General features: G+C 51.4%; 1 long non-coding RNA gene across 1 annotated transcript; it reads right to left on the reverse strand.

The window, feature by feature from the left end:
- Positions 1-3,935: 3,935 nt before the first annotated feature.
- On the reverse strand, positions 3,936-19,223 carry LOC308610579. Its single transcript, XR_014014587.1, has 3 exons — positions 19,063-19,223; positions 17,818-17,914; positions 3,936-3,990 (listed from the first exon to the last, which is right to left on the reverse strand). It is a non-coding gene; the product is annotated as an uncharacterized lncRNA (long non-coding RNA).
- Between the last annotated feature and the right edge of the window lie 52,125 nt (positions 19,224-71,348).

Here is a 71,348-nt window from a genome sequence, read left to right on the forward strand (position 1 = left end):
ATATATATATAAAACAGAATCACTTTGCTACACAGCAGAAATTAATACAATAATGTATAAAGGCTGCAGAGGGTGTGGAGAAAAGGGAACCCTCCTGCACTGTTGGTGGGAATGTAAACTGATACAGCCACTATGGAGAACAATATGGAGGTTCCTTAAAAGCTAAAAATAGAACTACCATATGACCCAGCAATCCCACTACTGGGCATGTACCCGGAGAAAACCATAATTCAAAAAGATACATGTACCACAATGTTCACTGTAGCACTATTTACAATAGCCAGGACATAGAAGCAACCTAAATGTCCATCGACAGATGAATACAGAAAGAAGATGTGGCCTATATATACAATGGAGTATTACTCAGCCATAAAAAGGAAAAAAATTGAGTTATTTGTAGTGAGGTGGTTGAACCTAGAGTCTGTCATACAGAGTGAAGTACGTCAGAAAGAGAAAAACAAATACCGTACGTGAACACATATATATGGAATTCAGAAAAATGGTACTGACGAACCTAGCGACAGGACAGGAATAAAGACACAGATGTAGAGAACGGACTTCAGGACACAGGGCTGAAGGGGACACAGGGACGTAGTGAGAGAGTAGCACTGACATGTATACACTACCAAATGGAAAAGAGCTAGTGGTAAGCTGCCGCATAGCACAGGGAGATCAGCTCGGTGCTTTATGTCCCCCACAGGGGTGGGATAGGGAGTCTGGGAGGGAGCCTCAAGACGGGGGGATATGGGGATATATGTATACATACAGGTGATTCACTTTGTTGTAAAGCAGAAACTAACACAGTGTTATAAAGCAATTATACTCTAATAAACATGTATTTTAAAATACCACAACGTTGTAAATCAACTACACTAGAAAATATTTCTTAAGTGAAAAAGATTTTTTGAATGTGTGCTTTATTGTGTGTGTACCACAGGTTCAATATATATGAATTATGTCAAATTGATTACATTGTTTTTCAAAATAAAGAATTTTTGATATTCTACATCAGCTGCATAATATAAATGCAGAAAAACTATATTATTTTTTTCTAAAGTTCAGAAATACCCATTTTGCTCAATCGGTATACTATAAACCACTAACTGTTAAAAAGGGATTCATGACCTCTTTCTTCCAAAGAAATATTTCTGCACTCACACAAGTTTAATAGAATGTTCCACCATGAACTGGCTTCCCACCTTAGAGACACGAGATTTGCATCCTGAAATCTCTTTCTTGCAAAAATGTCCAAGTAGCATCCTAGCATTACAGAAAAGAAATGCTTTTTGCCAGATCTCAAATTACATACAACTTTATCAAGACATCATGTATGTTTTCTTTTTTCCACACACACAGACTGCATTTTATTTTTACAAGAGAAAAATCAACTGACAACAAGCATTGTAAATGGATGACCACAGCAAAAGCAACAATGACTGTAATTACCAAACACGAAACACACTCACACTGTTGTCATAATATTGACATTCAGTCCAGGAATCCTCCACCGTAACAGCTCCTTTATTTTGCAGTGAAAGACATCATGGTTTTGTTTTGTTTTGTTTTGTTTGCGGTACGTGGGCCTATCACTTTTGTGGGCTCTCCCATTGTGGAGCACAGGCTCCAGACGTGCAGGCTCAGCGGCCATGGCTCACGGGCCTAGCCGCTTCGCGGCATGTGGGATCTTCCTGGACCGGGGCACGAACCCGTGTCCCCTGCATCGGCAGGCGGACTGTCAACCACTGCACCAGGGAAGCCCGACATCTATATATTGAAATTATCAGCAGTCACCTGAGATCTTCAAAAATCAACAAAAACATAATTTTGTGCTCTCTTTCATTTATTCTGGTTCTAAGTGGTCATTTCTGAACGAAAGTATTTAAGCATGTTAACGTCATCTTATAACATCATATTTCAAATGACTACCGTCTCTCCAAAGATGCAATATGAGGAACTCATAAGTAGGCTCTCCAAAGTTTTACTCTCTGAATCTGTATTACACTTCTGCTGAAATTCACACTGTTCATTATTCTCTGAGAATATTCTTTTTCTTGTATGTCCATCTCACATGCTCTTTCGTTTCATGAAGTTTTTTCCTACAATTTTATGCCTAGTTTATTTCTGAGAAAATGCATTATTCCAGATTGATATTTATAGACACAAAGACTTCTATATAATTCCCTGAGAGTTTCAAAAACTCCTTCTTTTTTTTTAAAAATACCTAGATTCTGAAGCTCTCCACAAAGCATTACTAAAATTGTATTTACATAAGTATCTACATATTAATCACACATTAATGCGTTTACAATTGTATTATGCTTTATTGATAATTTTGGAGCATAAACGTAGCTGTCTTATTTACCACCCTCTTGGAAATCACTTTAATATTTGCACTTAGGACTTGAAAGAGAATGGATAAATAAAAACCTGAAGAATATGCAAATACAATTTATATATTTCTCATAAAATTAGGTGATTATCTAACCTTTATCCAGAAAAAAGAAGAGCCCACATACTCTGCAGTCATGATACTCGAGAATGTGTGGTCTTCCAGCAGGAAAACATGCAGCAATCCACGTGGCAGAGTTTACCTGTGACCAGCTGGGGTTAGTGTCCTATGCATTCCTTACATGCAACGTATCAGGAGTGGCCAAACTGAATTTGCCAGTTGTGGCAATAAGTATAATGAAGATTTGTAGCAGGTCATGCTCATATATGCAGCACAGGTACAATCAACATTTTGCTCAATTCTGGTAGATCTAAATCTGTATCTGTTACCTTGTCTTTAACGAGGAAATGTCAGAACTGACTTACCAAAAAAAAGTGTTTTGTTTGTTTGTTTGTTTTAATTACAGTCACGGTGAGTAAGACATAGCTCAGAACAACTAATGTGACTTAGTGATTCTCTCATCAGGAAATGCAGTTTCTACTTCCGTGTTTATTCTCCCCATCTTGTAGTAAGTTAAGCTTCAGTGAAAGATAAATCTACAGGGTGAAAAGAAAAGAAAACTTACATGTGTTGATAAGATCATTCTGACAGGTTTTACCACGTATGTCAGTGTTTCTGGTGATGAACACAAGCTAGAGCTCCCTACTGTGACATTTTCACTGATGTCATTCCCCTTGATCCTCAATTTGAAAGTGGATAAAAATGTTTTCTATGTTTTCTTCTTTAAGAAATTAAATAAAGAATGCTGTCTAGACATGATCCTCTAATGACTTTCAGTCAGTGGTCATCAAGAGAAGAAAAGCACAGAATCTCATCCCCACAGAAGGGTGACATTCAGTCAGGTAAGAAAATTCTCCCCAAAATCAGAGCTTCATCTTTAACATTCAATCAAAGGCTTTCACAGGTGCTTCATACTCTGCACTCAGCCTTACCATATGGGATTGGCTCTGAGAATCTCACACCAGATGACTGACAAACATGTCATAGTGCACTGATCTGGGACCAGATCCTGCCGCTCTTAATGATCTCCCGCAGGGACACTGCAATATTCTAGGATATTTCCTGGAGCCCTCTACTCTATACAGGTACACTTCCAAGTAGAAACAGAAGCTTTGATTCTCACTAGGACCCCTGCTCTGTCCCACCAACCTCTCTAGAAATATGATATTCTAATCTCTCCTGATTAGAACATTGCACGGTCTCTCACTGTGCTAATTTAGTAAAGGTAAAAGAGAAACAAGAAAGAGCAAACTATGCAGGGAGCAATATATAAGATTCCTTTACTTAATGTATTTATCTGATATACACAAATATTGAGAAATATAGATTCATTTCACAATGGTCAAGAAAAGAGGAGGAGGAACCTCCATGCCAACAGTATATATAAAGTGGAATCAATCTTGCATAAGCTCCAGCTAAAGCTTAGCTACGAGGTACTAACTCTTCTCATAAAGAAGCAATAGTTCTCCATCATTTGAAGCACACTGAGGACTCAGACAGCTGGACACTGAGGGTGTAGTCTCCTCACTCGAATTCTGTACCTGCATCACAGAGCAATGAAATATTCCCAAAGAATTATTAAGGATGAGGTGGGGAGCCAAAATAAAAAAGATGAATCCACAGTCTGCCCTACCATCCGTTCTGCTGGATATTACCACCATCTTGGCCCAGTATGACCTTCCCACTTTTCTCTGGGCCTCCCTACTTCCCACCTCCATCCTCTCATTATATCTTACCTACACTTGGAAAAGACTCTAGTTTTTCCACTGATCTTCATCAACAAGCAATCCAAATAGCAACTATGTATATAACTCCTTAGAAACCTCAGGTATGACTCAGTAATACATGACCTTCGAAGTCAAAAGTTTTCCTAATTCCCTTTATTATTATTTTTTCCAATTTCCATGTACTTACACTCTCAGGACCTCCACTGTTCTCAGGTTCGTCTTCCCTGCAACATCTGTCAACTTAGACATAGACTTAAGTACCACCCTCTAATTATCTCCTAGGGAATCCAGTTTTTAAAAAAGCCTCAGCAAGCCTTATGGACTTTAGTAAAGACTCTTAAAGATAACCCATGGGAGATAGCAGTACACTCACAGATATCTATTTAATACACCCTCAGAGGAATTTTTTTTCTTTTGTATAAAGTCTCTTCTGTCCAATGAAGACTCTCAGGTCTTCTTCTTCAACATATGCAGTGTCTCACCCTTCTGATTACTCTCTGCTGTATCCCAGGGCCACTCCCTTTCCTGATATTACATTCTTTCCCAATTTTGTATGTTAGTAACATCAAATAACATAAAGTATAACATGTTCATTATTATAAAGTACACTGTTCAGTGATATTAAATACATTCATATTATTGGGCGATCAACATCGCCATTTATCTTTCTAATTCTTTTCTACGTTTTTTTTTTTTTTTTTTTTCTTTTGCGGTATGCGGGCCTCTCACTGCTGTGGCCTCTACCGCTGCAGAGCACAGGCTCCGGATGCGCAGGCTCAGCGGCCATGGCTCACGGGCCCAGCCGCTCCACGGCATGTGGGATCTTCCCAGACCGGGGCACGAACCCGTGTCCCCTGCATTGGCAGGCTGACTCTCAACCACTGCGCCACCAGGGAAGCCCTTTTCTACGTTTTAAAACTGTAACTCTATATCCTTTAAACATAACTTTCCTTTTTGTTCCATAACCACCTGAAAAGCATCATTACCTTCCCAATTTCTATGGTTTTGACTACACTAAGTACCCCATATAATTGAAATAAGTAGTTGCATTGTTATGACTCGCTAAAAGTCACAAAAGTGGCATATTTGGTAGCTAAATTTCCTCAGGATTCATCCATGTTGTAGCATATTCCTAGATCTTTTCCCTCTTAACACTGAATAATATTGTATTATATGGGTATACCACACTTTGCTTATCCAGGAACTAGTGGATGAACATTTAGGTTGCTTTCATATTTTAGCTACTGTGATTATTACTGCTCTAAACACTGGAGTACAAATATTACTTTAAGACCTTGATTTCAATTCCTTTGGGTATACCTCATAGTACAATTCCTGGATCATGTAGTAATTCTATTTTTCAATACCTGAAAAATTGCCATACTCTTTTGCAAAGCAGCTGTATCATTCTACATTCCCACTGACAGAGCACAATGCTTCCAACTCCCTCACATCCTCACCAATACTTGTTTTCTGCTTGTGTATGTGTGTGTGTGCTTCTGTGTGTATGCATGCACACAAATATATAAACATGCATTTAATGATATGGAGCATCTATTCAAGTGCTTAGTCATTTGTACCTCTTTTTGAGGAACCATCTATTCAAGTCTTTTATCCATTTTTGAATCAGGGTGTTTGCTTCTTGTTGAGTTGTAGGAGTTCTCTGTATATTCTGAATAGAAATCTCTTGTCAGATAGATGGCTTTCAAATATTTTCTCCCATCTTGTGGGTTGCCATTTTATTCTGTTTACATTCCTTTGATACACATTTTTTAAAATTATGTACTGCAAATTGTTTATTTTTTTGTTAGCTGTACTTTTGTTGTTCCTTCGTTTCATATTGAGGAAATCACTGCCAAATACAATGTCATGAAGCTCTTGTCCTGTGTCTTCTTTTAAGACTTTTTATTTTATTAGGTCTTATATTTAGTTTTTTGATATATTTTCACTAATTTTTGCATATGATGTTAGGTAAGGGTCCATCTTCCTTCTTTTGCATGTTGACAACAAGACTTCTCAGCATCATTTGTTGAAAATACTATCCTTTCTACTTTGAAAAGACTTGGCAACTTGTCAAAACCCATTTGGCCATATATCAGGGTTTATTTCTGGGTGTTCTATTCTATTCTATTGGTCTTGAATAAGGGAGAAAATAGTATAACCTATCCAGGTTGATGAAGAACATAAAGAAAGACCAGGACTGAGAATTAGGAGGGCAATATAAAAAAGCAGAGAGTAAAAGACAGTGTGAGAGAAGATCTTATACTTGCAAGTTCATGGAAATATGATCATGCTAAATCACTAAACGCCTGACTTTGAACAATATTGTAAATGTGCTAGCAAGAAACGTAACACTTACCCATCTCTGGGAAATATAGTATGGGCATAAAGATAAACTACACACAAATATATTAAAAAGGGAAGGGTTTTCATGGTGTGAGAATATTGTGGGATTTGAAATACAATTTACTTCTGTTCTACCATTGTCTCTAAAATTTATCAAAGTGTATATACAAGCAATTCCAATTCTGGTAATGTGCTTGACAGGTTTAATATGAACTTCAGCAGACCAGTAAATGTACATTCATAGTAGGACTGTTCCCTAATCCAAAAAACAAAACACAAAAACTGGAAAGACTAGAGTTCACTTTGTCAACACACATACAGATGCAGCGATGGTTAACGGTCCAAAAAAAGAAGGTGAGCATGGGTGCAAGAGGTTAATCCCCAGTCTGGTGTGGGGTGCAGAGTTTGAGGGTAAAACCGGTAGAAAATGCTTTTGTTCTATCCTTGATTTTTGAGGTATGGAAATTCACAGGTCACTACCTTCATTTCAAAATGAATGAATGCACTATTCAATTTTTTTTAAAACAGGAGAAGTAAACATGAGTGATAATAAATTTTAAACTGTCGCTAGTCAAATAAGATACTAAGAAAAATTAAATCATATGATTTAAGAATGAAGTGGAGCTTCCCTGGTGGCGCAGTGGTTGAGAGTCCGCCTGCTGATGCAGGGGACACGGGTTCGTGCCCCGGTTCGGGAAGATCCCACATGCCGCGGAGAGGCTGGGCCCGTGAGCCATGGCCACTGAGCCTGTGTGTCCGGAGCCTGTGCTCCGCAAGGGGAGAGGCCACAACAGTGAGAGGCCCGCATAACGCAAAAAAAAAAAAAAAAAAAAAAAAAAAAAGACAAAAGAATGAAGTGGAGAGATTGTCTAAGATGGTAGCATTCAAAGACCCAGAGCTTGATGCCTCTCATGGGCACACCAAAGTCACAACTGTTTACAGAACAGCAATTGATGAAAAAGGCCGGGACCTACCATAAAAGATGTTTTAGAGCTAAAGATATAAGGAAGGCACCTCGGCAAGACAGGAAGGAAGGGCAAAATCTCAACAGAGTCAAGACCCATCCCCCCAGGTGGGTGGCCCACAGATGGGAGAATAATTACAATTTCTGAGGTGCACCCAGGTGGCAAGGGGTATGAACCCAACATCAGGCTCCCAAGCCCAGGGACCCTGTGCTGGAAAGAAGAGTTCCTAGAAAGTTGGGCTTTGAAGACCAGTGGTGCTTACTTTCCAGAGAGCCAGAGGGTTGTGGGAAATAGAGATTCCACACTTAAAAGATGCTCACAGGGCTTCCCTGGCGGTGCACTGGTTGAGAGTCCACCTGCCGATGCTGGGACACAGGTTATGCCCCGTTCCGAGAAGATCTCACATGCTGCGGAGCAGGTGGGCCCGTGAGCCATGGCCGCTGAGCCTGCACGTCCGGAGCCCGTGCTCCGCAACGGGAGAGGCCACAGCAGTGAGAGGCCCGCGTACTGCAAAAAAAAAAAAAAAAAAAAAAAAAAAAAGCTCACAAAATCCCACATGACCCGAGAATCAGAACAGAAGCAGTCATTTGAACGGATCGTAGGTCACACCTACCTCCTGGTCTTGGAGAGTCTCCCAGAGAGTCCAGAGGCAACTACAGCACAGCCTCAGGGACATAGACACTGGCAGCAGCCATATGGGGGAGCTCCTTCTACCTCGTGGCCACTGGTACCAGCAAGCATAATTTCAGAGTCCTCCCTCTATCTTTTTAGCCTCAGGGCCTAGCCCTACCCATTTCCACCAGACTATAGACACAAGTACTAGGATGCTGCAGGCCAAGCAACTAACTGAGCAGGGGCATAGCCCCATCCACCAGCAAACAGGCTGCCTTCAGACCCTCTCAATGCACAGCTGCCGCTGGACATGGGCCCAGCAACCAAAAGCCCCAGGACCAGCCTCCACACCTAAGTGGAGAGGCACCAGCCCCAGAGTCCTTGGCCCCTCTGACAAGAGAGCCTGCTCTGGCCTTGGAATCAGTCTCACCGTCGGCAGGTGATTACTGCACAGGGACTGGATGGAGCTTGGACCTACCCAACAGCAAATCTGCTCTAGCAGTGGGATCAGCCTCATACACCAACAGGCACACACCAGCTCCAGGAATACCACAGCCCAGCAGCTTGTGTGACCAGAACACTCACTTGCAGGCCACAAGCAGCCATGCACTCACTTGGGTCTTGACCCTGCCCATCAGAATGACAGCACAAGATTAGGGATACCCAGACCCTGCAGAGAGCTGTGTCAGGAACAGTGATCCAACACCAACTCTGAGACTCCTGGGCCCTGCAGCCAGAACTCAGGACCTGTGTCTTCCTCCCAGTAGACAGCATCACCGCAGTGACTGGGCACTAGCCCTGATATCACCTGGACTGCAATTCTACCCATAAGTGAACCAGCACTAGATTTGGTGTCCCCCAGAGTTGTGCAGCCAGCTGCCTTATGATTTAGGCTCACCAAGCCACACAGACAGCTTCCATACAAGCCAGAGTCTGGCAAACAAGCACTCTGGGGGCAGCCAAGCCTACCAGACCACCCACAGCAGTCAGCCCACCACAGTAGAAGAGCCCAAGTAGCCCACATAGTGGGTACACCTAGAACATATACTTCTAGTGACCAGGGGACATTGGGCTGCTGGGACACATAGGACCTCTCCTACAAAAGGCCACTTCTAGAAGGTCAGGAAATGTAACGAACCTACTACATACATAGCAATATAAACAGCAAGTTAAGAAAAATGAGGTGACACAGAAACACGATCCAAATGAGGGAACAAGATAAGAACTCAGAAGAAGATCTAAGTGAAGTGGAGATAGCCAATCTCCTCAAAAAATAGTTCAAGGTAATGACTATAAAGATGATCAAAGAACTCAGGAGAAGAATGGACGACCAGAGCAAGAAGGTAGAATTTTTTAAAAAAGAGTTAGAGCATTAAAGAACAACAAAACAGAGATGAGGAATACAATAACTGAAATGAAAAATACACTAAAAGGAAACTACTGTAGACTAAATGACACAGAGGAATGAATCAGAAAACTGAAGGACAGAGTACTGGCAATCACTGAAGATGAACTGTAAAACAATAGATTAAAATGAAATGAGGAAAGTTGAACAGACTTTTGAAACAACATCAAGTGTACTAATATTTGCATTATACTGATCCCAGAAGCAAAAAGGAAACAGAAAGCAGTGTAGAACATACCTGAAGACATAAGAGCTGAAAACTTCCATAACCTGGGAAAGAAAACAGACATCCAAGTCCAGTAAACACAGTAAGGCCAAAACAGGATCAACCCAAAGAGGACCACACCAAGACTCATTGTAATTAAAATGGCAAAAAAAATAAAGATAAAAAGACACTATTAAAAGGGGCAAAGGAAAAGCAACAAGTTACAAACATGGGAACTTGCATTAAGTTCTCAGCTGACTTTTCAGGATAACCTCTGCATGCCAGAAGGGAGTGGCATGGTATATTTAAAGTCATGAAAGGGAAAAGCCTATAACCAAAAATACTCTACCCAGCAAGGCTCTCCTTCAGATTTGATGGTGAGATCTAAAGTTTTACAGAGAAGCAAAACTAAAAGAGCACAGCATCGCCAAACCAGCTTTATGAGAAATCTTAAAGGGGCTTTTCTCAGTGAAAAAGAAAAGGCCACGACTGAAACATAAAAATTAGAAAAGGAAACTTACTAACGGAAAAACCTCATTGGATAAGGCAAATATTCAACAAAGGCAGTAAATCAACCATGTACACAGCTAATAGGAAGGATGAAAGAAAACAGTAATAAAATCATCTATATTCACAATAAGAAGTTAAGGGACACACAAAACAAGTAGATGTAAAATATAAGGTCAAATTCAGTAACTGTGGGGGAGCAGAGTAACAATGCAGGGTTGTTAGTGTCCACGTGAAATTAAGAGCTCAGCAACTGAAATAATCACACACACACACACACACACACACACAACTGAAAGAAATCCAAACATCATATTAAAGATAGTCCTCACATCACAGACGAATAAAAGGGGAAGAAAGGAACAGTGAAGAAATTAGAGGGATTCTAAAAATACCCAAGAGAAATGAAAATGAACACACAGTGATCCAAAATCTATGGAACACAGCCAACGCAGTTCACAGGGGAAGTTATAGTGATACAAGCTTATTCTTAGGAAACAAGAAAAATATCAAATAAACAACCTAACATTACACCTGAAGGAATTAGAAAAAGAAGAAAAAAACAAAACTCAAAGCTGTCAGAAAGAAAAAAATTAAGAAAACAATACCATATGCAATCACACTAAAAATAATAAGATACCTAAGAACAAACACACCTAAGCAGGTAAAAGACATGTACTCAGAAATGTATCAGCCATTGGTGAAAGAAGTTGAAGGCAACAGAAAAAGACGGGAAAATATAGCAGGTGCATGGACTGGAAAAATTAATACTGTTAAAATAACCATACTGCCAAAGACAATCTACAGATTTAATGCAATCCCTATCAGAATACCAAAGCATTTTCACAGAACTTGAAAAAGTAATTTAAAATTTGTATAGAAACACAAAGACCCCAAATAGCCAAACAATCTTGAGAAAGTACAGAGTTGGAGGCATCACGCACCTTGACTTCAGATTATACTGCAAAGCGACAGTAATCAAAGAGAATCGAACTGGAGCAAAAACAGACACAAAGATCACTGGAATAGAATAGAGATCCCAGAAATAAGCCCACACACGTATATTTAATTGATTTATGACAAAGCAGGCAATATGGAGAAAGAACTGTCTCTTCAATAAGTGGTACTAGGAAAACTGGTCAGCTACATGGAAAAGAATAAAATTAGAGTATTTTAGCACACCGTATATAAAATTAACGCAAAACTGAATAAAGACCTAAATGTGGGACCATAAAACCCCGAGAGGAAAATACAGAACATTCTTCAACATAAATGATAGCAACGGATTTGGGTTCAGTCTACTAAGGCAAATGAAACAAAAGCAAAAATAAACAAATGGGACTTCACTATACTTAAAAGATTTTGCACAGCAAAGGAAACCAAAGACAAAATGAAAAGACAACCTGCTGAAGGAGAGACAATATTGGCACATGATAAGAGGTTAACACCAAAAAGATGACCAACCAAGGGTTCATATCTAAACTACAGAAACAGCATATACAACTCAATATCAGAACAACACCCAAAATATTTTTTTAAAAAATGAGAAGACCTAAATAGACATTTTTCCAAGGAAAAAATACAGATGGACAGCCAGAATGCACAAAGATGCTAAACATAGCTAATCGGCAATAAAATGCAAATCAAAACTATGAGATATATCACCTCAGTCTTGTCAGAATGGCTGTCATCAAAAAGGTCACAAATAACAAAGGTTAGTGAGGATGTGGAGAAAGGGAAACTCTTGTAAACTCTTGATGTGAATGTGAAGTAGTGCAGCTACTGTGGAAAGAAGAATGGAGGTTCCACAAAAAACTAAAAATAGAACTACCATAATATCCATCAATTTCCCTCTTGGGTATATCAGAAGAAAACAAAAATACTATTTAAAAAAAAATAACTGCACACCAATGTTCATAACAGTGTTATTTGCCATAGCCAAGATATAGAGTCAAACTAAGTGTTCATCAATAGGTTAGGGGATAAAAAATGATATTTATGATGACTTCAGCAAAAAATGAAATTTTGCCATTTGCAAGAACATGGATGGACTTGGAGGGTATTATGCTTAGTAAAATAAGCCGCAGAGAAAACAAGCCTGGTAGGTTATCACTTACACGTGGCATCTAAAACATTGAATACAACAACAACAACAATGAAACAGACTCACAGATTAAAGAACAGACTAGTGGTTACCAGCAGGGAGAGACAGGGTGGAGCAGCAAAATAGTGGTAGGAGATTCTGAGGAATAATCCACTATGTATAAAATCAGTAATCTACAGTGACGTTCTGTATAGCCTGGGGAATAGAGCCACTCTTTTATAATAAGTATAAATGGAGAAGAACCTAAACATTTATGAATCACTATGTTGTACCTCTGAAATGAATATAATAATGTAAATTAACTATAGATCAATAAAATATAAAGTAAGAAACAATGAAGGAGAGACAGATTATTAGATAGAAATCAATTAAATAAACACAAGTTTTGGAAATCAAGGAATTAAAAAACAACATGTAAGACAACATTGGCCTTTAAAGTGTACGATCTATTCATTTAAAAGAAATCATTTAAGTGGTGAAAAATGGTACCCATTCTCACAATTTTGTATATCTAGGATAAATTATTATCTACAAAAATATGTTACAAATGTTCACTCAAAAAGAAAGAGAAAATTTGGATTAACCCATTTTAGTATACAAATTTACTATCAAAGTCTCTATGTAACATTGATGTGAATAAGTTCTGTTAGCCACTTCTAGTTTCATTGTGATGTAAAATCTTTTAAAGCATAAAAATCAGCCTTTCTACATCATTCCATTAGACATACATAGAAGTTAAAAGAAATGAGAAGACAGAAACATCAACCAGGAAGGCGAATTTACTGAGAAACAGTCATTCGTTCTCCCTCCTCCTTTGCTTTTCCTCCTTTTCCAGGTCTCTTTCGGTTCCAATCAAGAGAAGTCTTGAGAATTCTGAGAATATTTCTTTGAGGGCTTCAAACCACCATACCTACGTCCTCTGCCACAACTACACACACGGGAACAAAAATAAACCTCTGCTATCTACTCGTGTAGGAGAGATTCATGCAAAATAAACTCCTACATGGAGACCAACAGGTGGGTTTTCTACCTGTTCTTTATAATGTCCTTCCATTATAGTAAATCCCACACATTATGAGGCAGAAGGGGTTATGTGAGCTCTTCCTTGAAGTCAAAAACCTTGCATTCATTTCAAGTACCTGGTGATCATAGGGTACAGAGAGGGAAGGTGCCATCACCCTTTGGGGGGAGCGGTGAATGGGCTTCCGCAACCATGCACCTCCTGATGAACAGATTCTGAAGAAACAAAGGGCGGTCACACCGCAGCCAGCCTGTCAGACTGTCGGGCCACTGGGCAACCCCACCAGTCTGGAACTGCCCCATAAGTTGCTCAAAGCAAAACTCTGCCCCCCCCCGTGAAGCCAGGCAATTTGGGCCAGAGAGTCAGAGGAGACTGGTAATCAACTCCTCCTCTCTGCTCACCTCCTTGGGGTTACAGCAACCCCATCTCCAAACCCAACTCTGATCCTGGAGTGCCAAGGTGGGAGCGCAGGTGGACTCTGCCGGTGCTTCAGCGCCTTCTGGGAAGCCCCCTAGTTTGAATATGATTTGAGTTTGATCCTGAGAAACCATCAGAACTTCCCACCAGAGATAAATGAGGAGATTCTGGCCTTTATTAGTGCGCACGGTGAACCCGGTCGTCCTGGCTGTACTTGCCAACCCTCCTATTTTATGCACCTATGTTTATCCACCTTCCTCCCTGTGAGTACCTTTCACTAACCCTGAGCTCAGACTCCTGACCTATTACAGTGACTTTTTCAGTCTTTCTTTAAAAATGTACAGGTAGGGCTTCTCTGGCGGCGCAGTGGTTGAGAGTCCGCCTGCAATGCGGGGGACACAGGTTCATGCCCCAGTATGGGAGGATCGATCCCACATGCCGCGGAGCGGCTAGGCCCATGAGCCATGGCCGCTGAGCCTGTGCATCCGGAGCCTGTGCTCCACGACGGGAGAAACCACAACAGTGAGCGGCCCAAGTACCGCAAAAAAAAAAAAAAAAAAAAAAAAAGGACAGGTAATAAAATGAATTTAACCTAGAAGCAGCAGCTCAGTAAGGGAAATAAAATCATCAGAAGTTATCTAATCACAGCCATAGCCATCCAGGGCCCTGTCTTATCTGCTGGGGCATAAGAATGGGACCTTCCTAAACTTGAAGGGCATCCAATCAGATACGTTGATTACGCTCACCTCTGGCTCTTCCAGGGACTGCTAGGCAGTCTACCCAGTGTATACTGACTGCAAAACACGGTCATGGTTTTGAAACACCTATGCTCCAGGAAAGATTTTTGCGGTGCATGGGGAAGGTTTCTTTTTGACATCAAGCAAAAAATAAGTCACCAAGCCCTTTGAGCACAGGGCTTCTTAAGAGGGAAGTAGAAGGAAGGAATGGGCAGAAAACATGATCTCCTCGGAAGTGCAGAGTGTTTTTCCAAAAGAGTAGGATTTAGTCTCAGTTTAAGGAGAACACCTTTAAATAGCTGGGACAGCTCCAAACTGCAGTTTAGGGAACGAGTGCTCCAAAAGAACAGTGCTTTACAAGTCCTGGCCGGGCAGCAAGAGGATGAAGAGTTGGTTTTGCATAGTTTTGAACGCAGGAGTAAAGAAACCGAGGCATCTCTGACTAAAAGGGCCTGAGATCCTATGGCATCAGTGGGTCAGTCAGTTGCAGGGGGCAGGGGGTGTGGGGGGCGATATTTCTCTCTCAACGTCTCCCAGGACAGCCACCCCTCCCAACCCCACCCCCCTACTCCCTTCACCCTTCCTCCCTCCACTGTTGGGTCCCCAGGGACAGCACTTCTTAAGCTGGAGCGCTCAAGCACCATCTCTGCAGTCTGGATTCTTCCTGGAGCCTGGCAAGTTCTGGGACAGGAAGCCAGGTCTGCAAGGCTGCTGGGGTGCAGTCAGACCTGGAGGTCTGGAGGGGAAATGGAGCCCTGAAGCCCACCCACGTCCTTGAAGCTGAGGGAGGAACACATCCTTCTAACAGTACTTCTCAGGGGTCAGCATGCTCCCCACCCGACGGTGATCCATACTCACTTGAGGCAACAAGGACTGCCTCTAACTGGCCCCCTCGATTGCGCCTTAAGGGTCCTCGCACATGTGTCATAGCGCAGGCCCTGGATCTCTTTAGTCAGCCTAGGCCAGCGCTGCCGGGGTCCCTCCAGTCCCATCCCCCAGCCCCTCCCTCTGGGACTGTATCTAATAGAAGAAAGAGCACAGAGGAATTGGCTAAATCAAGGGACCTGGGAGCCTGGGTATGAGTTTGAAGACCGAGAACCTAAGGCACAATTACATATTATTGGAGACTCTTGTGGGGTGTGTGGGGTGAGGTTAGGAGGCTGAGAGGCTGAGTCGACCTGGTGAGTCCAGCCCCAGGACACCACACAGCCCCGTCCCCCCTTCCCTGCCATCAGACAAGGGGTGCCGCAACTCCAGCCGGGACTCTGCACTTCCCCCTCCCTGATTCTCCTCCAGAAGAGCAGGTGGCCCCGCTCTGAGGGCAGCGGCAAGACAACGGACCAAGTCCCCCCGCACTAAGGCACTCCTGGAAGCTCTTCCTGCACAGCAGTGCTGGCTTGGAGCAAACCCGAGCACCGCCAAAGTTGGTCTCGTCCTGCAGCGGAGGGACGCAGGGTTTAAGCCAGCTGCCCTGGCTTTAAAGCAACCAGCCCCCCCTTTAAGTCAGGTGACCCGACTTTAAATCACTGTGTGCCCCTCAAGCCTGCAACTTCAAAAGTTGGGAACTTCACTTTGATCCCAGCACCTCACATAGCTGAAGGCACACTAGTCACCCCCAAGCCTGGCTTAGAGGCAGGATATAAGGTAAGGGGATGGGCGTGCACTCATGGTGATGAGGGTGTACTTCATGTACCAGAAGGGTCTAGGCACTCTGGGGTACAGCTAGCAGTGCACGACACAGCAGCTCCCTGGCAAAGCTGGTGAGGCCCAGGGAGAGCAGACACACCCATGCGTGCAGAGGTTCCAGGACGGGAGCTGGGGAACAGCCAGCCGGGAGGGTGTGAAAGTGGAGGATCTGAGCCTTTTGTGAAAGGCAGACACAGAGGATGGATGAGAAACAAAGACCAGATGAAATATGGATTTGAAAAACACACCCTACTCTTGAAATTGGGGTGGGGGGGCACCCCAGACTTGAGACTTCTTACTCCCCAGTACCTAGTGCTTTGGCCTTTGCCCAATTACTTATAAAATTTACTGATAATATCTAACCCATAGAATACTGCATTTGTAGTGGTATTGCATGTTAATGTTTCTGTAGTGGAAAAATCTTTTCTATAAGAAACATGTACACTATCTGAAATCAATTAAAACCCCTCTTTATAAAGTACTATATTGGACTTCCCTGGTGGCACAGTGGTTAAGAATATGCCTGCCAACGCAGGGGACATGGGTTCAAGCCCTGGTCAGGGAAGATCTCACATGCTGCGGAGCAGCTATGCCCATGCGCCACAACTAGTGAACCTGCAGGCCACAACTACTGAAGCCCGTGGGCCTAGAGCCGGTGTTCCACAACAAGCGCAGCAAGAGAAGCCACTGCAATGAGAAGCCCGCGCACCACAACAAAGAGTAGTCCCCGCTCGCCGCAACTGGAGAAAGCCCGCGCACAGCAATGAAGACCCAACACAGCCAAAAATTAATTAATTAATTAATTAATTTTAAAAAGTACTATATCCTTCTGTACAACTTCTCTGGGAAGCACAGAGATGGCGTGGGAGAGTGAGAAAGACCAATATTTAGTGCACATCTCTCATGCAGGTGCTCTGCTGGCTCAGATACATTTATCCCCACTTTACAAAGGAGGAAATAAGCTCAGAGAGGTTTAGTAATTTTCCCAAAGCCAAACAGCTATTGAGTGGCAGAACCAAGATCTGAACCAAGTCTGTTACCTCCAAAGCCTAAGTCCTCATCACAACAAAACTCAATTAATATTTACATTTATCGAATTACATTGCAGCCTGGGGAGTTCTTGGCACAATCCTGAATAAGAGTGAGAAAGAAAAAAATAGCATTGTTCCTACAGTCAAACAAAATTTTTGGAGCAGCGGCTAGATGCCTGGTCCTTTTTGGGGTTCAGCAGTGATCACGACAGGAAAAGTCGTGCTTTCATGAACCACGTAGTGGGGAGGAGAGACGGGTGCAACTTGGGTGAGGGATTTCACCTTGCTGGGCCTCTGTTTTCTCATCTGGAAAATGGGATGGGTGTTCCTCATTTTCTGGGATTGTCCGGCTGGACATTCTCTGATTCCATAAGAAGCATTTGTTTTCCTGTTTCTTTAAAATTCATTCAAGCCATGAGCCGTGATGCATGTTGTTAGCTGCTCCCCAAATCACTCTTCCCCACCCTTTTCCTGTGATCAGGTCTTTTCCAAAACATGACTCACAATCAGTCAAGTCACAGAATCTAAGGGGCACCCAGCAGAAAAATTCCAACCCTTGTTTCTCAGGAGCTCTGCGGCCTACCTGCCAGGTAAACTTAACTCACCTGGGACAAGGTGGCCATCCCTGGTTTCACATCAACATGATCTCAGGCACAAACCTCCTTTTTTTCCATTTGGTCTTTAAGTTACTTGTTGAAACAACTGTACAAATATGACAAAGGTATAAAATCAGGCATCTTCTGCCCCCAGCGCCTACTAATACATGATGTTCTGCCACTTTAAGGATAAAGATAGAACATTTCAACATTCTGCTGTCCTCATCATTTGTCATTTTTGTTGATATTTCTATTGAAGACATCTTTCAATATTTTAACAATGGAACATTTATTTAGGTTGCTCCAGACCCAGCCTTTAGTGGTAAGGGGTTTGTTGTTATATTTCTATTATGTTTCCTTTAAAAACCATTATCCTATTTAAATGGATTAAGTCAGTTCTATAGGCATTTATCTTATGATATTCAAGAAGTTAATACATAGAGGGCAGTGGTACAATTGATCACACTTGAGAACCTCTAGTAGCACAGTTAAGTGTACATATTATCTACATGTAAACCGAAGTACATGCCGAGTGAGATTCTCCTACCCTTTTCACTTTGTGCCCCTCAAGCCTGTGAGAAATGGAATATTTCTTGCCATCTCAGTAAGCAAAGGATATCACAGTCATCAGCCCTTGCAGCCCTCCAGTGTGAGCCGCGAGCCCTGAGGATCTCAGGATACGCAAATACAGAATGCAGGCCCCAGAGCGCTGAGGTGCATATGAAAGGAAGGAATTCAGAGAGCCCAGACTCTGGCATCTCCGCAAACAAAGAAAAGCGCTGCATTCCTCACGTGGGGAGAGCCGGTTTTCCTTAGTTAACAGTCACCTGCTGATGGTCCCCATTACCTGCGCCAGTGCCCTGCCCTATCCCCTCCCCCCGGTCCTTTAGCTCAGGGAGGAAGGAGGGCAGAGGGACTCCGCTGAATAAGGGGCCTGCGAGCCTCGGGAGGAGTTTTTAGCCGCTTTCCCCGCAGTCGGGGGGAGACGCGCTGACGCTGCAGCCGGGCCCTGCGCCTCCCTTGCCCCGTTTCCCCTCAGGACACTCAGGCCGACCCCCTCCCCACGCCCCCCAGGCCCCGCGAGCCAGGCCGAGGGCAGGGGCGAGAGGAGGGACCGAAGTTCCCGGGACCGGACGCTGGGGGCCGCCCTTTCTGCACAGCAGCGGCGGGTGGCAGCGAACCCCTGCCCCTCAGAAGCTGGTCTTGCCCTGCCGCCAGGGCACCGTACCAGGCGGAGGGTCGGCGCCCACTTACCCGGCCCGCCGTCCGCACGACTGTCGCGGCTTCGGCCTCCGGGGCCCCTCCAGAGCCGGCAGCGTCAGTGAGGCCGCCCTCGCCGCGGGCTCCGGGGCAGTTCCGTGAAGGCGGAGGGAAGAGACCCCGAGCCGGGAGCTCCAGCTCTGCGGAAACGCGGGCTCCGCTCTGCGCGCAGGGGGTGGGACCGCTCTGCCCCGAGGCCTTCTGGGAGGGACGGAGGCGCCGGGGGAGGGAGCCGCCAGGAGCGCAGGGCCCCGTCGGGGGTCCTGGAGGGGCGGCCCGGCCTGAGGGCCCCGCCCACTGTGACCGCAGCCCAGGCATTTTTCCTGGAGTCCTACACTACAAAGTTAGAAAGATACACGGTCTATGGTAAATATTCACAAATGATTGTTGCTGCTGTGCTTTCTATCCTATTAAAGGTGTAAAATCCATAAAACACTTTAAGTTCAAAATTAAATATGAATTTTTACCTTTCTAATTATGTCTCTGCTATTCACAATTGTCGTTAATGAATCAGAGACTGTGGCATCACTAGTTAAAAGTGAGCTTGTTAAAAAAATAGAACTCAGGCCCACCGGACCTACTGAATCACAATCTGAACTTTTACAATCTCCCCAGTGTCCTTGTGTACCCATGAATAGTTGAAAGGTACATTTCTACCTCGACACGTCTTTTCTGTCTGAGAAATACACACATTTTATCCAATTTGATATAAATAAAACACTCAAAAATGCATATGCCTGTGTTGAAACCATCATTTTATCATTTCTTTTCCAGATAAGTATAGTCTCTATACTGGTTTTGTGGATCACATGCCACACTCTTTTCTTGTAGTTAGAAATAAGATAGAGAAACTTACTTTGTAAAATATATATATATATATATATATATATATTAGTGGGTAATTGAAGACACTCTTCTAAATTAAAACCAGTTCTCTTAACTTGCTCTTTTCTTCTTGGGTCACATTATGAACTCTTCCCGTGGCCACACGGTATGTGTACTTTTAAGTTCAGGGACCGCTGACATTCCAGGATATGGCCATAGTTTTCTCTCAAGAGGACAGGCAATGCCTGGACCAAGATCAGTGGGAACTATCCAGGTATGTGATGTTAGACAAGTATAGGAACCTGCTCTCCTCGGGTGAGGATACCTTCCTTCCAGAATTCCTTATCCAACCACAGGGTTTAGAGTCCTTCATTTGTAGAATGTCTCCTGGAATCTTCTGCTTCCTACAATAGGGTTTCAGATTGCAACGTTTCAGGAAAGATTGGGAGTTTGTGGGTATAATTTATCTTATTCTTTTAACATTGCAGCCTCCCTCAGCCACATAGCACAGGGAGAGCAGCTCGGTGCTTTGTGACCACCTAGAGGAGTGGGATAGGGAGGGTGGGAGGGAGGGAGATGCAAGAGGGAAGAAATATGGGAACATATGCTTATGTATAACTGACTCACCTTGTTATAAAGCAGAAAATAACACATCATTGTAAAGGAATTATACTCCAATAAAGATGTTAAAAAATAATAAAAATAATAAAATAAAATTGCAGCCTCCCTTTTAATATACTTTGTAACTGCTTGGGCTGTGTCTATATGAACTGTGTACTATATGCTTCTGTTACAGTCCTTACAATATTTTATTGTCTTATTTTCTGTAACAATTCTCCATGGATTCTTTGGGCTTAAGGTATACTAAAAGGGAGACTGCGATTCTGGGACTTCCCTGGTGATGAAGTGGTTAAGAATTCGCCTGCCAATGCAGGGGACACGGGTTCGATCCCTGATCTGGGAAGATCCCACTTGCCACAGAGCAACTAAGCCAGTGGGCTACAACTACTGAGCCTGTGTGCCACAACTACTGAAGCTGGTGCGCCTTGGGCCCGTGTGCCATTTATTTTTTGGAGAAGCAACCACCTCTGAGTGATCAAAATTTAGACCAACTAGTCAAAATGCTTTATCACCTGTTCTAAAACACTGATCAACAGAACAAGTTTTACTAGGGATAACAGTGTAATTGTATTCTGGAGTTCATAGCGGCAATAAGGTTTATGACCTTGATGCTGGATCACGACATTTCAATGGTATAACTGCTTTTAATTGTTCAACGATTAAAGTCTCACGTGATCTGAGTTCAGACTGGAGTCATCCTGATTGCTTTCTGTCTATTGCAGATTTCTGCCAGTAGGAAAGGACAAGAGCATTACGGCTTACTTTACAAAATGTCTGGAAACTAAATGATGATATAATCTACATTCAATTAATTTATACATACCCTGCTGTAGAACCGGGTTTGTTAAGGTGGCAGAGCCCGGTAATTATGTAAAACTGAAACCTTTATCTGCACTGGTTCAAGTCCTCTTCCTAAGAATATGTTTATAATCAACATTCTTTCACAAATGACCCAATTTAATTCACCATAGCATTCCTCATATTAATTAAATGGAAAATCCTAGGCTATATACAAATCCAGAAAGGGCCAACAATCCTCAGCCCCCATGGATGATTACAAACCATTGCTGAGGCATACAAATTACTTATTAAAGAACCACTATGTCCATCAACATTATCAATTTATATATTATTGCCCCAATGCTAACCTTGACCCTGGCTCTCAAAACATGAATTCCTCTTCCCGTATCTTACCCACTAATTAATATAAATGTCGGCATATTATTTATATTAGCCATATCACACCTAGCCATTTATTCCATTCTCAGATCTGGATGAGCTTAACATTCAAAATACTCACTCACTGGAGCCCTAGGGACAGTAGCACACACAATCTCATATGAAGTAATGTAGCCGTTATTCTATTCTCAGTCGTACTGATAAATGGATCATTTACACTTTCAACAGTAATTATTACACGAGAACGCCTATGGCTAGTTTTCTCCTGACCCCTACCCAGAATTTGATTATCTCCGCGGTAGCAGAAATCCAATGAAGCCCCACTTGATTTAACAGAAGTAGAATCAAAACCTGTATATGTCTTCAATGTAGAAAATGTAGCAGGCCCATTCACCCCGTCCTTCCAAGAGAATATGTTAATTTCCTTATAATAAACGTTTCCACAACAATCTATTTTTAGGAGCATTCAACAATCCTTAGGTGCCAGAATTATAGATTCTTTCATCTTGTGAATATAGTTTTTTTTTAAAAATAATTTTTTATAGTTTTACTGCCTTTAAACAAAATGTACTCCATTGCTGTGGAATATTCCTTCATAGGAGAGTGCATGGTTCATTTCTGCATCTGCTTGTGATGGTCTTCAGGTTCTTTCAGGTTTGGCTCCTGTGGCTGCAGAGTCCATGTCCGTGTGTCCTGGTGCAGGGCTGGGGGGGTTGTGTTCAGCTGGGAGGAACACTGTGGGTCTGTGTGCACGGACTTCGCTCTCTGAGGCCCGATTGTTTCAGAAGTGGTTGCACCCCCCACTGCGCACCAGGCTTTCCATTGCTCCACATCCTGCTGATATTTGATACTGTGTCTTCATGTCTGCCATTCTGGTAGGTGTGTGCACAGTAGTTTTCTTACGGTTTTAATCCCTCGGTTGTTAGTGAAGTTGTGCATCTTGTGTTATTCACGGACTACTTCCTGTTGTTTTTTTTTTAAGTTTTAAAAATTGTGGTCCAATACACAAAACATAAACTCTACTATCTTAACCGTTTTTAAGTGCACATTTCAGGGTCCAGAAGTAATTCGCACTGTTGTGCAAACCTGACCGCCATCGTCCTCCAGAATTTTTTCATCCTGCAAAATTGAAACAGTCCCCATTAAACACTCAGTCGCCATTGTCCCTCCCTCAGCCCCTGGCACTCACCATCCTACTTTCTGTCTCTATGTTTCCGACTGCTCTAGGGGCCTTGTATGAATGGATCAAGCACTGTTTGTTTGTTTGTGTCTAGCTTACATCACTGAGCATTAATGCCCTCAAGGTTCATCCCTGCTGCAGCCTGTGTCAGAATTGCCTTCCCTTTTAGGCTGAATGACATTCCCTTGTATTGATGGACCATGTTTTTCTTCTCCATTCATCCATTAGTGGACACATGTACTATCTACATTCATTTCTCCTGTCATAATATTTGTGGAATAACGTCAGAAAGTCCTATGAATCAAAAGTCATTTGCCATTACCTTTTTCCTTAAACTTTTTATTGTGAAAAACATCAAAGCTAAGAAAAGGGAAAAATACATGTCAGCTTCACTTGTGTTCAGGACTTAATGCTTTACGGACTCACTTTATAGATTCACTTTATTCCCTGTGTGTGTGCTATGTACATACGTGTGCATGTGCCTGTTTGCATACCTATGCTGTGCATGTGCATAGGTATGTGCACTTGCACACGTTCGTTAGTGTGCACTTGCTCACGTTAGTGTGTGCATGGACATATGCGTGCATGTGTGTTCATATGCTAGTGTGTGAATATATTTGTGCTGTGCACCTACATATGTTTGTGTGTGTGCTATGCCCGCCTGTGTGCACAACTGTGTGTTTGCTGGAACCACTTGCAGATATATCCACACGCAGCTGCTCTAACAATCCTGCGTAGCCACGTAAAGGTCACAGATCTCAGGGATTTAAATGGATGGAGCAGGATGTCCTGACACAGAGTCTGTCTTCCAATGACTGTCACGGTCTCAGTAACATCCTTCACACCTTCCTTAAGCCCCATTCAGGGTCCAGTTTAGACCCCCATTACCTTCAGTCACCTGCCCCAGGTCCCCTAAAGCTACAATGTCACAGTTGGAGAGGCCGGCCAAGGCTGGGGATGCCCCTCCTGTTGGCCTGGCCTCCAGGCCCTGCACTTGGCTCCTGTGTTCCCATCTCTCAGCCAGGCCCCGACTTGGATGGGGCCGCCACCTCTTTCCTCACAGTGTCCCATCGCCCAGTCAAGGGGGTTCATTCTCCCAAAGTCAGCATCAGGAGTGGGGGCGTGACAGTCCCCACTGGGTCTCCTTCATGTGAGACCTTGTCCTTTTGAAAGAGCAGGCGCCCTGCCCTCGGGGGTGGGGGCTGGGGGGTGACATGCGGCCCACGATGGGCAGGCGGGTCACCAGGTGGGGCGAGCCAGTGTGCAAGGAGCTCCGCGGTGGGTTCTCCTCTCCAACAGCTTCTGTGTCCCTACCTCTCCCCGTGACTCCCCTCGAAGACAGCGCGGTGCCCGGGACGGGAGCCATGGGAGCCGTCAGCCACCGCCACCTCTACACACACGCACACGCACACGCACACACACACACACACACGCACACGCACATGCACATGCACATGCACACACTGCAGGGAAGCAGGACCTGAGTGCAGGGCTCTCAGCGGCCCTGAGCGCCCCGCCCGGAATTGGCCAGTGGAATGGACAGACTGGATCTCCCGGCCCGGACCAGGCAGGACTGTCCTGCCTGGGTTCCAGTGCGGCCGCCTCCTTCTGGAAGCCTGGGAGGCTGGAATCAGGCCACTTCTTGTCTGTCCTGGCAGCAGACAGGGCTGCACTCTCAGAAGTTCATGGCTCACCCATGGATCCTGACCATCAGGTGACCAGAGAAACTGGTAACATTTCTGTTTTGCCTGTTGAAATGTTTAATGACAAAGATTTTGTTCAGTTTCCTGATGTGGGTGTCCAAAGATGAGAGACCCATGTGTGTGATCTGTACCTCCTATGAGATCAGCCCTAAGCTAGTTTAAACATGGTCAAGTTCTGTCTACACGGTAGATTTAGACCTCTGCATGTCCTTTCTACTGATTATGTTCAGAGCTGACCATGTGTTGTCTATAAGAAGAAGATTTAGGCCTGACCATGTTCTGTGTATGCTAGGACTATGGGAACCTGGGTAGAAACCCGGCCTGGCCTCAGGACTGGGAAGCTCCGTGCCTGCATCTGAAGGTGAGTGCTTAAATGTCTGGGGTCTGGAGCTGAGGTGGGCTTGTCTATGTAACAGCCTCTCCTCTGAGTGTGGTTACTTGGTCCTCCCAAGGGTCAGTGCTGTGATCGGGGCCTTAGTCTTAATCCCTGTAAGGTTCACCTTCCCTGGGGCTCGTGGAGAATCCACAGGAGGGCTACCTGGCAATAATTCCAATTCACCAGCACGTGCATGGTGCGTAGGGAGGCAGGTTTAGCTGGTGAATTGATTGCAGGGCACGCAGGTCGGGCAAAAGCCCGATGGGTAACAGCTGAGGCTGCTGCTGAGCTCTCCTTCCAGTCTACCGTCCCTACTCAGAAGCGTCCAGAGCTGCCCCTCTGCTTTCAACCCTGCTGTCCTGTGAGTTATCTCAACAAGCATGTGAGACAAGAAAGGACTGAGCCTGCCAGAACCAAGAAGTGTGTTCAACTTTAGCATGAAAGCTTTAAAAACAGGTAAAATCAACAGAATCAAACTGAAAAGAGGAGGACTTCTCTGGTACAAGTGTGGGGAGAGGAGACCCACCTGCCACATTTTCCCATCCCAGGAGGCCCCAGGAACACAGCTTGTTTCCACATGAGGGGATCCACCAGCAGAGCCATGGTGTCCTGACCAAGGGGACATGTCACCCCAGGTGCAGGGTCTGGGGAGGTGAGGTCACCCTGGAGACTGTGCACGTGTGACCCCAGTTGGGGGAGTCTGGGGAGGGTGGTTCACCCTGGGACTGTGGACATGTGACTCAGGTGGAGAGGTCTGGGTAGGAGGGGTCACCTGTTGAGAGAGAACGTGTGACTTTAGGTGCAGGGTCTAGGGAGGTGGGGTCACCGTGGTGAGTGTGGACGTGCGACCCCAGGTAAAGGGTGTGGGGACTGTGTGGCTCTCACCACATCTGCATGGGTCAGGATCACATGTACGGGGAGAGCCCATATGTGCTCTTTGCCTGCAGTGTGTCTTTTCCCCTTTGTGATTTCCAACCTCTGCATTAAGGGTGTTGACCTGATTAACCTGTGGTACCTTTTCTTCTCTTAGTCTTCTCACATTCATGTGAGGTCAGGCATGTTTGAGTGGGTTGCTGCTCTGTGTTCTGGTGAGTGACAATGCTTGGTGGTATCATATTAATAACATATCATATCATATGTCTAATCTATGGGGGTCACCACTGCCTGGGTCCCCCTGGACAGAGGTCAGGTGAGCACAGGCTAGCCCCCCCTAAGAATGGTCTCCCATGTGACATGTGAGGGTACCGTGATGGCCCCTAAGGTAGGGGACTGTGTCTGGGCCTCCGACATCTGTGATGAAGGGGAGTCGAAATGGAATCACAGTGAACAAGACATTATTTTAAGAATTTATTTTAAGTGAAATAAAACACACGTCACATACCCTTTACCATCTTCACCATTTTAAGTGCACGTTTCTGAGGCATCAGATCTATTCACTTTCTCGTGGAGCCATCACCACCATTCCTAGGACTTTTCATCTTGCAAAACCAAAATTCCACAACCACGAACGTCTCACTCCCCATTCTCTCCCACTGCCCCTGGCACCGATATCCACTTCAGTCCCTGAGTTGTGGACTCCAGGGCACCCACTGGAGTGGAATCCTGCAGTGTTTGCTGAGGGGTCACTTTGGAAGAGCTGACTTTCAGCCTGAAGCTCTGCCTGTTTGCATCTGAAGAATCTGCATTTAAGGAGAGGGTGTATGAGGAAGGGGCTGTATGAGGGACAAAGGTGTCTGGGGTGCAGATGAGCCAGGACCTGACCAGCTGCCTTTTGGGTCCTCTGGATCCATCTCTTGGTCTGTGCCTCATCTGCATCATCACTGTTCCCGCTGGCACCCCTGGGGTGTTGTCTGAGTGAGATTCCCCTGGTGCCCCTGCTCTCCTCCCCTCCTCCTGCTGGTTGGGGAGGAAACTGCTTGCTGTGGGGTCTGTACTCCTGAGGCAGGAAGGACCCTGCAGCGTGGACCTGCAGAGTGTGGGTGTGGTCCCAAGAGCATGGGACCCACATAGGACACAGCATTGGGGCGTGACAAGTGCTAGGGCTGCCTCATCACTGACAGGGAATGTTGCCAAGATGCTGCTCGGGAGGGCGTGGTGGGTTGCCTGGGACCCCAGAGGCCCCATTCCTATCCTGGAGCTTGGAGGGTGCATCCCCATGGGCTCCAGATTCACCCCATATCTCAGCCATATCCCTCTGTCCTGTCTTTGACCTCAGGAAAACGAGCTCTCTTGTCCACAACGTAGACCTGGTCCTGTCGGTATTAGGATTCTTTAATTTAGGCATCCTGGGAGAGCAGCTCTTTTTAGGCCTGAGAAGGAACAGCTCAGGAGTGTACAACAATTTCAGGTGAAACTAATATTCATTGACTATGTATACTCGGTTGTTGACTTCTATTAGTCATTATTCTCCTGGTTTTAGCTCTGATGTGGGGATTACAGAGCAGTCAACATTTAAATCTTCTTAATCTGTGTATTTGTAGCATCAGTATCATTACTGACCCATAGTTTTTATGCTTTGGGAAGAGTTATTGATTTCATGTATCATGTAAAGGATTCACAATGATGATAGAGCAGCTAAGATTACAATAATGGCTGGTAAATGTTCAAATTTTCTCTACCTGTGCATCTATTGTACCTATATGAGTTAGTTTAATTGTCAATATTAGTGAAATAATATAGAGGACTAGAGAACTTCTTTTAAAAATCACTATTAATGTGTGTGATGAAAATGTAAAAGTTCTTCCATAATCGGTGATGTTGTATCTTGAGAGCCTAGATGAAATTGATATGCCTTCGTGATATACACTATTTTAGCCTATAATTTCACTTTGAAATTTTTACATCACTTTTTACTTTTATCTCATTTATTGAGAAAGACATAATTGTTATGCTATTGGCTTCAAACTGCTTGAAAAGGACTTGAGTCCTACCTGATTTTACATTTACATAGGTAGGACTTCAAATATAGGATATGGTGGAGGGCATCCGTGCAACCATTCTAGGTTAGGAGCAGCAGTTTCCACTGCTGAGACTTCTCGTTTGGACACAAATGGTTTTCACAGTATGAAGATTATTAGCATTACTGCTGCTACTGAGACGAATGAGCCTAAAGACAAAATATTTCATGTTGTGTGTGCCTCAGAGGAATGTAGTAACCTCCCTGAGAGGCCAAGAAAGTGCTGCAGGAAGTCATATTTACTACTACAAATATACCTGTGAAGTGAGTTTTGCTACTGCTGAGTTAACTGTGTAACCTGAGAATAGTGGGAATCAGTGTAGGAAGCCTCCTATAATAGTGAAGACTGCTCCCATGGACACTACGTCATGGAAGTGTGCTACTACATAGTATGTATCCTGGAGGACAATGTCTGGGGATGAGTTGGCTAAGATGATTCCTGTCAAACCACCTACTGTAAAAAGGAAAATAAAGCCTAAAACTCATAATAGAGTGGGATCTCATATAATATTACCTCTGTGAAGAGTTGCTAATCAGGGACTTCCCTGGTGATGCAGTGGTAAAGAATTGGCCTGCCAATATAGGTGAAATGGGTTTGATCCCCGGTCCAGGAAGATTCCACATGCCGCGGAGCAAAAAGCCCGTGCGCCACAACTACTGAGCCTGACCTCTAGAGCCCGTGAGCCACAACTACTGAAGGCCACATGCCTAGAGCCTGTGCTCTGCAACAAGAGAAGCCACCGCCATGAGAAGCCTGCGCATGGCGACGAAGAGTAGCTCCCGCTCACCGCAACGAGAGAAAGCCGGTGCGCAGCAACGAAGACCCAACGCAGCCAAAAATACAAAAATTAAAAAATTAAATAAAGAGTTTCTAGTCGGCTAGATACTTTTACTCCTGTAGGGATAGAAGTAATTATGGTAGCTGATGCAAAGTGTGCTCCTGAGTCGACAGCTACCCTTATGGTAAATATGAGATGGGCCCACGAGAGAAATCCTGAAAGGCCAGTGGACATGACTCTTAATACTCCCAAATAGCTGAAAGGCAGTTTTTGTCCTAAATCGTACGTAATGATATGTGAAATTATAACAAACCCTGGTAGGCCATGAATACACACTTCAGGGTGACCAAAGAATCAAACTAGGTGTTGCTATAGGATTCGGTTTCCTCCTGCAGGGTCAAAGAATGTAGTGTTGAGATTTCTATCTCTTAACAGTGTGGCAATTCTGGCTGCTTGGACTGAGAGTGGTAATTATAGTAATATGGCTATAGTTAGGGAAGACTAAACAAATAATGGTGTTTGGTATTGGGATTTGACCGCTGGTTTTGGATTAAAGACTATAGTAATACAAGAAATAGCACGAAGAATTGAAGAGACACCTGCTAAAGGTAAGGAGGAAATGGTTAGGTCGACAGAGGCTCCTGCGTGGGCCAGATTGCAGGCTAGAGCTGAATATACAGTTCCACTTTTACCAGAACCAGCTTCTACTATTGGTAATATGAGTAGGAGTAAGAATGATGGGGGAAGTAGTCAAAAGTTTACATGATTTATTTGGGGAAATGCTACCTCAGGTATCCCAGTTATTAGTGGCCCAAGTCAGTTTCTGAACCCTGCAGTATAATGGGTACAACTATAAAGAAAATTATTACAAGTGCAGGGACTGTTATGACTACGTTAAAGATTTGGGCATCTCCAAGTAGCGCTCCAGGTTAGCATAGCTCAGCCAGGATTAATATACTCAAGGCGCTGCCTGCTACTCCAGCTCAAGCACCAAATAGTAAATATAAAACACCGATATCTTTGTGATTTGTTGAAAATAATCAGCAGTGTATGAACAGAGGTAAAATGACTTGAGCTCGCATTAGACTGTAAACGTAAAGACAGAGATGGAGCCCTCTGCTCTTGTCCCGTTTAGCTGTGGATCTAGATGGGGTCAATGCAGGTTTCATCACAGCCCCTGAACGAATTTTGTAACAGTTTCTCCTTGTTTTTTTTTTTAATTTATTTTTATAATGGGGTATAGCTGATTTTCAATGCTGTCTTTCTTGCTGCTGCACATCCACTTGATTCACTTACAGAGAGACATCCATAAATTCTTTTTCAGATTCTTACCAGTCGTATATATTCTTTTATGGTGACTAGAGTGTGCCCAGTCTAGTTTTTTGAGCTATAGAGTAGGTCTTGTCAATTACCTATTTGGTCTTTGGAACCCTATCTGTGCTAATTTCAACCCTCTGGTTTATGCCTCACCCCACCCCACCTTTCCCCTTTAGCAGCCTTAAGTTTGTTTTCTAAATGTGTGACTCTCTTTTGTAATTTAGTTCATGTGTAGCCATTTTTAGATTCCACCTATAAGTGATATCTTATGCTAAGTGTCTTTTTGTGTCTGACTTATGTCACTTAGAATGATTGTACCTAAGTTCACCTGAGTTGCTGCAACTGGCCTTATTTCATTGATCTCATGGCTGAGTAATATTCCATTGTACATAAGTACCATATCACCTTTATCCATTTTTTCCTTCCAAGGACATTTATATTGTTTCTAAGTCGAGGCTCCTGCAAAAGGGCTGCACTAATAGTTGAAGTGCCTGTGTCCTATGGATTTATCGTTATCCCGAGATATACACCCAGGAGTGGAAGTGCTGTATGCTCTGTAGCTCTATTTTTTTAATTAATTAATTTTTTTGGCCTGTGTTGGGTCTTTGTTATAGCACGTGGGCTTTCTGTAGTTGCAGCAAGTTGGGGCTACTCTTCGTTGAAGTGCATGGGCTTCACATTTCAGTGGCTTCTCTTCTTGCAGAGCATGGGCTCTAGGCTTCGGGCTTCAGTAGTTGTGGCTCACGGGCTCTAGAGCACAGGCTCAGTAGTTGTGGTGCACGGGCTTAGTTGCTCCGCAGCATGTGTTATTTTTCTGGACCAGGGCTCGAACCCATGTCCTCTGCATTGGCAGTTGGATTCTTAACCACCGTGCCCCCAGGCAAGTCCCTATAGCTCTGTCTGTATTTCTGGCATGGTATGACATGGCTGTTTTGATAAGTACTTTATTTTCTAGTAAATTTCAAGTGTATAAAAAACTTTAAATAGCAGTATAAAGTTTTCCACATTCACAAAATACTCCAGTTTGTTTTACCCTGTGAGAGTAGGAGGGCCACTCTCCCAGGGAACGAGCACATAACCCCAAAATGAGGAATAATTATGGTTTCCACATTATAATCCTATCTACAGACCTGCTTCAACTTTCACCAGCTGCCCCAGCTTTGTGGAAATGTATTTTTCTATTCGAATCCAGTTTTCTTTTCTTGGAACCATCACTGGGGCTTTTCCTCACTTAAAAAACCTTGCTGGGTTTAAAGTGTACAAGATGAGCATGATCTGGGTGGTTTTTCTGTATGGCTTCTTTCACTTAGGATGTTTTCAGTGTTTATCCACATTGTAACATTGATCATTATTTCATTCATTTTTTCCATTGTGATTAAAAACACATAACATTTACTATTTAAATCATTTTTTAAAAACTTTTAAAAAAATTATTTTATTTTATTTTCTATTTTTTGGCTGTGTCGGGTCTTTGTTGCTGCACGCAGGCTTTCTCTAGTTGCGGCGAGCGGGGCTACTCTTCGTTGCTGTGTGCAGGCTTCTCATTGCGGTGGCTTCTCTTGTTACGGAGCACGGGCTCTAGGCGCACAGGTTTCAGTAGTTGTGGCACGAGGGCTCAGTAGCTGTGGCTCACGGGCTTAGTTGCTCTGTGGCACGTGGGATCTTCCAGGACCAGCGCTTGAACTCGTGTCCCCTGCGTTGGCAGGCAGATTCTTAACCACTGTGCCATGGGGAAAGCCCCATTTAAACCATTTGTAAGTACACAGTTCTGTGGCATTAACTACATTCACATTGCTGTAAAAATATCCTCACCATCCATCTCCAGAGCTTTATCTTCCCCATGTGAAACCGTAACCATTAAACACGAACTCATCTCAACCCCTGGCAACCTTATTCTACTTTGTCTTTGAGTTTGACTTATCTGGATACCTCATACTAGTGGAATCATAGAACATTTGTCCTTTTTGTGTCTGGCTGGTTGCACTTAGCATAATGACTTCAAGGTTCATCCACATTGTAGCATGTGTGAGAATTACCTTAGTTTTAAAGGTTGAATCATATTCCATTGTGTATATACTACACTGTACTTATCCATTCATCTGTTGAAGGATGTGTTGTGTTGCTTCCACCTTTTGGCCATTGTGAATAATGTTGCTATGAATATGGGGTACAAATGTCTGTTCCAGCCCTTGCTTTCTAATATTCTGGGTGTACACCCTGGAGTGGAATCAAGGGATCACATCCATGTGTTTTAGGAGCCACCATACAGTTTTCCACAGCGGCTGTATAATTTTACTTTATTCCTTTATATGACAGAATAATGTAGCTTATGAATCTACCTTATTTTGCTTATCCGTTTACCTGCTGATGGACATTTAAATCTTTTCTACCCTGGGCTATTGTGAACAGTGCTGCTATGAATAATTGGTGTACAAGTTTTTGTTTGAATGCCTGTTTTCCATTTTTTTGGTATATATCTAGGAGTGGAGTTGTTGAACCACATGGTAATTATATTTTATATTTTTAAGTAAATGGTAAAGGTTTGTACGCATAGACTGCACCATTGTGCATCTCCACAAGTAACTTTTAAGGGTTCCAATTTCTCTGCATTGCTGCCAACATTTGTTATTTTTATTTATATATTTTAAAATTGATTTTAAAGTTTATTTTTATTCTAGTGTGTGTGAAGGGGCATCACACTGTGGCTTTCATTTGCATTTTCATCATGACTACTGACGTTTGACATCTTTCCATGTCCTTGTTGACCATTTGTACATCTTGCCTGGAGAGCAGTCCATGCAGCCATTTGTCTGTTTCAAAAATGTTATTGTCTTTTTGTTGATGAGTTGGAAAAGTCCTGGGTATATTCTAGGTAAAGAGTCTTATCAGATATAGAATGTGCCAATATTGTCTTCCATTCTGTGGGCTGTCTTCTTCCTTTCTGGATAGCCTCTTTTGATGCACAAAGGTTTGTAATTTTGAGGAAAGCCAATTTATCTATTTTTTTCTTTCATTTCTTATGCTTTACTGTCAAATCTAAGAAACCATTGGTAAATTCATGGTCAGGAAGATTTAATTCCTTGGTTTATTTGAGAGTTCATACAGTCATCCCTCGGTACCCACTAGGCCAGGCTTTAGGCCTAGGTTTGAGTCAGTGTGAGGGTTCAGGGGTCATGGTTTAGGGTTAGGGGTCATTGTTGGAGCGTCCTGGTAGAGGGCTGTGGCTAAAGGGTCAGGGGTTAGAGTTTAGGGGTCGGGGCAAGGGTCTAGGGGTCTGGGGCTAGGGTTGTTAGGGGGTTACGGTTAGAGGTTAGGGTTATTAGGGTAAAGGTTAGAGTTAGGTTTAAGCACAATTGGCCCTCATTGCCCTCCCCTCTCTTTCTCTCTGAAGCCTCCAGAATGGATAGGACTTGCCCAGGGTCAAACAGGAGTCAGGGAGCTGAGGTCAATAACTGTTTTTCTGGCCTCCCTTCCCCCAGTCCTGGGCTCTGAGAGAAGAATGAAATGTCTGTTCTTGTCTCGGACTGTTTCTTATCCAACTCAACCTCTGTCAAGGATTGGGGAGGGTGTCAGAAGTCATGTATGGTTTCCTTCTGCCCTCCTACCTGGGAAGGGTGATGCTGGCCCTACTCTGCCTGGGCAGCCCCAGGTTCCAGCACAGCCAAGACAGGAGGGCACTCAGCGGACACGTGTGGATTTATACAGGACTGGGGGCAGTGACCTGCCAGCCCCCAGATGCCGCCTTCTTAAGGGCTGGTGGGGCCCTCCTGGCCCTGGAGGCATCCTTTGTTCCATCTGAATGGGCATGAATAGATGATCAAGTCTCAGGCAGGACAGCCTTTGACCTCTGACTATCCAGGCAGGCATCTGTGGTCCTCTAGCTCAGTCCAGCCTGGGCATTGTCAGGCCCTCATGTACAGTTACGGAGCTGACCATGATGCTGGGCAATTCAAGAGCTATCTGGGCAGTGTAGACATTTCTTTGAGAAGTTTCAACTACTAACATGCATGTGGCTGAGAAAAAGGCCTCCCGCTCACAGCCTCATAGGCTGCCAAGAGAAGTAATAATCCTCTAAACATTGGAGTGTGTCCTTGACACAACACCCGTACAGTAGACCATGGCCCTGCAATCCTTTGTCCTTTCAGTCGTTAGAAACTTTTGACATGCATATTCATTAAGAATCAAAGATATGGGAGCACCTGGACCTCCCAGTGGGAGGTTTACACTGACACTGCCATTGTCTTGGAGAGCCATATGCATCCATGTGGCCTCTGGAAGCCTGCCAATTATGGGTTCCATGGCATGGAATAATTCTTGAGCCTCCCGTTACTTCATTGCACAAGAGTTTCCTTACCACCCTAGCATTTGGTTTCTTCCCTTAGAAAAGGAGAGAGAAGAAACTGGAAAAGGAGCAGTATTGTTTTTCAGGGATGGGTAGTTAATATGGCCAGGGAGATGGCATAACTCATGGGCTCCCACATCTCAGGGGCAGGAATGAGGTCTGTGGGTCTTCTGAGGGCACATGGGCTGTTCTGGGCCAGCCTCTGAGATGTGAGGACCTGATGCCCAAGGAAAGAGACTTGAGTTTACCACCACCAATGATCCTGACTTTTCAGCAAGTGAAAGAACTTCTTGCAGTCTTGGGAGGGACAGTAAGAGCACTGGATACATAGCTGCAGCCCCTGACCCTAAGTGAACCCCTTTTTTCCTTTTGTGTCAGATTCTGTGCTGTGCAGTGAGCTGTCATTGACTTAGAATCTGTTGCTTTCTCCCAGCAAACATCTGTTCTCAGGCCCAAGTGCCTCAGTTTTCCTTTGGGAATTACATCTCACCTGCTTCCAGTCCAAACAGTTGCAGAAGGATGACCCCATGTTCCACCCAGCTCGAAGAAGGGTTTACAACCCACATCTAGCCAGTCCCATTTTCCATCTTCTGGTGTTGGGTCAATGATGAGAATGCAACCCAAGCCAGATCAAAGGCATTTAAAACCATGACTTTTTGGAATCCAAGAAAAGGAGAAACTCTTTCTCGGAAAATGGATGGTGAGTGGTTGTCAGCCTAGAACTGCTGTTGGCCCAAGGGCAGTGAGAGAGCCTGTGCCTGTGAATGGGGTCCCCCAAAGGCACTGAGCGGGACAAAGATTTGGAGAGAAGCAAGATCACACTGAGACAGTGTGAGCCGCTGGACCTGCCAGGTCCAAACCCATTCTTCAACTTGTCACTTGCAAGTATTAATGTATTTCTACCCTTACAATAAATACTAATTTATTTTACTTCCGTAAGTGTGTCCAGTCACTGGGAAAAGAAAAAGTCCTGGTTGATACATCTGAGTCAATAATCCCTGATCCTTCCTCAGGTGTCCTCACTGGGTAGGCGTGGCTGGGGGAGGTGAAGACACTGGGTGGGGTCATATACTAGGGGAGCTGCCAGACACCTCTGTCCCTGCTCCTTCCCTGTCCCAGGAGAGGGAAACCCTGGAAGAGTGATAGGATAACCAGTAGAGGAAGAGGTTCCTCAGTGATTAATTGGCCTTTTTGTGTTTTCCTTAATTTAGGGACCATTTTGGTAATGTGTTTTTACAAAGAAATCCCCCTTTGCCTCTAGGTTTCCAGTTTGTTACAGTAGGTTTCTCTTATTTGACGTTTACTTTTTCCTGTCTAATTTTCTACAGAATCATGACAAATAATGAACAAATACTGATACTTTACTATTAACTGAAGTCCCTGTTCATGTTCCCTTTGTTGTACCGTTCCTTGTTCCAGGGTCTCAAAGGACATGGGGTCATCATGTCTGTTTAGTCTCTTCTGGGCTCTGACAGTTGCTCAGACTCTCCTTGTTTCCATGACCTTGACAGTGTGGAGGAGGACTGGTCAGGTATTTTATAGACTGCCGGGCACTGGGATTTGCTTGGTGTTTTTGTCGTGGTTAGACTTGGCTTTGAAAAAGCAGATCACAGAGGTGAAGTGCTTCCTCTTCACTACATATCAAGAGGACAGGCCCTTAAGGAAACTTCTCACTTATATTCTTAACTTTGGTCACCTAGCTGAAGTAGTGTTTGTCAAGTTTTCCCACAGGTTAATTTTTTTCCCATGTCCATCCTGTGTGTCTTATTTAGGAGGAAGTCATAATGCAGAAGCCACACTTGAGGAGAGAGGTGTTAGCTTCACATCCTTGATGGACAGCTGAGTGTCTATATGAATTGTTTAGAAGCTTTGTGCATAGGAGATTTCTATTTAACACCATTCATCGAAAACTATGTAATTTATTTTTACCAGTTTGGACACGTGAATGATTACTGTAAACTTTTGGTTATAATCCAGCACTACATTATTAGACTGCTTAGTTCATTCTTGCTTTGGCTGTTGAGAGCTTTTTCCATTTGCTCCTGTTTTCATTTTACATAATTTTTCTTTTGTGGGTTTTTAAAATTTTGGGTACTTCTTTACTTTCTGATATTTTAAGATTACGCTGCTTCCTATATTTACTGTCTCAGTCCTAGCATCAGCCCTTTCTTCAAAGAGCCCTTGTTCCTTTTATTAGAGAATGGTATTAAAAACTTACATGTGGGAGCTCAATATGCTCAGCTGACAGTACATAGAAGTACATGCATGTATCCCAGCCTATGCATATACACATAATTATAAAGATATCCATATGGAACTATGTGTAGGCTAAATATAGTTTATACCGATGTCTCCAACCGGATCTGTTATGACATGGATATCGTAACCTTCTCCCTTTGTTTGACTGTAACATCCCACTCCAGTGGTAAGAAACCTGGCTTCCACCATTTGTCATTTATTAAATTCAGTGCTTGTTCCATTCGATTACTGATATAGTAGTTTCAGTACTGTTAGCTACTACCCATCATGGGAAAGAACTTAGAGTCCACTGTGTATGTATGGCACATTTTGTCTTTGGTCTACAGATTCTGTACATTTCCAAAGTTAACTTAGGTCAGCCCATTTGTCCCACTACCAACAGTGAGTTTTTCCATACATTTCTGAAACAGTTAGATTCTTTGTTACATTCTGTATTCCAGTCTTTGACACTCCCATATCCTAAGTAGCTAAGTTTGAATAGATTGTAAATTACTTGTTGTGTTGTAAAAATCTGTGGGTGTAGACAAATGCATAGTGACAGGTATTCACCACTAAAGTATCATATGGACTATTTCTACCACATATTCCTTAAACTGTTTACCAGTGTCAGTTTTACCTTTTCTAGAATGTCATATAAATGAGGTCATACAGTGTGTAGCACTTCAGACTGGATTCTTTCACTTAGCAATGTACGTGTTAGTTGCATCTATATCTATCTATATATATTTGCATGGGTTGATGATCCATTCCTTTATATCTCTGAATACTATTGCACTGCATGTATATGAGAGGAAAAATAATTTTCCCTCTACACTTCTATGTTCTTTATTGAGATCTCCCTTGTAATGAAAAAGAGACGAACTGGAGAAAACAATCAGAAGTTTAATATATACCATGCGTACCTCCTGTATACTTGAAAGATACCCAGGAAAACTGAGTCACTCCCTGAAATGGCCCAAGCCATTACCTTAAATGCTATCTTCTGCTGAGAACAAAAGAAAGATGTTAGGGAATGGAGGAAGCCATTTAAGGGATGTTATTAGTCAAAGCCCAGTAAACAAGGGTATGGTTGTTACACAGATTTACATCCAGGCCTATTTCATTGACAAGCTTTTTTTTTTTTTTAAACATTTATTTATTTGGCTGCACTGGGTCTTAGTTGCAGCCTGTGTAATCTTTAGTGGCGGCATGCAGGCCCTTAATTGCAGCATGTGGGATCTAGTTCCCTGACCAGGGATTGAACCCTGGTGCCCTGCATTGGGAGTGTGGAGTCTTAACCACTGGACCAGCAGGGAAGTCCCAACAAACTTTTCTTGATATTTAGTCATCTTTCAATTCCTGGTCCAAAGAGGGACATACGCTTACAAATGGAGATATCCTTAATAAATGGAAATTTACCTCCTAAAAGGGCATTTTCTACTTTATTTATTTATTTGCGGTACATGGGCCTCTCACTGTTGTGGCCTCTCCCGTTGCGGAGCACAGGCTCTGGATGTGCAGGCTCAGCGGCCATGGCTCATGGGCCCAACCACTCCGCAGCATGTGGGATCTTCCCACACTAGGGCACGAACCCGTGTCCCCTGCATCGGCAGGCAGACTCTCAACCACTGTGCCACCAGGGAAGCCATCTACTTGGTTTTGAAAGATTCTCCTGGGTCTGCTGTTTCTTAAATTAACCAGTCCAAAATAATCCTTTTGTCAAATGGGCATATTTTGGGGTGGTGTATTCTGCTCCCCTTGACATGTATGTGCCCTAATTTGCTTATGAATTCATCTACAGAAGGACATCCTGATATCTTAAGTTTTTAGCCATTATGAATAGAGCTGCTGTGCATTACTTGATGCTAGTTTTGGTTTGAACACAGTTTTTCAAAGCAGTTGTCTAAATACAAGAGGTACACTTCTTGGATCCTAAGGTGAGACTTTTTAGATTTGGAAAAAACTGCCAAACTGTCTTCCAAAGTTGGTTGTACATGCATTCCACCAGTATCTTGAGTATATTCTTGTATGCTTATTTATTGCCTGTTTATCTTCCTGGGCTAGGTGTGTGTTTCAATCTTTACTAAATTTTAATGGCGTTGTTGGCATAATTTGAGTACAAATCCTTTATCAGATATGTGTTTTGGAAATAGTTTCTTGCAGTTTGTGGTTTGTCTTCCTGTTTTCTGAATAAGGTCACCAGACCCAAAATCATGTAGATTATCTTTTTTGTCTAGCATTTTTATAGTTTGGTAATTTAAATTTGTCTATGGGCAATTTTGAGTGAATTTTGGTTTAAGTTGTAATGTTTGTGTCTACATTCATTTCATTACATATGGTTTGTAATTAATTGCTCCTTAACCAATTTTAGAGAAGATACAGTGAGACACTTGGCTCCATTTCAGTTTGGATTTCCAAACTTAGTATGTACAGCAGAACTGCCTTCCGGATGAGGCCTCTGGGTTTGTGAGTGCGGCACTCCCGGCACTTTTCTCACGTGCCACAGGGGGCGCCAAACCAACCTGTCTGACCCTGGGGGCACAGGTGCACCCTGCCCACAGACTTTGCTCTGTGACAAGCAGACGGGAGCTTTGTCTCCTGTCAGGGCTTAGGTTTCTGGAACATGAGGCATTGTCCACACTGACAGGAGCTGGGTTTTCTCAGGAGCCACTGGTGAGGAGACTCCGCAAGAGGAAAAAATGAGCAAGTGTGGAGAATCTTCCTGTGCAACTGACTGCTGGCTGAGTGGGTGCATCTTCAGGGGACTCAGGAGAGAAAGAGTTTAATGTGGAATACTGTGTGCTTTTAGTTAGCTTTATATGCAGTGTAGATGGTGACCACTGTCGTTCTTTGGAGTCCGGTGTCTAGTTTTCCAGGCACTGGTTGTTGATGGCTTTAGGTAGAATAAACATTTTTTAAAAACTTTATTGGAGTATAATTGCTTTACAATGGTGTGTTAGTTTCTGCTTTATAACAAAGTGAATCGGTAAAACATATACATATGTTCCCATATCTCTTCCCTCTTGCGTCTCCCTCCCTCCTACCCTCCCTATCCCACCCCTCTAGGTGGTCACAAAGCACCAAGCTGATCTCCCTGTGCTATGCGGCTGCTTCCCACTAGCTATCTATTTTACATTTGGTAGTGTATATATGTCCAAGCCACTCTCTCACTTTGTCACAGCTTACCCTTCCCCCTCCCCATATCCTCAAGTCCATTCTCTAGTAGGTCTGTGTCTTTATTCCTGTCTTAACCCTAGGTTCTTCATGATATTTTTTTCCTTAAATTCCATATATATGTGTCAGCATATGGTATTTGTCTTTCCCTTTCTGACTTACTTTACTCTGTATGACAGACTCTAGCTCCATCCACCTCATTACGAATAGCTCAATTTCGTTTCTTTTTGTGGCTGAGTAATATTCCATTGTATATATGTGCCACGTCTTCTTTATCCATTCATCCGATGATGGACACTTAGGTTGTTTCCATCTCCGGGCTATTGTAAATAGAGCTGCAGTGAACATTTTGGTACATGACTCTTTTTGAATTATGGTTTTCTCAGGGTATATGCCCAGTAGTTGGATTGCTGGGTCATATGGTAGTTCTATTTGTAGTTATTTAAGGAACCTCCATACTGCTCGCCATAGTGGCTCTACCAATTCACATTCCCACCAGCAGTGCGAGAGTGTTCATTTTTCTCCACATCCTCTCCAACATTTATTGTTTCTAGATTTTTTGATGATGGCCATTCTGACTGGCGTGAGGTGATATCTCATTCTAGTTTTGATTTGCATTTCTCTAATGATTAATGATGTTGAGCATTCTTTCATGTGTTTGTTGGCGGTCTGTATATCTTCTTTGGTGAAATGTCTAGGTCTTCTGCGCATTATTGGATTGGGTTGTTTGTTTTTTTGTTATTGAGCTGCATGAGCTGCTTGTAAATTTTGGAGATTAATCCTTTGACAGTTGCTTCATTTGCAAATATTTTCTCCCATTCTGAGGGTTGTCTTTTCATCTTGTTTATGGTTTCCTTTGCTGTGCAAAAGCTTTGAAGTTTCATTAGGTCCCATTTGTTTGTTTTTGTTTTTATTTCCATTTCTCTAGGCGGTGGGTCAGAAAGGATCTTGATGTGATTTATGTCATAGAGTGTTCTGCCTATGTTTTTCCCCTAAGAGTTTGATAGTGTCTGGCCTTACATTTAGGTCTTTAGTCCATTTTGAGCTTATTTTTGTGTATGGTGTTAGGGAGTGATCTAATCTCCTACTTTTACATGTACCTGTCCAGTTTTCCCAGCACCACTTATTGAAGAGGCTGTCCTTTCTCCACTGTACATTCCTGCCACTTTATCAAAGATAAGGTGACCATATGTGCGTGGGTTGGTTATTATAGGTCTTTTCCTTCTCTTGTGTTTCTTGCCTAGAGAAGATCCTTTAGCATTTGTTGTAAAGCTGGTTTGGTGGTGCTGAACTCTCTCAGCTTTTGCTTGTCTGTGAAGGTTTTAATTTCTCCATCCAATCTGAATGAGATCCTTGCTGGGTAGAGTAATCTTGGCTGTAGGTTGTTCTCCTTCATCACTTTAAATATGTCCTGCCAGTCCCTTCTGGCTTGCAGAGTTTCTGCTGAAAGATCAGCTGTTAACCTTATGGGGATCCCCTTGTGTGTTATTTGTTGTTTTTCCCTTGCTGCTTTTAATATGTTTTCTTTGCATTTAATTTTTGACAGTTTGATTAATATGTGTCTTGGCATGTTTCTCCTTGGCTTTATCCTGTATGGTACTCTCTGTGCTTCCTGGACTTGATTAACTATTTCCTTTCCCATATTAGGGAAGTTTTCAACTATAATCTCTTCAAATATTTTCTCAGTCCCTTTCTTTTTCTCTTCTTCTTCTGGAACACCTATAATTCGAATGTTGGTGCGTTTAATGTTGTCCCAGAGGTCTCTGAGACTGTCCTCAGTTCTTTTCATTCTTTTTTCTCTATTCTGCTCTGAAGTAGTTATTTCCACTATTTTATCTTCCAGGTCACTTATCCGTTCTTCTGCCTCAGTTATTCTGCTATTGATCCCTTCTAGAGTATTTTTAATTTCATTTATTGTGGTGTTCATCGTTGCTTGTTTCATCTTTAGTTCTTCTAGGTCCTTGTTAAATGTTTCTTGCATTTTCTCTATTCTATTTCCAAGATGTTGGATCATCTTTACTATCATTATTCTGAATTCTTTTTCAGGGAGACTGCCTATTTCCTCTTCATTTGTTAGGTCTGGTGGGTTTTCATCTTGCTCCTTCATCTGCTGTGTGTTTTTCTGTCTTCTCATTTTGCTTCTCTTACTGTGTTTGGGGGGGGGTCTCCTTTTTGCAGGCTGCAGGTTCGTAGTTCCCGTCGTTTTTGGTGTCTGTCCCCAGTGGCTAAAGTTGGTTCAGTGGGTTGTGTAGGCTTCCTGGTGGAGGGTGCCTGTGTTCCGGTGGATGAGGCTGGATCTTGTCTTTCTGGTGGGCAGGTCCACGTCTGGTGGTGTGTTTTGGGGTGTCTTGGACTTACTATGATTTTAGGCAGCCTCTCTGCTGATGGGTGGGGTTGTGTTCCTGTCTTGCTAGTTGTTTGGCATAGGGAGTCCAGCACTGTAGCTTGCTGGTCATTGAGATAAGCTGGGTGTTGGTGTTGAGATGGAGATCTCTGGGAGATTTTCGCCGTTGGATATTGCATGGAGCTCGGAGGTCTCTTTTGGACCCGTGTCCTGAAGTTGGCTCTCCCACCTCAGAGGCACAGCACTGACTCCTGGCTGCAGCACCAAGAGCCTTTCATCCACACGGCTCAGAATAAAAGGGAGAAAAAGGAGAAAGAAAGAAAGAATGGAAGAAAGAAAGAGGATAAAATAAAATAAAGTAAGGTCAAATAAAATAAAGTTATTAAAATAAAGAATTATTAAGAAAAAAATTTTTTAAGTAAAAAAAACAAAAAACCCCCAAAAACGGACGGATAGAACCCTAGGACAAATGGTGAAAGCAAAGGTATACAGACAAAATCTCACACAGAAGCATACACGTACACACTCACAAAAAGAGGGAAAGGGGAAAAAAATCATAAATCTTGCTCTCAAAGTCCACCTCCTCAATTTGGGATGATTCGTTGTCTATTCAGGTATTCCACAGACGCAGGGTACATCAAGTTGATTGCGGAGCTTTAATCCGCTGCTTCTGAGGCTGCTGGGAGAGATTCCCCTTTGCCTTCTTCGTTCGCACAGCTCCCGGGGCTCAGCTTTGGATTCGGCCCCGCCTCTGCGTGTAGGTCGCCGGAGGACGTCTGTTCTTCGCTCAGACAGGACGGGGTTGAAGGAGCCGCTGATTCGGGCGCTCTGGCTCCCTCAGGCCGCGGGGGAGGGAGGGGCACGGAGGCGGGGCGAGCGTGCGTCGGCGGAGGCCGGCGTGACGTTGCGTCAGCACGAGGCGCGCCCGTGCGTTCTCCCGGGGATGTTGTCTGTGGAGCCCGGGACCGTGGCGGTGGCGGGCAGCACAGGCTCCCGGGAGGGGAGGTGTGGAGAGTGACCTGCGGTCGCACACGGGCTTCTTGGTGGCGGCAGCAGCAGCCCCAGCGTCCCACGCCCGTCTCTGGGGTCCGCGCTTTCAGGCGCGCCTCGCGCCCGTCTCTGGAGCCTCCTTTCAGCAGCGCTCTGAATCCCCTCTCCTCACGCACCAGGAAACAAAGAGGGAAGGAAAAGTCTCTTGCCTCTTCGGCAGCTCCAGACTTTTCCCCGGACTCCCTCCCGGCCGGCCGTGGCGCACTAACTCCCTTCAGGCTGTGTTCACGCCGCCAGCGCACCCTGACCGAAGCCCGAGCCTCAGCTCCCAGCCCCGCCCGCCCCGGCCGGTGAGGAGACAAGCCTCTCGGGCTGGTGAGTGCCGGTCGGCACCGGTCCTCTGTGCGGGAATCTCTCCGTTTTGCCCTCCGCACCCCTGTGGCTGCGCTCTCCTCCGCGGCTCCGAAGCTTTCCCCCTCCGCCACCCGCAGTCTCCGCCCGCGAAGGGGCTCCTAGTGTGTGGAAACCGTTTCTCCTTCACGGCTCCCTCCCACTGGTGCAGGTCCCGGCCCTATCCTTTTGTCTCCGTTTATTCTGTTTTCTTTTGCCCGACCCAGGTACGTGGGGAGTTTCTTTTCTTTTCTTTTCTTTTCTTTTTTTTTTTTTGCGGTACGCGGGCCTCTCACTGTTGTGGCCTCTCCCGTTGGGGAGCACAGGCTCCGGACGCGCAGGCTCAGTGGCCATGGCTCACGGGCCTAGCCGCTCCGCGGCATGTGGGACCTTCCCGGCCCGGGGCACGAACCCGTGAACCACTGCGCCACCGGGGAAGCCCCGTGGGGAGTTTCTTGCCTTTTGGGAGGTCTGAGGTCTTCTGCCAGCGTTCAGTAGGTGTTCTGTAGGGGTGGTTCCCCGTGTAGCTGTATTTCTGATGTATCTGTGGAGAGGAAGGTGATCTGCGTGTCTTACTCTTCCGCCATCTTCCCCCTCTCCCAAACATTTTAATAATAGTAATTTTTCTGACGCATGAGCAATGATTATTGTTTCCTATTGTGTCTTCAGTTTCTTTACCAGTGCTTTATAGTTTTCTGAGTATAGGTCTTTCGTGTCCTTGGTTAAGTTCATTGCTAAATAGTTCGTTCTTTTGGATGGAATTGTAAATGGGATTGTTTTCTTAATGTTTCTTGCTGGTGGTTCATTATTAGTGTATAGAAACGAAACTGATGTGTGTATATTGAGTGCATATTTTGCAACTTTACTGCATTTATTTTTTAACATATTTTTTGAAGTAATGTGAGAAATTGCAATACTAAAATCTCACCGTTTCTACTGCCCCCCAGGTGATCCACAGGACCCACGACATGGTAGCTACTAATATACTCTTCCCACGGTGCCTCTTAATCCCATGCGGACTCCTACAAGGGAAATAAGTATCACAACTTTGGTTGAACGTGGTCTGGGTAAGTCTTGGCCTCTGTAAGAAAAATTTGATGTCTGTCTTCTCTGATTTTCTGGCATGATCCTGACATGGTTGTCTAGAAAAGTAATTTACTTTCCAGCAATTTAAAATGTACAGAAAAGTTGCAATAATGTCAAAAAGTACTCACATTTGCCACTTGACACAAAATGCTCAGTGTGTTTTGCCCAAGGCACCAGCACATAACCCCTAAATGAAGAAATCCTGATGTCCACGTTATAATTTAATACTCAGCCCCACTTGAACCTTCACCTACTGTCCGAACGGTATGAAAATGTCTTTTTCCATCCTGCTCCAGTTTTCTTTTTCTGGAACCATGACTGAGTTTCTCCCTCATTTGGACAACCTTGATGGATTTGAAGCAGACAAGATGAGTATGGGATCTAGGGGGCCTTTTCTGTATGGCTTTTTTCACTAAGAATGTTTTTAACGTTCATTTTTGTAACAAATATCAGCGCTACAGTTTTTTTTTCATTGTCATTAAAAATACAAAACACGACTTTAGCATTTAATTCACTTTATGTATACAGTTTTGTGGTATTAACTACCTTCATTTAGTTGCACAAACAAGTTAACTAACATGTGTACCTCCTGTGTGCATGGCAGATACCCAGGAAATGGAGTAACACCCTGAAACGGCCCAAGACATCACCTTAAATACCGTCTTCATCTAAAAGGGAAAAAAAGGAAGGCTATAGTTGTTTCTGTCTACATTCATTTGATTGTATATGGTTTCCAATTGATGTTGTATAACTAGTTGTGGAGAAGTCATGGGATAGGTAGCTTCATTTCAGTTTGAATTTCCAAATTTAGTGGATTCTGCAGGCTTGTTACAAGGTTTACAAACTTCATATTGGATCAGGACATCCCCTGGTGTAACTGGTATTCAGGGTTTGTTCAATAGTTAAAGTTCTGTGTGATATGAGTTCATCCGGGAGTAATCCAGGTTAGTTTCTGTGATACATTTGTCCCAGGATGAAAGGACAAGAGAACGAAGACCTAATTTATAAAAGTGCCTTCAAACTAATTGATACTGAAGTATAGTTAACCTACAATGTTGTGTTAATTTCTGCTGCACAGCAAAGTGATTCATATATACGTACATACATATATACATATTTTTCATATTCTTTTCCATTATGGTTCATTACAGGGTATTGAATACAGTTCCCTGTGCTGTACAGGAAGACCTTACGTATCCATCCTATATCTAATAATTTGCATCTACTAATACCAAACTCCCAATCCATCCCTCTCCCCTGTCTTCCCCTTGACAACCACAAGTCTGTTTTCTATATTTGTGAGTCTGTTTTTGTTCTGTAGATAGGTTCATTTGGGTCTCATTTTATAATCCACATATAAGTGATGTCATATGGTATTTGTTGTTCTCTGTCTGACTGACTTCACTTTGTATGATAATCTCTAGGTCCATCCATGTAGCTGCAAATGGCATTATTTCATTCTGTTTTATGGCTGAGTAATGTTCCGTTGTATATATGTACCACATCTTCTATATCCATTCATCTGCTGAGGGACATTCAGGTTGCTTCCACGTCTTGGCTATTGTGAATAGTGCTGCTGTGAATGCTGGGGTGCGTGTATCTTTTCGAATTATAGTTTTGTCTGGATATGTGCCCAGGAGTGGGATTGCTGGGTCATATGGTAATTCTAGTTTTAGTTTTTGAGGAACCTCCATACTGTTTTCCATAGTGGCTGCATCAATTTACATTCCCACCAGTAGTGTGTGTAGTAGGGTTCCCTTTTCTCCACACCCCTTCCAGCATTTCTTTCTAGACATTGTAATGATGGCCATTCTGACCACTATGAGGTGATAACTCGCTGTAGTTTTGATTTGCGTTCTCTAATAATTAGCGATGTGGAGCATCTTTTCATGTGCCTGTTGGCTATCTGTATGTCTTTGGAGAAATGTCTGTTTAGACCTTCTGCTTATTTTTTGATTTTTTTTTTCTTTTTTGAGCTGTATGAGCCGTTTGTATATTTCAGAATTAAGACCTTGTTGGTCGCATCATTTGCAGGTATTTTCTCCCGAACAGTTAGCACAGGTAGTGGAACAACTGGATACCCACATGCAGAAGAGTAAAGTTGGATCCTTACCTCCCCCCACCCCACATACAAAATCAACACAAAATGGACCAAAGGCCTAGGTGCAAGAGCCAAAATTATAAAACTCGTAGAAGAAAACATGAGAGTAAATCTTCACGACCTTGGATTTGGTCATGATATCTTAGATCTACCGAGAGCACAAGCAACAAGGGACAAAATAGATGAATTAGACTTCCTCAAAATGAAAAGGAGTTGTGTGTAAAAGGAGCAAGGAATAAGATAATCCACCATCCAAAATGGCGCAGGATGTTTGCAAACCATGTATCTGATAAAGGACTGTATGTAGCCCACCGGCCAAGCCCCCGGTGGTCCAGTGGAGTGTCTGTGCGGCCCCTCCCGTCCTCGGTGATCAGGGAATTTCAGGCCCCACGGCACCCGAGGGGTGGTCACTGGTCATCCTCGGCACCCTCAAGGAGTGAGTGAGTGCTGGATGGTGTTGAGCCCCGATGCACTCCCATTACTGCCCTCAAAGGCTGAAGCCTTCAGCATGCCTCCAGAAGGACACAGAGTATTTGCAAGTCTTTGAGAGCCAAGAGAACAGTCTTCACTTTTCTGAAAAGGGCATCTTACTATCTCACAGCATGACCATTTTCAATCTGGCTCTCAGGGTGCCCTCCCACCTTCTTTATTTCTCTGAGAGTGGCCATGGTGGTTTGGCTGTCCCCAGTCCCCACACCAGGTGACAAGGCCAGTGGGGCCAGATCCTGGTGGTCCTTAGCTTCGTTGGAGATTAACCCAGACCCTCGGCCTGCGATTGAACGGGGATGCCCCTGCTTCTCCCCATCACCGATTCTCATCTCCTCCTCTATCTCTTTTCCTCTTGCTTTTCAGTGTCAGATTTACCTGATGGTCACCACTCACAGCTCCCGCAGAGCCCAGAGATTTCTCCTTGAAGGAAAGGTTCTGGAAAATCAGAGGGATAAATAAAGGATGCAGCTGATTTCCGCCTTGTGCTGACACCCAAGGGGGTGAGGAGAGTGAGTGTTTTCTCATTAGAATTTTAAATCCTCCAAGTAATAGATCATTGGGGGTGGGGGGCATCCAGTGTTTTCCTGCTCATTCTCATAATGTCATTCCTGAATTTTTATGTGGTAAGTAATTTATATTATTTATCAGTAATTTGATTATTGATATAATCAAATTATTATCAAATTATCCTGAGGGGGATATCCATTTAAAAAATGCTAGAGGTAACTCCAAGGGATTTACAACAAACAAGGACACAGAACCCGTTCTCCAGACACTGGCTGAGAGATTCCTACCCTGAGCCGCAGTCCCCTGGAGGGCGGAGTGGCCATGACTCTCCTCCCACAGGTGAGCCTACACAGGCACATCCCACGTGGGACCACTGCATCGCAGAATCTTAGAGTGGCCAATGGCAGGCCGCTGGCCAGAGATGCGGACAAGAGAAAACTGCCCAGCAGCCTGGGACAACCCCGGGGTGAGGCCTTAGGAAGGGCCAGTGTCAGAGCCTCAGAGATAACTTGAAGAGAGTTCAGGCTGTTAAGGACATCGTCAGAGATGCACTTAGGGACATATTCAGGGCCTTAGTTGTGGACAGGATCAGGGCATTATTTAGTGACAGCTGAGACTATAGGGGAGAGCATCAGGGCCTGATACTGTCCCTAACAAAGTCCGTAACCATATGCCTGACTCAGTCCCTGACAGTGTACCTAACAGAAGGCCCGGACGCCAGTCTTAACCAAGACCCTGACACTGTCCCTAACAAAGGCTCTGATGGTAGTGCTAACCAAGGCCCTGACACTGTCCCAAAGTAGGGCCTGAGACTATGGCTAACTCAGGCCATGACACGATACCTAACCAAGGCTCTGATGCTAATCCTAACTCAGGCTGTGACACTGTCCCTAACTAAGGCCCTGACACTACTCCAAGCTCAGGTCCTGATACGATACCTAATGAAGGCTCTGATGCTAGTCCTAAGTAAGGCCCTGACACTGTCCTAATTTATGCCCTGACACTACACTGAACACAGACCCTGACACTGTTCCTAAGAGAGGCAATAATTCTATTCCTAACTCAGTCCCTGACACTACTACAAGCTCAGGCCCTCACACGATACCTAATGAAGGCTCTGATGCTAATCCTAACTAAGTCTCTGACACTAATCCTAAATAAGGCCTTGACTGTACTCCTAACTAAGCCCCTGACACTGACCCTAACTAAGGCCTTGACACTACTCCTAAATCAGGCCCCGACACGATAATGAAGAAAGGCTCTGATGCTCGTTGAAAATAAGGTCCTGACACTGTCCGTAACTAAGGCCTTGACACTACTACTAACTCAGGCTGTGATACTGTCCCTAACTAAGGCCCTGACAGTGTCCCTAACTAAGGGCCTGACTCTCGTCCCAACTCTGGCCCTGCAATTATACATAAGAAAGGCTCTGACTCTCGTACTAACTGAGGCCTTGACACTGACCCTCACTAAGGCGCTGACACTACTTCTAACTCAGGCCGTGAAATTAATCCTAATGAAGTCTCTGATGCTAACCCTAACTAAGGCCCTGACACTGTCCCTTACTAATGCCTTGAAACTATTCCTAACTAAGGCCCTAGCCGTAGCCCTAGCCCCAGCCCTAGCCCAAACCCCAGCCCCAGCCCCTGATCTTACAGAGGCCTTTATGCTCCTCCTAGGCCTTGCCCTGACACTGGTTAACGAAGGCGTTGAAACTACTAACTCAGGCTGTGATACTGTCTGTAACTAAGGGCCTGACTCACCTCATAACTCTGTCCCTGCCATTATACATAACAAAGGCTCTGACGCTCATCCTAACCAAGGCCCTGACACTACTTCTAGCTCAGGCCCTGATATTTTATGTAATGTAGGCTCTGATGCTAACCGTAACTAAGGCCCTGACACTGACCCTAACTAAGGCCTTGACACTATTCCTAACTAAGGCCGTAGCCCTAGCCCTAACCCCAGCCCGAGCCACAGCCCTATCCCCAGCTCCAGCCCCAGCCAAAGCCCCAACCCCGGCCCCTAATGCTGATCCTACACAGGCCCTTGTGCTCCTCATAGGCCTTGCCCTGACACTGTCCTTAACTAAGGCCTTGACACTATTTGTAACTAAGGACCTATCCCTAATCTTAGCCCCAGCCCCAGCCCCAGGCCTAGCTCCAGTTCCAGCCCCAGCCCCAGCCCCTGCCATAGCCCCAGCCCCAGCCCCAGCCCCAACCCGAGCCCCAGCCCTAGCCCTAGCCCTAGCCCCAGCCCCAGGCCTAGCCCCAGTCCCAGCCCCAGCCCCAGCCCTAGCCCCAGGCCGAGCCCAAGCGCCAGCCCCAGCCCTAGCCGCAGCCGCAGTCCCAGCCCTAGCCCCAACCCCCGCCCCAGCCACAGCCCCAGGCCTAGACCCTTATGCTGATCCTATAGAGGCCCTTGCAATCCTCCTAGGCCTTCCCCTGACAATGTGGTAACTAAGGCCTTGACACTATTTCTAACTAAGGCCCCAAGTCCAGCCCCAGCCGCAGCCCCATCCCCTGATGCTGATCGTATAGAGGCCTTTGTGCTCCTCCTACGCCTTGCCCTGACACTGTCCTTAAGTAAGGCCTTGACCCTATTCCTAACTAAGGGCCTAGCCCTAAACCTAGCCCCAGCCCCAGCCCCAGCCCTAGCCCCAGCCCTAGCCCCAGTCCCAGCAACAGTCCCAACCCCAGCCCCAACCCCAGCACTAGCCCCAGACCCAGCCCTAGACATATCATCAGCCCCAGCTCCAGCCCCAGCCCCAGCCCCAGCCGCAGCCCCAGCTCCAGCCCCAGCCCCAGCCCCAGCCCCAGCCACAGCCACAGACGTAGCCCTAGTCCTAGCCCTAGCCCCAGCCCCAGGCCCAAACCCAGCCCCTGGTGCTGATCCTCCAGAGGCCCTTATGCTTCTCCTAGGCCTTGCCCTGACACTATCCTTAACTCAGGCCTTGACACTACTACTAACTAAGGCCCTGTCATTATACCTAACGAAAGCTCTGATGCTTAATCTAAGGCCCTGACAGTGACACTAAGGCCTTGACACTATTCCTAAGGCCCCAGCCCTAGCCCGACCCCTAACCCCAGCTCCAGCACTAGCCCTAGCCCTAGCCCCAGTCCCAGCCCCAGCCCCAGCCCCAGCCCTAGCCCCAGCCCCAGCACTAGCCCCAGACCCAGCCCTAGCCTTAGCCTCAGCTCCAGCTCCAGCCCCAGCCCCTGCCCCAGACCTAGCCCTAGCCCCAGTCCCAGCCCCAGCCCCAGTGCCAGCCCCAGCACTAGCACTAGCCCCAGACCCAGCCCTAGCCTTAGCCTCAGCCCCAGCTCCAGCCCCAGCCCCAGCCCCAGCTCCAGCCCCAGCCCCAGCTCCAGCCCAAGCCCAAGCCCCAGCCCCATTCCCAGCCTCAGGCCCAGCCGTAGCCCTAGCCCCAGCCCCAGTCCTAGCCCCAGCCCCAGGCCGAACCCCATCCCCTGATGCTGATCCTACAGAGGCCCTTATGCTCCTCCTAGGCCTTGCCCTGACACTGTCCTTAACTCAGGCCTTGACACTACTACTAACTCAGGCACTGTCATTATACCTAACGAAAGCTCTGATGCTAAACGTAACTAAGGCCCTGACAGTGACACTAACTAAGGCCCCAGCCCTAGCCCGACCCCTAGCCCCAGCTCCAGACCTAGCCCGAACGCCAGCCCTTGCCCCAGCCCCAGCCCTAGCCCCTGATGCTGATCCTATAGAGGCCCTTATGATCCTCCTAGGCCTTCCCCTGACAATGTGGCAACTAAGGCCTTGACACTATTTCTAACTAAGGCCCCAGGTCCAGCCCCAGCCGCAGCCCCAGCCCCTGATGCTGATCGTATAGAGGCCTTTATGCTCCTAGGCCGTGCCCTGACACTATCCTTAAGTAAGGCCTTGACCCTATTCCTAACTAAGGGCCTAGCCCTAAACCTAGCCTCAGCCGCAGCCCCAGCCCTAGCCCCAGCCCGAGCCCTACACCCTATCGCGGCCCCAGCCCCAGCCCCAGCACTAGCCCCAGACCCAGCCCTAGCCTTATCCTCAGCCCCAGCTCCAGCCACAGCCACAGCCACAGCCACAGCCCCAGCCACAGACCTAGCCCTAGCCCTAGCCCCAGCCACAGCCCCAGGCCCATCCACAGCCCCTGATGCTAATCCTACAGAGGCCCTTATGCTCCTCCTAGGCCGTGCCCTGACAATGTCCTTAACTCAGGCCTTGACACTACTACTAACTCAGGACCTGCCATTATACCTAACGAAAGCTCTGATGCTAAACCTAACTAAGGCCCTGACAGTGACACTAAGGCCCCAGCCCTAGCCCGACCCCTAGCCCCAGCTCCAGCCCTAGCCCCAGCCCCAGCCCCAGCCCGAGCACTAGCCCCGGCCCTAGTCCCTGATGCTGATCCTATAGAGGCCCTTGCGATCCTCCTAGGCCTTCCCCTGACAATGTGGTAACTAAGGCCTTGTCACTATTTCTAACTAAGGACCCAAGTCCAGCCCCAGCCCTAGCCCCAGCCCCAGCCCCCGCCCCAGCACTTGGCCCAGCCCCAGCCCCAGCCCTAGCCCTAGTCCCAGCCCCAGCCCCCGCCCCAGCACTAGCCCCCGCCCCAGCCCTCACCCCAGCACTAGCCCCAGACCCAGCCCTAGCCTTAAACTCAGCCCCAGCTCCAGCCCCAGCCCCAGCCCCAGCCCTAGCCCCAGTCCCAGCCCCAGCCCGAGCCCAAGCCCCAGCCCCTTCCCCAGCCCTAGCCCCAGCCCCAGCCCCAGCAGTAGCCCCAGCCCCTGCCCTAGCCCCAGCACGAGCCCAAGCCCCAGCCCCTGCCCCAGGCATAGCCGCAGCCGCAGTCCCAGCCCTAACCCCAGTCCCAGCCCCAGCCCCAGCCACTGCCCCAGCACTAGCCCCAGACCCAGCCCTAGCCCTAGTCCCAGCCCCAGCCCCAGCCCCTGCCCCAGCCCCAGTGCCAGCCCCAGCACTAGCACTAGCCCCAGACCCAGCCCTAGCCTTAGCCTCAGCCCCAGCTCCAGCCCCAGCCAAAGCCCCAGCCCCAGCCCCATCCACAGATCCAGCCCCAGCCCCAGCCTCAGCCCCAGCCCTAGCCCTAGCCCCAGTCCCAGCCCCAGCCCCCGCCCCACCCCGAGCCCCAGCCCCAGCCCCAGCCCCATCCACAGGTCCAGCCCTAGCCCTAGCCCCAGCCCCAGCCCCAGCCCTAGCCCCAGTCCCAGCCCCAGCCCCAGCACCAGCCCCATCCCTAGCCCCAGACCCAGCCCTAGCGTTAGCCTCAGCCTCAGCTCCAGCCCCAGCCAAAGCACCAGCCCCAGCCCCAGCCACAGGTCCAGCCCCAGCCCCAGCCCCAGCCCTAGCCCCAGCCCTAGCCCTAGTCCCAGCCCCAGCCCCAGCCCCCGCCGCAGCACTAGCCCCAGACCCAGCCCTAGCCTTAAACTCAGCCCCAGCTCCAGCCCCAGCCCCAGCTCCAGCCCCAGCCCCAGTCCCAGTCCCAGCCCCAGCCCCAGCAGTAGCCCCAGCCCCAGCCCTAGACCCAGCCCCTGCCCTAGCCCCAGCCCGAGCCCAAGCCCCAGCCCCTGCCCCAGCCCTAGCCGCAGCCACAGTCCCAGCCCTAGCCCCAGCCCCAGCCCCAGCCTCAGCCTCAGCCCTATCCCTAGCCCCAGTCCCAGCCCCAGCCACTGCCCCAGCACTAGCCCCAGACCCAGCCCTAGCCTTAGCCTCAGCCCCAACTGCAGCCTCAGCCAAAGCCCCAGCCCCAACCCCAGCCACAGGTCCAGCCCCAGCCACAGCCTCAGCCCTATCCCTAGCCCCAGTCCCAGCCCCAGCCACTGCCCCAGCACTAGCCCCAGACCCAGCCCTAGCCTTAGCCTCAGCCCCAACTGCAGCCTCAGCCCAAGCCCCAGCCCTAGCCGCAGCCGCAGTCCCAGCCCCAGCCCCAGCCCCAGCCCCAGCCCCAGCCCCAGCCCCAGTCCCAGCCCCAGCACTAGCCCCAGACCGAGCCCTAGCCTTAGCCTCAGCCCCAGCTCCAGCCCCTGCCCTAGCCCCAGCCCCAGCCCTAGGCCCAGTCCAAGCCCCAGCTCCAGCCCCAGCCCCAGCACTAGCCCCAGACACAGCACTAGCCCCAGACCCAGCCCTAGCCTTAGCCTCAGCCCCAGCTCCAGCCCCAGCCAAATCCCCAGCCCCAGCCACAGATCCAGCCCCAGCCCCAGCCCCAGCCCCAGCCCCAGCCCCAGCCCCAGCCCCAGCCCCAGCCCCAGTCCCAGCCCCAGCCCCAGCCCCAGCCCCAGCCCCCGCCCCAGCCCAAGCCCCAGCCCCAGCCCCAGCCACAGGTCCAGCCCTAGCCCTAGCCCTAGCCCCAGCCCCAGCCCCAGCCACAGGTCCAGCCCTAGCCCTAGCCCTAGCCCCAGCCCCAGCCCGAGCCCAAGTCCCAGCCCCTGCACCAGCCCTAGCCCTAGCCGCAGCCGCAGTCCCAGCCCTAGCCCCAACCTCCGCCTCAGCCCCAGCCCCAGGCTTAGCCCATTATGCTGATCCTATAGAGGCCCTTGCGATCCTCCTAGGCCTTCCCCTGACAATGTGGTAACTAAGGCCTTGACACTATTTCTAACTAAGGCCCCAAGTCCAGCCCCAGCCGCAGCCCCATCCCCTGATGCTGATCGTATAGAGGCCTTTGTGCTCCTCCTACGCCTTGCCCTGACACTGTCCTTAAGTAAGGCCTTGACCCTATTCCTAACTAAGGGCCTAGCCCTAAACCTAGCCCCAGCCCCAGCCCCAGCCCTAGCCCCAGCCCTAGCCCCAGTCCCAGCAACAGTCCCAACCCCAGCCCCAACCCCAGCACTAGCCCCAGACCCAGCCCTAGACATATCATCAGCCCCAGCTCCAGCCCCAGCCCCAGCCCCAGCCCCAGCCGCAGCCCCAGCTCCAGCCCCAGCCCCAGCCCCAGCCCCAGCCACAGACGTAGCCCTAGTCCTAGCCCTAGCCCCAGCCCCAGGCCCAAACCCAGCCCCTGGTGCTGATCCTCCAGAGGCCCTTATGCTTCTCCTAGGCCTTGCCCTGACACTATCCTTAACTCAGGCCTTGACACTACTACTAACTAAGGCCCTGTCATTATACCTAACGAAAGCTCTGATGCTTAATCTAAGGCCCTGACAGTGACACTAAGGCCTTGACACTATTCCTAAGGCCCCAGCCCTAGCCCGACCCCTAACCCCAGCTCCAGCACTAGCCCTAGCCCCAGCCCCAGTCCCAGTCCCAGCCCCAGCCCCAGCAGTAGCCCCAGCCCCAGCCCTAGACCCAGCCCCTGCCCTAGCCCCAGCCCGAGCCCAAGCCCCAGCCCCTGCCCCAGCCCTAGCCGCAGCCACAGTCCCAGCCCTAGCCCCAGCCCCAGCCCCAGCCCCAGCCTCAGCCCTATCCCTAGCCCCAGCCCCAGCCCTAGCCCCAGTCCCAGCCCCAGCCCCAGCAGTAGCCCCAGCTCCAGCCCTAGCCCCAGCCCCTGCCCCAGCACTAGCCCCAGACCCAGCCCTAGCCTTAGCCTCAGCCCCAGCTGCAGCCCCAGCCAAAGCCCCAGCCCCAGCCCCAGCCCTAGCCCTAGCCCCAGCCCTAGCCCTAGTCCCAGCCCCAGCCCCTGCCCCAGCACTAGCCCCAGACCCAGCCCTCGCCCCAGCACTAGCCCCAGACCCAGCCCTAGCCTTAGCCTCAGCCCCAGCTCCAGCCCCAGCCAAAGCCCCAGCCACAGCCACAGCCACAGATCCAGCCCCAGCCCCAGCCCCAGCCCCAGCCCCAGCCCCAGCCCCAGCCCTAGCCCCAGTCCCAGCCCCAGCCCACACCCCAGCCCGAGCCAAAGCCCCAGCCCTAGCCGCAGCCCCAGTCCCAGCCCCCGCCCCATCACTAGCCCCAGACCCAGCCCTAGCCTCAGCCCCAGCTCCAGCCCCAGCCCCAGCCCCAGCCCTAGCCCCAGTCCCAGCCCCAGCCCCAGCAGTAGCCCCAGCTCCAGCCCTAGCCCCAGCCCCTGCCCCAGCCCCATCCCTAGCCCCAGCCCCATCCCTAGCCCCAGCCCCTGCCCTAGCCCCAGCCCCAGCCCGAGCCCAAGCCCCAGCCCCAGCCCTAGCCGCAGCCGCAGTCCCAGCCCCAGCCCCAGTCCCAGTCCCAGCCCCAGCCCCAGCCCCAGCCGTAGCCCCAGCCCCAGCACTAGCCCCAGACCCAGCCCTAGCCTTAGCCTCAGCCCCAGCTCCAGCCCCAGCTAACTAAAGCCCCAGCCCCAGCCCCAAACAATGCCCCAGCCACAGCCCCAGCCACAGGGCCAGCCCCAGCCCCAGCCCTAGCCCTAGCCCCAGCCCTAGCCCTAGTCCCAGCCCCAGCCCCAGCCCCCGCCCCAGCACTAGGCCCAGCCCCAGCCCCAGCCCTAACCCTAGCCCCAGCCCTAGCCCTAGTCCCAGCCCCAGCCCCCGCCCCAGCACTAGCCCCAGACCCAGCCCTAGCCTTAAACTCAGCCCCAGCTGCAGCCCCAGCCCCAGCCCCAGCCCCAGCCCCAGCCCCAGCCCCAGCCCCAGCCCCAGTCCCAGCCCCAGCCCCAGCCCCAGCCCCAGCCCCAGTCCCAGTCCCAGCCCCAGCCCCAGCCCCCGCCCCAGCCCCAGCCCCAGCCCCAGCCCCAGCCCCAGCCCCAGCCCCCGCCCCAGCCCAAGCCCCAGCCCCAGCCCCAGCCACAGGTCCAGCCCTAGCCCTAGCCCTAGCCCCAGCCCCAGCCCGAGCCCAAGTCCCAGCCCCTGCACCAGCCCTAGCCCTAGCCGCAGCCGCAGTCCCAGCCCTAGCCCCAACCTCCGCCTCAGCCCCAGCCCCAGGCTTAGCCCATTATGCTGATCCTATAGAGGCCCTTGCGATCCTCCTAGGCCTTCCCCTGACAATGTGGTAACTAAGGCCTTGACACTATTTCTAACTAAGGCCCCAAGTCCAGCCCCAGCCGCAGCCCCATCCCCTGATGCTGATCGTATAGAGGCCTTTGTGCTCCTCCTAGGCCTTGCACTGACACTGTCCTTAAGTAAGGCTTCGACCCTACTATTCCTTACTAAGGACGTAGCCCTAAACCTAGCCCCAGCCCCAGCCCCAGCCCCAGCCCCAGCCCCAGCCCCAGCACTAGCCCCGGCCCCAGCCCTGGCCCCAGGCCTGGCCCCAGCCCGAGCCCAAGCCACAGCCCCAGCCCTAGCCGCAGCCGCAGTCCCAGCCCCAGCCCGAGCCCAAGCCCCAGCCCCAGCCCTAGCCGCAGCCGCAGTCCCAGCCCCAGCCCCAGTCCCAGCCCCAGCCCCAGCCCCAGCCCTAGCCCCAGCCCCAGCACTAGCCCCAGACCCAGCCCTAGCCTTAGCCTCAGCCCCAGCTCCAGCCCCAGCTAAAGCCCCAGCCCCAGCCCCAACCAATGCCCCAGCCCCAGCCCCAGCCACAGGTCCAGCCCCAGCCCCAGCCCTAGCCCTAGCCCCAGCCCTAGCCCTAGTCCCAGCCCCAGCCCCAGCCCCCGCCCCAGCACTAGGCCCAGCCCCAGCCCCAGCCCTAACCCTAGCCCCAGCCCTAGCCCTAGTCCCAGCCCCAGCCCCCGCCCCAGCACTAGCCCCAGACCCAGCCCTCGCCCCAGCACTAGCCACAGACCCAGCCCTAGCCTTAAACTCAGCCCCAGCTCCAGCCCCAGCCCTAGGCCCAGTCCAAGCCCCAGCTCCAGCCCCAGCCCCAGCACTAGCCCCAGACACAGCACTAGCCCCAGACCCAGCCCTAGCCTTAGCCTCAGCCCCTGCTACAGCCCCAGCCAAATCCCCAGCCCCAGCCACAGATCCAGCCCCAGCTCAAGCCCCAGCCCCAGCCCCAGCCCCAGTCCCAGCCCCAGCCCCAGCCCCAGCCCTAGCCCCAGTCCCAGCCCCAGCCCCAGCCCCAGCCCCAGCAGTAGCCCCAGCCCCAGCCCTAGACCCAGCCCCTGCCCTAGTCCCAGCCCGAGCCCAAGCCCCAGCCCCAGTCCCAGCCCCAGCCCCAGCCCCAGCCCTGGGCCCAGCCCCAGCCCCAGCCCCAGTCCCAGCCCCAGCACTAGCCCCAGACCGAGCCCTAGCCTTAGCCTCAGCCCCAGCTCCAGCCCCTGCCCTAGCCCCAGCCCCAGCCCTAGGCCCAGTCCAAGCCCCAGCTCCAGCCCCAGCCCCAGCACTAGCCCCAGACACAGCACTAGCCCCAGACCCAGCCCTAGCCTTAGCCTCAGCCCCAGCTCCAGCCCCAGCCAAATCCCCAGCCCCAGCCACAGATCCAGCCCCAGCCCCAGCCCCAGCCCCAGCCCCAGCCCCAGTCCCAGCCCCAGCCCCAGCCCCCGCCCCAGCACTAGGCCCAGCCCCAGCCCCAGCCCTAACCCTAGCCCCAGCCCTAGCCCTAGTCCCAGCCCCAGCCCCCGCCCCAGCACTAGCCCCAGACCCAGCCCTAGCCTTAAACTCAGCCCCAGCTGCAGCCCCAGCCCCAGCCCCAGCCCCAGCCCCAGCCCCAGCCCCAGCCCCAGTCCCAGCCCCAGCCCCAGCCCCAGCCCCAGCCCCAGTCCCAGTCCCAGCCCCAGCCCCAGCCCCCGCCCCAGCCCCAGCCCCAGCCCCAGCCCCAGCCCCAGCCCAAGCCCCAGCCCCAGCCCCAGCCACAGGTCCAGCCCTAGCCCTAGCCCTAGCCCCAGCCCCAGCCCGAGCCCAAGTCCCAGCCCCTGCACCAGCCCTAGCCCTAGCCGCAGCCGCAGTCCCAGCCCTAGCCCCAACCTCCGCCTCAGCCCCAGCCCCAGGCTTAGCCCATTATGCTGATCCTATAGAGGCCCTTGCGATCCTCCTAGGCCTTCCCCTGACAATGTGGTAACTAAGGCCTTGACACTATTTCTAACTAAGGCCCCAAGTCCAGCCCCAGCCGCAGCCCCATCCCCTGATGCTGATCGTATAGAGGCCTTTGTGCTCCTCCTAGGCCTTGCACTGACACTGTCCTTAAGTAAGGCTTCGACCCTACTATTCCTTACTAAGGACGTAGCCCTAAACCTAGCCCCAGCCCCAGCCCCAGCCCCAGCCCCAGCCCCAGCCCCAGCACTAGCCCCGGCCCCAGCCCTGGCCCCAGGCCTGGCCCCAGCCCGAGCCCAAGCCACAGCCCCAGCCCTAGCCGCAGCCGCAGTCCCAGCCCCAGCCCGAGCCCAAGCCCCAGCCCCAGCCCTAGCCGCAGCCGCAGTCCCAGCCCCAGCCCCAGTCCCAGCCCCAGCCCCAGCCCCAGCCCTAGCCCCAGCCCCAGCACTAGCCCCAGACCCAGCCCTAGCCTTAGCCTCAGCCCCAGCTCCAGCCCCAGCTAAAGCCCCAGCCCCAGCCCCAACCAATGCCCCAGCCCCAGCCCCAGCCAAAAGTCCAGCCCCAGCCCCAGCCCTAGCCCTAGCCCCAGCCCTAGCCCTAGTCCCAGCCCCAGCCCCAGCCCCCGCCCCAGCACTAGGCCCAGCCCCAGCCCCAGCCCTAACCCTAGCCCCAGCCCTAGCCCTAGTCCCAGCCCCAGCCCCCGCCCCAGCACTAGCCCCAGACCCAGCCCTCGCCCCAGCACTAGCCACAGACCCAGCCCTAGCCTTAAACTCAGCCCCAGCTCCAGCCCCAGCCCTAGGCCCAGTCCAAGCCCCAGCTCCAGCCCCAGCCCCAGCACTAGCCCCAGACACAGCACTAGCCCCAGACCCAGCCCTAGCCTTAGCCTCAGCCCCTGCTACAGCCCCAGCCAAATCCCCAGCCCCAGCCACAGATCCAGCCCCAGCTCAAGCCCCAGCCCCAGCCCCAGCCCCAGTCCCAGCCCCAGCCCCAGCCCCAGCCCTAGCCCCAGTCCCAGCCCCAGCCCCAGCCCCAGCCCCAGCAGTAGCCCCAGCCCCAGCCCTAGACCCAGCCCCTGCCCTAGTCCCAGCCCGAGCCCAAGCCCCAGCCCCAGTCCCAGCCCCAGCCCCAGCCCCAGCCCTGGGCCCAGCCCCAGCCCCAGCCCCAGTCCCAGCCCCAGCACTAGCCCCAGACCGAGCCCTAGCCTTAGCCTCAGCCCCAGCTCCAGCCCCTGCCCTAGCCCCAGCCCCAGCCCTAGGCCCAGTCCAAGCCCCAGCTCCAGCCCCAGCCCCAGCACTAGCCCCAGACACAGCACTAGCCCCAGACCCAGCCCTAGCCTTAGCCTCAGCCCCAGCTCCAGCCCCAGCCAAATCCCCAGCCCCAGCCACAGATCCAGCCCCAGCCCCAGCCCCAGCCCCAGCCCCAGCCCCAGCCCCAGCCCCAGCCCCAGCCCCAGCCCCAGCCCCCGCCCCAGCCCAAGCCCCAGCCCCAGCCCCAGCCACAGGTCCAGCCCTAGCCCTAGCCCTAGCCCCAGCCCCAGCCCCAGCCCCAGGTCCAGCCCTAGCCCTAGCCCTAGCCCCAGCCCCAGCCCGAGCCCAAGTCCCAGCCCCTGCACCAGCCCTAGCCCTAGCCGCAGCCGCAGTCCCAGCCCTAGCCCCAACCTCCGCCTCAGCCCCAGCCCCAGGCTTAGCCCATTATGCTGATCCTATAGAGGCCCTTGCGATCCTCCTAGGCCTTCCCCTGACAATGTGGTAACTAAGGCCTTGACACTATTTCTAACTAAGGCCCCAAGTCCAGCCCCAGCCGCAGCCCCATCCCCTGATGCTGATTGTATAGAGGCCTTTGTGCTCCTCCTAGGCCTTGCACTGACACTGTCCTTAAGTAAGGCTTCGACCCTACTATTCCTTACTAAGGACGTAGCCCTAAACCTAGCCCCAGCCCCAGCCCCAGCCCCAGCCCCAGCCCCAGCCCCAGCACTAGCCCCGGCCCCAGCCCTGGCCCCAGGCCTGGCCCCAGCCCGAGCCCAAGCCACAGCCCCAGCCCTAGCCGCAGCCGCAGTCCCAGCCCCAGCCCGAGCCCAAGCCCCAGCCCCAGCCCTAGCCGCAGCCGCAGTCCCAGCCCCAGCCCCAGTCCCAGCCCCAGCCCCAGCCCCAGCCCTAGCCCCAGCCCCAGCACTAGCCCCAGACCCAGCCCTAGCCTTAGCCTCAGCCCCAGCTCCAGCCCCAGCTAAAGCCCCAGCCCCAGCCCCAACCAATGCCCCAGCCCCAGCCCCAGCCACAGGTCCAGCCCCAGCCCCAGCCCTAGCCCTAGCCCCAGCCCTAGCCCTAGTCCCAGCCCCAGCCCCAGCCCCCGCCCCAGCACTAGGCCCAGCCCCAGCCCCAGCCCTAACCCTAGCCCCAGCCCTAGCCCTAGTCCCAGCCCCAGCCCCCGCCCCAGCACTAGCCCCAGACCCAGCCCTCGCCCCAGCACTAGCCACAGACCCAGCCCTAGCCTTAAACTCAGCCCCAGCTCCAGCCCCAGCCCTAGGCCCAGTCCAAGCCCCAGCTCCAGCCCCAGCCCCAGCACTAGCCCCAGACACAGCACTAGCCCCAGACCCAGCCCTAGCCTTAGCCTCAGCCCCTGCTACAGCCCCAGCCAAATCCCCAGCCCCAGCCACAGATCCAGCCCCAGCTCAAGCCCCAGCCCCAGCCCCAGCCCCAGTCCCAGCCCCAGCCCCAGCCCCAGCCCTAGCCCCAGTCCCAGCCCCAGCCCCAGCCCCAGCCCCAGCAGTAGCCCCAGCCCCAGCCCTAGACCCAGCCCCTGCCCTAGTCCCAGCCCGAGCCCAAGCCCCAGCCCCAGTCCCAGCCCCAGCCCCAGCCCCAGCCCTAGGCCCAGCCCCAGCCCCAGCCCCAGTCCCAGCCCCAGCACTAGCCCCAGACCGAGCCCTAGCCTTAGCCTCAGCCCCAGCTCCAGCCCCTGCCCTAGCCCCAGCCCCAGCCCTAGGCCCAGTCCAAGCCCCAGCTCCAGCCCCAGCCCCAGCACTAGCCCCAGACACAGCACTAGCCCCAGACCCAGCCCTAGCCTTAGCCTCAGCCCCAGCTCCAGCCCCAGCCAAATCCCCAGCCCCAGCCACAGATCCAGCCCCAGCCCCAGCCCCAGCCCCAGCCCCAGCCCCAGCCCCAGCCCCAGTCCCAGCCCCAGCCCCAGCCCCAGCCCCAGCCCCAGCCCCCGCCCCAGCCCAAGCCCCAGCCCCAGCCCCAGCCACAGGTCCAGCCCTAGCCCTAGCCCTAGCCCCAGCCCCAGCCCCAGCCACAGGTCCAGCCCTAGCCCTAGCCCTAGCCCCAGCCCCAGCCCGAGCCCAAGTCCCAGCCCCTGCACCAGCCCTAGCCCTAGCCGCAGCCGCAGTCCCAGCCCTAGCCCCAACCTCCGCCTCAGCCCCAGCCCCAGGCTTAGCCCATTATGCTGATCCTATAGAGGCCCTTGCGATCCTCCTAGGCCTTCCCCTGACAATGTGGTAACTAAGGCCTTGACACTATTTCTAACTAAGGCCCCAAGTCCAGCCCCAGCCGCAGCCCCAGCCCCTGATGCTGATCGTATAGAGGCCTTTGTGCTCCTCCTAGGCCTTGCACTGACACTGTCCTTAAGTAAGGCTTCGACCCTACTATTCCTTACTAAGGACCTAACCCTAAACCTAGCCCCAGCCCCAGCCCCAGCCCCAGCACTAGCCCCAGCCCCAGCCCTAGCCCCAGGCCCGGCCCCAGCCCGAGCCCAAGCCACAGCCCCAGCCCTAGCCGCAGCCGCAGTCCCAGCCCCAGCCCGAGCCCAAGCCCCAGCCCCAGCCCTAGCCGCAGCCGCAGTCCCAGCCCCAGCCCCAGTCCCAGCCCCAGCCCCAGCCCCAGCCCTAGCCCCAGCCCCAGCACTAGCCCCAGACCCAGCCCTAGCCTTAGCCTCAGCCCCAGCTCCAGCCCCAGCCAAAGCCCCAGCCCCAGCCCCAACCAATGCCCCAGCCCCAACCCCAGCCACAGGTCCAGCCCCAGCCCCAGCCCTAGCCCCAGCCCCAGCCCTAGCCCTAGCCCCAGCCCTAGCCCTAGTCCCAGCCCCAGCCCCAGCCCCCGCCCCAGCACTAGGCCCAGCCCCAGCCCCAGCCCTAGGCCCAGTCCAAGCCCCAGCTCCAGCCCCAGCCCCAGCACTAGCCCCAGACACAGCACTAGCCCCAGACCCAGCCCTAGCCTTAGCCTCAGCCCCAGCTCCAGCCCCAGCCAAATCCCCAGCCCCAGCCACAGATCCAGCCCCAGCCCCAGCCCCATCCCCAGCCCCAGCCCCAGCCCCATCCCCAGCCCCAGTCCCAGCCCCAGCCCCAGCCCTAGCCCCAGTCCCAGCCCCAGCCCCAGCCCCAGCAGTAGCCCCAGCCCCAGCCCTAGACCCAGCCCCTGCCCTAGCCCCAGCCCCAGCCCGAGCCCAAGCCCCAGCCCCTGCCCCAGCCCTAGCCGCAGCCGCAGTCCCAGCCCTAGCCCCAGCCCCAGTCCCAGCCCCAGCCGTAGCCCTAGCCCCAGTCCCAGCCCCAGCTCCAGCCCCAGCCCCAGCACTAGCCCCAGCCCCAGCCCTAGCCTTAGCCTCAGTCCCAGCTCCAGCCCCAGCCAAAGCCCCAGCCCCAGCCCCATCCACAGATCCAGCCCCAGGCCCTGCCCCAGCCCTAGCCCTAGCCCCAGGCCTAGCCCCAGTCCCAGCCCCAGCCCCCACCCCAGCGTTAGCCCCAGACCCAGCCCTAGCCTTAGCCTCAGCCCCAGCCCCAGCCCCAGCCACAGCCCCAGCCCCAGCAGTAGCCCGAGACCCAGCCCTAGCCTTAAACTCAGCCCCAGCTCCAGCCCCAGTCCCAGCTCCAGTCCCAGCCCCAGCCCCAGCGCTAGCCCCAGCCCCAGCCCTAGCCTTAGCCTCAACCCCAAATCCAGCCCCAGCCCCATCCCCGGCCCTAGCCCCAGTCCCAGCGCCAGCCCCAGCCCCAGCAGTAGCCGCAGCCCCAGCCCTAGCCCCAGCCCCTGCCCTAGCCCCAGCCCCAGCCCGAGCCCAAGCCCCAGCCCCTGCCCCAGCCCTAGCCCCATCACTAGCCCCAGACCCAGCCCTAGCGTTAGCCTCAGCCCCCGCTCCAGCCCCAGCCAAAGCACCAGCCCCAGCCCCAGCCACAAGTCCAGCCCCTGCCCTAGCCCCGGCCCTAGCCCCAGTCCCAGCCCCAGCCCCCGCCCCAGCACTAGCCCCAGACCCAGCCCTAGCCTTAGCCTCAGCCCCAGCTCCAGCCCCAGCCCCAGACCCAGCCCTAGCCCCTGTCCCAGCCCCAGCCCCAGCCCCAGCAGTAGCCCCAGTCCCAGCCCTAGCCCCATCCCCTGCCCTAGCCCCAGCCCCAGCCCTAGCCCTAGCCCCAGCCCTAGCCCTAGTCCCAGCCCCAGCCCCAGCCCCCACCCCAGCACTAGCCCCAGACCCAGCCCTAGCCTTAAACTCAGTCCCAGATCCAGCCCCAGCCCCATCCCCAGCCCTAGCCCCAGTCCCAGTCCCAGCCCCATCCCCAGCAGTAGCCCCAGCCCCAGCCCTAGACCCAGCCCCTGCCTTAGCCCCAGCCCTAGCCCCAGCCCCAGCCCCAGCCCCAGGTCCAGCCCCAGCCCCAGCCCCAGCCCTAGCCCCAGCCCTAGCCCTAGTCCCAGCCCCCGCCCCAGCACTAGCCCCAGACCCAGCCCTAGCCTTAACCTCAGCCCCAGCTCCAGCCCAAGCCCCAGCCCTAGCCGCAGCCGCAGGTCCAGCCCCAGCCCCAGCACTAGCCCCAGACCCAGCCCTAGCCTAAGCCTCAACCCCAGCTCCAGCCCCAGCCAAAGCCCCAGCCACAGCCACAGGTCCAGCCGCAGCCCCAGCCCCAGCCCCAGCCCTAGCCCCAGCCCTAGCCCCAGTCCCAGCCCCAGCCCCCGCCCCAGCACTAGCCCCAGACCCAGCCCTAGCCTCAGCCCCAGCTCCAGCCCCAGCCGCAGCCCTAGCCCCAGTCCCAGCCCCAGCCCCAGCAGTAGCCCCAGCCCCAGCCCTAGCCCCAGCCCCTGCCCCAGCCCCAGCCCTAGCCCCAGCCCCTGCCCTAGCCCCAGCCCCAGCCCCAGCCCCAGCAGTAGCCCCAGCCCCAGCCCTAGCCCCAGCACCTGCCCCAGCTCCAGCCCTAGCCCCAGCCCCAGCACTAGCCCCAGACCCAGCCACAGGTCCAGCCCTAGCCCCAGCCCTAGCCCTAGCCGCAGCCGCAGTCCCAGCCCCAGCCCCAGCCCCAGCCCCAGCACTAGCCTCAGACCCAGCCCTAGCCTTAGCCTCAGCCCCAGCTCCAGCCCCAGCCATAGCCCCAGCCCCAGCCACAGGTCCAGCCCTAGCCCCAGCCCTAGCCCTAGCCGCAGCCGCAGTCCCAGCCCCAGCCCCAGCCCCAGCCCCAGCACTAGCCTCAGACCCAGCCCTAGCCTTAGCCTCAGCCCCAGCTCCAGCCCCAGCCCCAGCCCAAGCCCCAGCCCCAGTCCCAGCCCCAGCCCCAGGCCTAGCCCAACCCCTAGCCCCAGCTCCAGTCCTAGACCCAACCCCAGCCGTAGGCCCAGCCCTAGTCCCTGATACTGATCCTATAGAGGCCCTTGCGATCCTCCTAGGCCTTCCCCAGACAATGTTGTAACTAAGGCCTTGACACTAATTCTAACTAAGGCCCCAGGTCCAGCCCCAGCCGCAGCCCCATCCCCTGATGCTGTACCTATAGAGGCCTTTGTCCTCCTCCTAGTCCTTGCCCTGACACTGTCCTTAAGTAAGGCCTTGACCCTATTCCTAACTAAGGGCCTAGCCCTAAACCTAGCCCCAGCCCCAGCCCGAGCCCCAGCCCCAGCCCTAGCCGCAGCCCTAGCCCGAGCCCCAGTCCCAGCCACAGCCACAGCCCCAGCCCCATCCCCAGCTCCAGCCCCAGCCCCAGCACTAGCCCCAGACCCAGCCCTAGCCTTAGCCTCAGCCCCAGCTCCAGCCCCAGCCCCAACCCAGCCCCAGCCCCAGCCCCATCCACAGACCTAGCCCTAGCCCTAGCCCCAGCCACAGTCCCAGGCCCAACCCCAGCCCCTGATGCTGATCCTACAGAGGCCCTTATGCTACTCCTAGGCCTTGCCCTGACAGTGTCCTTAACTCAGGCCTTGACACTACTACTAACTCAGGCCCTGTCATTATACCTAACGAAAGCTCTGATGCTAAACCTAACTAAGGCCCTGACAGTGACACTAACTAAGGCCCCAGCCCTAGCCCGACCCCTAGCCCCAGCTCTAGCCCTAGCCCCAACCCCAGCCCCAGCCCTAGCCCCAGCCCCAGCCCGAGCCCAAGTCCAAGCCCCAGCCGCAGCCCTAGCCCTAGCCGCAGCCGCAGTCCCAGCCCTAGCCCCAACCTCCGCCTCAGCCCCAGCCCCAGGCCTAGCCCATTATGCTGATCCTATAGAGGCCCTTGCGATCCTCCTAGGCCTTCCCCTGACAATGTGGTAACTAAGGCCTTGACACTATTTCTAACTAAGGCCCCAAGCCCAGCCCCAGCCGCAGCCCCATCCCCTGATGCTGATCGTATAGAGGCCTTTGTGCTCCTCCTAGGCCTTGCACTGACACTGTCCTGAAGTAAGGCTTCGACCCTACTATTCCTTACTAAGGACGTAGCCCTAAACCTAGCCCCAGCCCCAGCCCCAGCCCCAGCCCCAGCCCCAGCCCCAGCACTAGCCCCAGCCCCAGCCCTAGCCCCAGGCCCAGCCCCAGCCCGAGCCCAAGCCACAGCCCCAGCCCTAGCCGCAGCCGCAGTCCCAGCCCCAGCCCCAGCCCTAACCCCAGTCCCAGCCCCAGCACTAGACCCAAACCCAGCCCTAGCCTTAGCCTCAGCCCCAGCTCCAGCCCCAGCCAAAGCACCAGCCCCAGGCGCAGCCACAGGTCCAACCCCAGCCCCAGCCCCAGCCCTAGCCCTAGCCCTAGCCCCAGCCCTAGCCCCAGTCCTATCCCCAGCCCCAGCCCCCGCCCCAGCACTAGCCCCAGACCCAGCCCTAGCCTTATCCTCAGCCCCAAATCCAGCCCCAGCCCCAGCCCAAGCCCCAGCCCCAGTCCCAGCCCCAGCCCCAGCCCTAGCCCGACCCGTAGCCCCAGCTCCAGTCCTAGACCCAACCCCAGCCGTAGCCCCAGCCCTAGTCCCTGATGCTGATCCTATAGAGGCCCTTGCGATCCTCCTAGGCCTTCCCCTGGCAATGTTGTAACTAAGGCCTTGACACTATTTCTAACTAAGGCCCCAGGTCCAGCCCCAGCCGCAGCCCCATCCCCTGATGCTGTACCTATAGAGGCCTTTGTCCTCCTCCTAGTCCTTGCCCTGACACTGTCCTTAAGTAAGGCCTTGACCCTATTCCTAACTAAGGGCCTAGCCCTAAACCTAGCCCCAGCCCCAGCCCGAGCCCCAGCCCCAGCCCTAGCCGCAGCCCTAGCCCGAGCCCCAGTCCCAGCCACAGCCACAGCCCCAGCCCCATCCCCAGCTCCAGCCCCAGCCCCAGCACTAGCCCCAGACCCAGCCCTAGCCTTAGCCTCAGCCCCAGCTCCAGCCCCAGCCCCAACCCAGCCCCAGCCCCAGCCCCATCCACAGACCTAGCCCTAGCCCTAGCCCCAGCCACAGTCCCAGGCCCAACCCCAGCCCCTGATGCTGATCCTACAGAGGCCCTTATGCTACTCCTAGGCCTTGCCCTGACAGTGTCCTTAACTCAGGCCTTGAGACTACTACTAACTCAGGCCCTGTCATTATACCTAACGAAAGCTCTGATGCTAAACCTAACTAAGGCCCTGACAGTGACACTAACTAAGGCCCCAGCCCTAGCCCGACCCCTAGCCCCAGCTCTAGCCCTAGCCCCAACCCCAGCCGTAGCCCCAGCCCCAGCCCCAGCCCGAGCCCAAGTCCAAGCCCCAGCCGCAGCCCTAGCCCCAGCCCCAGCCCGAGCCCAAGTCCAAGCCCCAGCCGCAGCCCTAGCCCTAGCCGCAGCCGCAGTCCCAGCCCTAGCCCCAACCCCCGCCCCAGCCCCAGCCCCAGCCCTAGCCCCTTCTGCTTATCCTATAGAGGCCCTTGCGATCCTCGTAGGACTTCCCCTGACAATGTGGTAAGTAAGGCCTTGACACTATTTCTAACTAAGGCCCCAAGTCCAGCCCCAGCCGCAGCCCCATCCCATGATGCTGATCGTATAGAGGCCTTTGTGCTCCTCCTAGGCCTTGCCCTGACACTGTCCTTTAGTAAGGACTTGACCCTATTCCTAACTAAGGGCCTAGCCCTAAACCTAGCCCCAGCCCCAGCCCCAGCCCCAGCCCTAGCCCCAGCCCAAGCCCTAGCCCCAGCCCCAGCCCTAGCCCCAGCCCCAGCCCGAGCCCAAGCCCCAGCCACAGCCCTAGCCCTAGCCGCAGCCGCAGTCGCAGCCGAAGCCCCAACCTTCGCCCCAGCCCGAGCCCCAACACCAGCCCCAGCCCCAGCCCTAGCCGCAGCCGCAGTCCCAGCCCCAGCCCCAGCCCCAGCCCAAGCCCCAGCCCCAGCCACAGACCTTGCTCTAGCCCCAGTCCCAGCCCCAGCCCCAGCCGCAGCCCCAGCACTAGCCTCAGACCCAGCCCTAGCCTTAGCCTCAGCCCCAGCTCCAGCCCCAGCCCAAGCCCCAGCCCCACTCCCAGCCCCAGGCCCAGGCCTAGCCCTAGCCCCAGCCACAGCACCAGTCCTATCCCCAGCCCCAGGCCGAACCCCATCCCCTGATGCTGATCCTACAGAGGCCCTTATGCTACTCCTAGGCCTTGCCCTGACACTGTCCTTAACTCAGGCCTTGACACTACTACTAACTCAGGCCCTGTCATTATACCTAACGAAAGCTCTGATGCTAACCCTAACTAAGGCCCTGACAGTGACACTAACTAAGGCCTTGAGGCAATTCCTAATTAAGGCCCCAGCCCTAGCGCGACCCCTAGCCCCAGGTCCAGCACTAGCCCTAGCCCTAGCCCCCGTCCCAGCCCCAGCCCCAGCCCTAGCCCCATCCCCAGCACTAGCCCCAGACCCAGCCCTAGCCTAAGCCTCAACCCCAGCTCCAGCCCCAGCCAAAGCCCCAGCCACAGCCACAGGTCCAGCCGCAGCCCCAGCCCCAGCCCCAGCCCTAGCCCCAGCCCTAGCCCCAGTCCCAGCCCCAGCCCCCGCCCCAGCACTAGCCCCAGACCCAGCCCTAGCCTCAGCCCCAGCTCCAGCCCCAGCCGCAGCCCTAGCCCCAGTCCCAGCCCCAGCCCCAGCAGTAGCCCCAGCCCCAGCCCTAGCCCCAGCCCCTGCCCCAGCCCCAGCCCTAGCCCCAGCCCCTGCCCTAGCCCCAGCCCCAGCCCCAGCCCCAGCAGTAGCCCCAGCCCCAGCCCTAGCCCCAGCACCTGCCCCAGCTCCAGCCCTAGCCCCAGCCCCAGCACTAGCCCCAGACCCAGCCACAGGTCCAGCCCTAGCCCCAGCCCTAGCCCTAGCCGCAGCCGCAGTCCCAGCCCCAGCCCCAGCCCCAGCCCCAGCACTAGCCTCAGACCCAGCCCTAGCCTTAGCCTCAGCCCCAGCTCCAGCCCCAGCCATAGCCCCAGCCCCAGCCACAGGTCCAGCCCTAGCCCCAGCCCTAGCCCTAGCCGCAGCCGCAGTCCCAGCCCCAGCCCCAGCCCCAGCCCCAGCACTAGCCTCAGACCCAGCCCTAGCCTTAGCCTCAGCCCCAGCTCCAGCCCCAGCCCCAGCCCAAGCCCCAGCCCCAGTCCCAGCCCCAGCCCCAGGCCTAGCCCAACCCCTAGCCCCAGCTCCAGTCCTAGACCCAACCCCAGCCGTAGGCCCAGCCCTAGTCCCTGATACTGATCCTATAGAGGCCCTTGCGATCCTCCTAGGCCTTCCCCAGACAATGTTGTAACTAAGGCCTTGACACTAATTCTAACTAAGGCCCCAGGTCCAGCCCCAGCCGCAGCCCCATCCCCTGATGCTGTACCTATAGAGGCCTTTGTCCTCCTCCTAGTCCTTGCCCTGACACTGTCCTTAAGTAAGGCCTTGACCCTATTCCTAACTAAGGGCCTAGCCCTAAACCTAGCCCCAGCCCCAGCCCGAGCCCCAGCCCCAGCCCTAGCCGCAGCCCTAGCCCGAGCCCCAGTCCCAGCCACAGCCACAGCCCCAGCCCCATCCCCAGCTCCAGCCCCAGCCCCAGCACTAGCCCCAGACCCAGCCCTAGCCTTAGCCTCAGCCCCAGCTCCAGCCCCAGCCCCAACCCAGCCCCAGCCCCAGCCCCATCCACAGACCTAGCCCTAGCCCTAGCCCCAGCCACAGTCCCAGGCCCAACCCCAGCCCCTGATGCTGATCCTACAGAGGCCCTTATGCTACTCCTAGGCCTTGCCCTGACAGTGTCCTTAACTCAGGCCTTGACACTACTACTAACTCAGGCCCTGTCATTATACCTAACGAAAGCTCTGATGCTAAACCTAACTAAGGCCCTGACAGTGACACTAACTAAGGCCCCAGCCCTAGCCCGACCCCTAGCCCCAGCTCTAGCCCTAGCCCCAACCCCAGCCCCAGCCCTAGCCCCAGCCCCAGCCCGAGCCCAAGTCCAAGCCCCAGCCGCAGCCCTAGCCCTAGCCGCAGCCGCAGTCCCAGCCCTAGCCCCAACCTCCGCCTCAGCCCCAGCCCCAGGCCTAGCCCATTATGCTGATCCTATAGAGGCCCTTGCGATCCTCCTAGGCCTTCCCCTGACAATGTGGTAACTAAGGCCTTGACACTATTTCTAACTAAGGCCCCAAGCCCAGCCCCAGCCGCAGCCCCATCCCCTGATGCTGATCGTATAGAGGCCTTTGTGCTCCTCCTAGGCCTTGCACTGACACTGTCCTGAAGTAAGGCTTCGACCCTACTATTCCTTACTAAGGACGTAGCCCTAAACCTAGCCCCAGCCCCAGCCCCAGCCCCAGCCCCAGCCCCAGCCCCAGCACTAGCCCCAGCCCCAGCCCTAGCCCCAGGCCCAGCCCCAGCCCGAGCCCAAGCCACAGCCCCAGCCCTAGCCGCAGCCGCAGTCCCAGCCCCAGCCCCAGCCCTAACCCCAGTCCCAGCCCCAGCACTAGACCCAAACCCAGCCCTAGCCTTAGCCTCAGCCCCAGCTCCAGCCCCAGCCAAAGCACCAGCCCCAGGCGCAGCCACAGGTCCAACCCCAGCCCCAGCCCCAGCCCTAGCCCTAGCCCTAGCCCCAGCCCTAGCCCCAGTCCTATCCCCAGCCCCAGCCCCCGCCCCAGCACTAGCCCCAGACCCAGCCCTAGCCTTATCCTCAGCCCCAAATCCAGCCCCAGCCCCAGCCCAAGCCCCAGCCCCAGTCCCAGCCCCAGCCCCAGCCCTAGCCCGACCCGTAGCCCCAGCTCCAGTCCTAGACCCAACCCCAGCCGTAGCCCCAGCCCTAGTCCCTGATGCTGATCCTATAGAGGCCCTTGCGATCCTCCTAGGCCTTCCCCTGGCAATGTTGTAACTAAGGCCTTGACACTATTTCTAACTAAGGCCCCAGGTCCAGCCCCAGCCGCAGCCCCATCCCCTGATGCTGTACCTATAGAGGCCTTTGTCCTCCTCCTAGTCCTTGCCCTGACACTGTCCTTAAGTAAGGCCTTGACCCTATTCCTAACTAAGGGCCTAGCCCTAAACCTAGCCCCAGCCCCAGCCCGAGCCCCAGCCCCAGCCCTAGCCGCAGCCCTAGCCCGAGCCCCAGTCCCAGCCACAGCCACAGCCCCAGCCCCATCCCCAGCTCCAGCCCCAGCCCCAGCACTAGCCCCAGACCCAGCCCTAGCCTTAGCCTCAGCCCCAGCTCCAGCCCCAGCCCCAACCCAGCCCCA

This window comes from Mesoplodon bidens (genome assembly GCF_964165515.1).
Source record: "Mesoplodon bidens genome assembly, contig: HAP1_SCAFFOLD_1116, whole genome shotgun sequence".
Lineage (NCBI taxonomy): Eukaryota > Metazoa > Chordata > Mammalia > Artiodactyla > Ziphiidae > Mesoplodon > Mesoplodon bidens.